General features: G+C 46.8%; 5 protein-coding genes and 1 long non-coding RNA gene across 7 annotated transcripts; 4 read left to right on the forward strand and 2 right to left on the reverse strand.

Annotated features, from left to right (window-relative positions):
• The first annotated feature begins 828 nt into the window (after positions 1 to 828).
• On the forward strand, positions 829 to 7566 carry LOC120712765. 2 transcript variants are annotated; one of them, XM_039998635.1, is made up of 11 exons: positions 829 to 1086; positions 2218 to 2387; positions 2520 to 2701; positions 2790 to 3551; positions 3693 to 3749; positions 4299 to 4656; positions 4751 to 4950; positions 5228 to 5304; positions 5853 to 5954; positions 6093 to 6288; positions 7135 to 7566. In XM_039998635.1, exons 2-11 carry the CDS (start codon positions 2228 to 2230, stop codon positions 7222 to 7224), a joined length of 2184 nt encoding a protein of 727 aa, XP_039854569.1. In that variant the 5' UTR covers positions 829 to 1086; positions 2218 to 2227; the 3' UTR covers positions 7225 to 7566. The 2 variants fall into 2 exon arrangements, with proteins under 2 accessions (XP_039854569.1, XP_039854575.1); XM_039998641.1 differs by lacking the exon at positions 829 to 1086 and adding an exon at positions 1108 to 1262 and having other exon boundaries at positions 7135 to 7558.
• A 378-nt stretch (positions 7567 to 7944) lies between these two features.
• On the reverse strand, positions 7945 to 9044 carry LOC120712777. Its single transcript, XM_039998654.1, has one exon. It carries the CDS (start codon positions 8755 to 8757, stop codon positions 8206 to 8208), a length of 552 nt encoding a protein of 183 aa, XP_039854588.1. The 5' UTR covers positions 8758 to 9044; the 3' UTR covers positions 7945 to 8205.
• Positions 9045 to 26546: 17502 nt separating this feature from the next.
• On the forward strand, positions 26547 to 29333 carry LOC120657526. Its single transcript, XR_005668225.1, has 3 exons — positions 26547 to 26751; positions 27533 to 27716; positions 28938 to 29333. It is a non-coding gene; the product is annotated as an uncharacterized LOC120657526 (long non-coding RNA).
• Positions 29334 to 34077: 4744 nt separating this feature from the next.
• On the reverse strand, positions 34078 to 34784 carry LOC120712784 (histone H4). The gene has a single exon (XM_039998667.1). The coding sequence runs from the start codon at positions 34680 to 34682 to the stop codon at positions 34371 to 34373; it is 312 nt and encodes a 103-aa protein (XP_039854601.1). The 5' UTR covers positions 34683 to 34784; the 3' UTR covers positions 34078 to 34370.
• A 671-nt stretch (positions 34785 to 35455) lies between these two features.
• On the forward strand, positions 35456 to 46750 carry LOC120712794. The gene is made up of 8 exons (XM_039998678.1): positions 35456 to 35758; positions 37548 to 37646; positions 38261 to 38624; positions 39101 to 39235; positions 39443 to 39525; positions 39640 to 39745; positions 39856 to 39955; positions 46512 to 46750. Exons 1-8 carry the CDS (start codon positions 35604 to 35606, stop codon positions 46535 to 46537), a joined length of 1068 nt encoding a protein of 355 aa, XP_039854612.1. The 5' UTR covers positions 35456 to 35603; the 3' UTR covers positions 46538 to 46750.
• A 3948-nt stretch (positions 46751 to 50698) lies between these two features.
• LOC120712802 (PH, RCC1 and FYVE domains-containing protein 1-like) lies at positions 50699 to 57708 on the forward strand. The gene is made up of 9 exons (XM_039998689.1): positions 50699 to 51050; positions 51514 to 51600; positions 53146 to 53235; positions 53337 to 53423; positions 53510 to 53704; positions 54490 to 56526; positions 56681 to 56827; positions 56914 to 57287; positions 57386 to 57708. The coding sequence occupies exons 1-9, from the start codon at positions 50994 to 50996 to the stop codon at positions 57483 to 57485; spliced, it is 3174 nt and encodes a 1057-aa protein (XP_039854623.1). The 5' UTR covers positions 50699 to 50993; the 3' UTR covers positions 57486 to 57708.
• The last annotated feature ends 799 nt before the right edge of the window (positions 57709 to 58507 follow it).

Here is a 58507-nt window from a genome sequence, read left to right on the forward strand (position 1 = left end):
GTGACATATAGCAAAATAGAATTTTATATCAATAGAACACCAATTGCACCAGCGCCATGCAAATCTAAAGCAGCAGTTGATAAACACTTGAACAAAGGCAGGGATATGTCACCACTTCAAATGGTGACAAAGACCTATGTGACAGCCACCAGGCATACCTACGTAGGCTCCATAAACCTGTCGCCACTTCATTTGGCGATAATGGCCTATCGTCAATAGAAATTTCACCTAGCGACGGTTTTGTAGGGCTCACGTGAGTATGCATGTTGCCATTTAAACTGGCAATATAGGTCCTTACCGCTATTTTCAAGTTGTGGTAGACTACTATTTTTACAGTTTTTTAAATTCTAAATTTTCCAATATTGTATTATTGGAAAAAAATTCCTGGTTTGGGGCTCCTGCTCGAGTTACTGTTAGGCTGAACAGCTATAGAGAGAAGGCCCGTGTTTGGATGGGGGTGAAAAACTTTTCATGAAATTTTTTTGCAACTTTGACCACTAATTAAATGTATTAAATAAAGTCTAATTACAAAACAACATATACAACCAAACACGCGCACGGAGGGTTAATTTTTTAAAGGCCTCATTAGATTCGTCTCGCGATTTACACGGAGGGTTGTGGAGGTGGTTTTGTAATTAGACTTCATTTGTACTCTAAATTAGTGGTCAAAATAGAAAAAAAATTCCATCAAATCCAACCAAACACGGCCTGTGCCTGTGCGTCTGTTGAATGGGCTGCTTGCTTGCTTGCTGCTAGCTGTACACCACTCGCTCTCCACATGGACACTGACACATGGAAGCAATGAAGCACGGAGGGAACCGGAGAGCAGTAATCGTCTCTCCTCCCTTCCCATTGCCTTTTTTTACCCAACGTCCTCTCCTCCGTTCCCATCTCGAGTAAGCATCCATCTCAGGACCAAGAAAAAGAACCGCTCGCTTCTCAATTTTCTCTCGGTGCAGTGTGTGTGTTCGTCTCCTTCCCCTTCCCCTCGTCCTTCCAACAGCAGTGGGTTAATCTGGTGTAGGAATCTTTTTCCTCGATCACATCTTCTTTCTCTCAGGCACAGCAAAGCAAAGCAATCTCAAGGTACGGACCGTACCACTAATCCCAACCGCATTTCCTTTCCTTTATTTCTTCTGGCTTCTTTCTTGCTTTGCTCCGGCTCCGCTTATCGACCAGCTCCATAAGCGGCTCTCCGTCGCAGCAAAAGAGAAGCTCGAATCTTTCTCCGCTGTGCTCCTACTCTGCCTCTTCGATTTCGGGTGAACTCCTACTCTAGTGGTCTCGATCGTGGATTGCCCGCCGACGCTATTGATTTTTCGCTGATTTTTGGGGGTTGGATTTTGCTCCTAGCCCTTGTTGCAATGTAGCCAACTAGCCATGTATGCAGGCCACGGAAACCGCAAACAGAATAGGGTTTTGCGGTTTCTTATTTTTATTTATTTGAGAATTTATTTATTTATGGCCAGTAATTTGTGGTTGGTTCTTGAATATTACTGGGGGTTTGAGTTGGCCATCAGGGGTTCCTTCATTGATGTTGCATGTGTGATCTTTGCCCAATTATTACTGGCTTCTTGCACAACTTGTCTGGCTCCATCATTAATCTTGCCCTGCGGCCCCACAAGGAGATTTTGTTTAAGGGTTGGGCCTCGTACCGATTCTTTGTACTGAGAACATTGATTGATTTGATCCTCCATCTATGAGTTTCACCGAGCTTCTGTCTCTTTACCCACGTGTGCTAGTACATGAAATTCAGGAAGAGGCGCGATTGCATTTGTTAACCCAGACCAATGTACTATTGTAGTGTCATATATCTCATGATTTAACTTTTAATTCTACATTATGATCACAACCCCGTGCAAACTGATCACTCATATGCTGCATTGACAAAAATTTCTGCAACTTGGTGTGGAAAATCATCTCAGAAAGGCTTAGTTCACTTTCTTTAATAAGTAGATTGTACCCAATGATGTTGCTTTCTTGTTTGTTGTGAATTACAGACATGCTGTGGAACAGCTCTAGTCAAATTATTTGAAAGTGCACTGTAATTTGCTGTACTTTGCCCTGTGCTTTTGCCTTTGTTTCAAAAAAAAAAAAGTAATACTGGTGATTCCTAAAGAACTTTGCCATTTCTTGCTTCATGCATCAACTGTGCAACTGTATGTACATCATGGTGCACTCTGTTTATTTCTTACCTTTTATTTCTCTTGCTGCCAGCATCTATATAATGGTGAAGAGCAAATCCTCGTGGAGGCAGATTGTGAAAGACAGCAGACCAACAAACGTGTCCATTTCCACAAGAAACCTCAGCCCACAAGATCTTGGAGCTGTAATATTTGGTTGCACAAACAATACCATTGCAGAGTGTCACTCAAGGCAACTTTTCGGTACACTCTTGAATCAAACTCTTCCTGAGCTATGTATTGCAAACTGAGCTCACTTTTATACCATGCCTTCCAAAGAATAGCAACTTGTTAGGTAATTTTGCCAACTTCCTAACCAACCGTGTCATCTTCCAGGCTTGCCAAGAGCACATATCTCCTATGTGCAAAACATTAAGGAAGGATTACCTCTCTTCCTCTTCAACTATGACGACCGCAGATTATATGGTATTTATGAAGCTGCAGGCAGTGGCAAGTTCTGTCCTGAATCAAAAGCATGGTCACATGATGGCAAAGGAAAGACAAGTTACCCTGCCCAGGTACAACCCTTGATCTCTGTATCTTTGGATGTCTTCTTTCTCACTTCAATGAAATGACTTCTATGTGCATGCCATTTTATCGATTTAGGTTGCAGTGCGAGTAAGGGTGTGGTGTTTTCCGCTAGCAGAGAATCAGTTTAGAAGTGCTATTCTAGCCAACTATTACCAGAAGCTTCATTTCTTCCAGTTTGAATTGGATCATGCACAAACACATGTTTTGATGGAAATGTTTACTCCTTCGCCTCCTCCCAACAATTTCTGGAAGCCCTCTGCTGCAGCACCAGCTGATGAGCATGTGAGCGAATTAATATCTTCACCTGTATGGGCACCAGAGTGTGAGAGGAATAATGATCTCAAATCAGAAAAGGTTGTAAAGTCATATGCAGACATGGTAAGGAAGAACAAATTGGAGGAAGTTGGAACAGGAGATGTGGATGCTGAACGTGCTAGCTCAGGTAATGAATCTTCAAATGGTTTTGATGATCTGGATTGTGGAAACACACCACCAGAGAGGGAGGAACATGAACTATCAGATAAGGCGGTTGAAGTACAAAAGCAACTACAATCTGGTCGGCAGGAAAAAGTGCTTAGCATCAATTGGGAGTTTCAAAGGTACAAGATGTTGTCTGCTCGCGCTCGGCGCTGGAATTCTGATTGTTGTGCCAACGCTGCTGAAACTAAAGACAATGAAGCATATAGCAGTAAGTATGCACAAGAGGTCACATACACAATTCTGGATGGGCATTCTAATTTGCCTGAAACCCTAGATACTGAACTCAATCAGCTCTCCTGGGGACATTCTAATTTGCTGGTGCAATTATTGGACTCTGAATCCTGTACAGAAGCCAAGGTTATAAGTTTGCACTTAGCTGATAGCTTACTCTCATGCTGTCATCCTTAGTTTGTGTCTCTGTTCATTCATTCTTGCTAACGTGCTTAATTCTTGTCTATATATTCCAAGTTCCTAAATTTTTTTTGTTTGTTTGTGAAGCTGATAGAGATAGTTAAAGAGTTATCTGGGCGCATAGAGGCGATGGAGAAGAAGCAGGTCTCTTTTGAAATGCTGTAACCTTTGAAAATCATTGCATCTGTTATTATGAACCATGCAATCATATCGTTACGAATTGTGTATTATATACAATTCGATAGGGATGAATCTATATAGCTTAGCTTGAAAAGACAGTAAACCAAGAAATCAAGTGGCATCACGTTGAGTACACCTTTTTAATATTATTTGATATGTACTAAACTTTGGTTGCACGCATGTAAGGTCAGAATAGCTAAATTTTGCACACTAGAATTGCAAAATTTGACATGGCACTAAAAGTGAGCATCCATAAGACCCTAGTAGTGCTTTTAGCTAATGGCTATCTATCTGCTTACTAGAAATCAAAGAAGAATGCTCAAACAAAATGATTTGGTCACTGTGCTTATAAATTGGTCTTGCATCTAGTTACTTCTTTTACCTAACGATTACATTTTAAACTAAGTTTCATATACTCTGTCGAGTAATATCATTCGTTCTCAACTAAAGCTTGGAAGTCCTGGAGGATCAATCTTTCGTGGTTGTTTAATCTAATTTATGCTCAAAATTCAGGCTTGGTCCAACAAAGAAGTTAGACACTTGCAAGGGGTGAATGAGAGGTTACTGAAAAGGATTGTGGAGCTAAAGGGCACAGTGAAGACACTAAATTCAAAAATAGATCCTTTAACACTAGATGATTCACTCAATCAGTTTGTTGAACAATGTTTGGGATCCGAAGATGTCATTTATCTAGTTGGTGGTTGTGATGGCTTCTCACTCTTGCCATCACTAGACTCCTTTTCCCCTTCGTTGGACATACTGACACCTCTCAAACCAATGGCTGTTGGAAAGTCATATGCCTCAACTGTTGCATTAGACAACAAGATATTTGTTCTTGGTGGTGGCGATGGTGCTTGTTGGTTTGATACAGGTCACGAATTGATTTCTATATTTAATTCCCTCATGAGCTCTTGGGTTGCAATTTATGTCCTGATTCTGAGTTTTATCTTTTCTTTTTTATGAAGTTGACTGTTATGACCCAAGGCGTGATGATTGGACCACATGCCCGCCATTGAGTCGCGACAAGGGGAGCCTTGCTGGAGTTAGCGTCAATGGCAGAATCTATGCATTTGGTGGTGGAGATGGAAGCGAGTGTTTCTCTGACGTTGAGATATTTGATCCTTCTCTTGGAAAGTGGATAAAGAATCGGCCTATGCTGGAAAGGGTATTACTTTCCATTGTTCAGTTACTGAAGCCCTTAGTAGAACATGCAGAAATTTTCCTAAGACAAACAACTATTGAGGAAATAATAACCATCTATTCATGGAAAAGTGTGCAAGTGCAATTCTATAGTTACGCAAACAATTCCTTCTATCTACTTTAGGATTCCATTTTGAATTTCCTATACTGTCTTTTCTTCAAACATAGTTTCTTCTGACCCCCTTTTTTTGTATAATGTGATGAATTCTGCAGCTTGAATAACTTCTGTCTCGTTTTTGTAGCGCTTTGCTCTAGCTGGTGTGGAACTCAATGGTGTGATTTATGCAGTTGGTGGCTTCAACAGTGTTCAATATCTGAGGTGCTGTCCTTTGGCCTCCTGCACATAGTATTTAGTTGGTTCATAAAAACTTCTGAACATCTCAAAGCTCATGGACCTATTGTTATGGGTAGATAGGTCTCGCAAGAGGGCAGGGTCGAACCCTACTACTCAGGCGGCTTGGTTGAGATTAGAGACAGAGATAATTCTATTGCTTGATTCATTCTCAAACTCGAGTACACATATATAGATGTTACATGCACCCTTGTGCAAGGCAATCAATCGAGTCCCTAACAAATAGGAGATAAGCTCCTCAATCTTAAACTACCAAAACTAAAAATCTCTTGCCGCAAGGAGTGCGGATTTCCTAATCTTCACGCCGCGCCTTCACGTTTCCTTTTCTTGCGACGTTCATAGACGTGGCCCCACATGACACCTATGGTTCAGTGCAAATCTTGGAAAAACTGGATAATGTCACAGATGTTCACTAGCCTATCCTCTGTTTTTGCAATGGCAGTGAACCTTTTATTTCTTTCAATGAGAGGTACACATGAAAACTTATATTCTAACTTTGTGATGTGTGTTGCCAGCTCTGCTGAGAGACTTGATCCTCGGGAGCCTAATTGGAAAATGCTCCCAACAATGAATGCAGGAAGGGGCTGCCATACACTTGCAGTGCTTGATGAGAAGATGTAAGTGTAGGTCTTTGTTTATATGTGAAAGCAATTAACTAAAGATCTGTAACATGTTTTATTTTGGAAGAAAAGTTGTTCCGAGTCGTGTGTGTAGTATGATGTATATTATATAATTTGTCTTGCCGTTTCTTCTAGATTTTCAATTGGTGGTTATGACAATGGGGCTAAAGCTATGGTGGCTACTGTTGAGATGTACGAGCCAAGGATGCCGTCATGGGTGATGGTTGAACCCATGAACCACACCAGAGGATACCATTCTTCGGCTGTGCTTGGTGGCTCGATATTTACATTTGGTGGGGTGAAAGGTGAAGCAGATACTATCCTGGATGTGGTATGTAGCAACAGCAAGTCACAATTTTTACCATGTCCATTTGGCTATCTATACTGCATCAGTTACTCAACTAAGCTGACTCCAATTATCATGAACCTACAATCTCATATTTACTTTTCAGTGTTTGATAGTGAGGCAGCCAATGAATTGGTGCTTGTAATGGGTTTCCCTGTGTCTACTGCATATATCAATGGCCATATCATTCTTGCATGCTAGATTGCTAGTGTCTACTGCATTTTGGACAGACACTGATTCTTAGATCCCTAGATAACTGTGGCCACATATTCATATTCCTAGAGATAAATTTCTCACCGTGTCTGTTGTGCTTTCTGTTACTGCAGCTATGACCCAACTAAGCTGATTCCAAGTATTAAAAATCATGTACTTAGAATTGTGTTGGTGTTTTGTAGTGAGTCAAGCAGTCATTAAATTGTACGTACTTGCCAAGGGTTTCCCTGTGTTTGCGGCATATACAATGTTCCATGCTAGTGTACTTCAGAAGTTCAGATGAAAAGGGATTCTTGGCTTCCATAAACATCTGCTTTTAAAATTTTGTATGTGATGCACAGATATCAAACTTGTGATGTGAGTAACAGTTAAGCTCTAGTGTTTGTTGGTATATCAATTGTATTTAGCTGTCTGTTTTCATAGTGAGTCGCCCGCTAAGTCACTACTATTTGTTATCATATCAGTCCCATACAAAAACTGTGCCAACTGCGTTTCGTTTGAACACAGGTTGTTGGGTTCCATAAGCATGCGTTCACCATTTTTTTTCCCTGTACCATTCTCAATTCGTGTTACAACTGACAGTCAAGGGGGTTGGTGTTGTGGCTATTCATTTGTCAGGTGGAACGGTACAAGGAAGGGTGTGGCTGGGTGACTACTGGGTTGAAGTCCATCGGCAGGAGATGCTACTGCTCCGCCATTGTTCTCTGACTGTTTGTTTACAGCAGTATAATACTTGCGTGGTGAATTTGCTACGATAGCTTCTGACAATGAATTGACCAACAAGCAGATAGTTAAAACTTAGAAAGCCCTCGTTCGACCTGATGAGCTGAGACCTGTAGACATTGAGAATGCGATGTGTGTGTGTTGAGACCCTCGTTTCTTACTCTTCCTCTTGTTCCTGATCCGAACCACTGCAAAACATTGATGTGTGTGTGTTGTCTGGTTTGTGATACGGCAACACCGGATGTGAAACTGAATCTGTACTGAACTAGTAGATGCGAACGCAATGGAACAACATGGTGATGGCTATCTTATATTCTTATTTGACTACTGAGCTTTGCCCTTTTCAGTTTTCGCTGTTCACTGAAGCAGCAGCGGCTGCTTTTGTGTTTGGGTTCAGTCACCGTTTCACAGCTCGTGTTGATTTGCACGGTTTGTTCTTGTGCTTCCATATGATGATCTCGAATGTTTAATTTTTTTTTCCTGAATCATGTTTAACCCAAGATTTGCGACCGTTTGTAACGCAAATGTCACTACATTTTTGGAATTGAATTAATTGTCACACCAATGTTCCTGGAAAAAGTTCTGTCCAAGTCAGCGATTTGCGACAGTTTAGCGCGTGTTGAGTAGAGACTGAAAGCGCGACAAATCGCAACTCCGTTAAGCAATTTGGCTCTTTTCGACTTTCAGCACGATGAAAATGCGATGGATGCTGAATGTTTCGTGCTCAAGACATGTAAATAGCCATTTGAAGCAGCCATTCTAAATTTCTAATTCATGAACCGTGAATTCACATTACAAAAACTCACGAACGCATTGGCAAACAACGAACACGTCATTGCCTGTCCTAGGCTCCTTGGCAGTTAGTTCCGGCAGGTGGTGGATGCGGCGCCGCGTAGCAGTGTGCCTGCGCCCCGCGCCCCCATCATGTGAAGCCACAGGCAAAGGCCAAGTCCGATGAACCAACCCTTAACTCACAACCAGAACGTTGCCGGCCACGCCCTCGGGCCTGGGCGCCGCGGGCAGCGCCGGCCTCCGCGGCGCGGCGGCCGCGAGCACCGCGAGCGCGCCGGTCCTCACGGCGGCCTTCCTGGCGCCGGCCGCTGCGGCGGCGGCGGGCTTGGCGCAATGCCCGCGCGGCGAGAGGAGCCGGCCGCGGTGCGCGTCGAGTCCCCCGCCGCAGCTCCGGGACGGCTTGAGGCGCTTCCGGGGCGGCTTGGCGAGGTCCTCCAGCGACCCCACGGCGGCGAGCGAGGCGAAGGACTGCGACCTGCCGTCGAAGAACCTGGACAGGCCCCGCTTGAAGGGGAGCTGCGTCATGAGGCCGGACATCTCGAAGCGGCCCGGCCCCGCGCCCGAGGAGGAGGGGGAGGAGGAGGTCGCGTCGTCGTCGAGCTCCGACGACGAGCCCGCGGACGACTCCCCCGACGACGTGGACGGCGAGCCGATGTCCTCCTCCTTCTCCCCGCACGCGGCGGCCTCCTCCGGCCTCCCGCCGCGGAACAGGAAGTACGCCTCCATATCCAAAATCTCCGAGTCGCCCAAGTCCGAACACCGATCGGACCAGATGAAACGCAAGCAAAGATCAAAGCAGGCAGGCAGGCAGGCAGGCAGAGAGAGAGAGAGAGAGAGCAATAGCAGCAGCAGCAGCAGCGTGGGCGTGACACGGCGTGGGCTTGGGGAGCGGACGGGCAGGCAGGTATAAATGGGGGGACGGAGCTGGGCGTGGCCCGGGGTGGATAAGAACGCGACGGGGGGAGGGAGAGCGCTCGGGCGGAGGAGTCAGCGGACGCGCGCGAGCGGAGGGGATAAAAGAGGCCGCGGGTTTATTTATGCGCAATAAATGCGAAGGGGTGCGTTGGATTCGGCATTATCATCGCCCGCGCCTGCCGTGCCGGCCAGCTAGTGTATCCCTCTCGCTCAGGTTTTTCTCTTTTTTTTTTCTCGCTCTCGGCGAGAGGATAAGGCCGCCACATGGTTCCGGCTCGCGCGGCTTTGGAACCCGCGTGCGCGCTTGACCTGTTTGGTTCCACCTATCGAAAAAAAATCTTATATATATAAAATACTAAACAAAATTTATTTGTAAAATTTTTTAATCTAATGTCAGTAATTAATCGACGATTTGCTACAGTTAATAGTCTCTAATTATTCAATTAAAGATCTTATTAGATTCATCTCGCGAAGTAGTGCAAGGTTATGAAGTTAGTTTTATAAATTATCTTTATTTAATATTTTTAATTATTGATAAAATTTTTCGCAAACATAGCCTGAGCTGCGGTGGGGCCGGGGGCGCAAGCTACATGCGACGCGTGTTTTTCGGCGGGGCGGGGGGGTTCAGTTTTCTCCTTTGCCTGCAGGATTTTTGCTTTTTGGGGGCAGGGCAGGAGATAGAGAGCTCTCGGCTCTCCCCCTTTCGAATTTGAATTGACCTGTGCGGCCAGCGCGCGTTGCATCCCTATCGGCTGCGCTGCGCCTCTAGCTTATCTGCTGCTCCTGTGGCGATAGGCAGAGGCAGAGGCAGGCGGGTTTATTATTACTGGCTGAAATGGAAGCCCTGTCCAGAATTTTCCTTTCTTTCTTTTTTGAAAAGAAGATGTTTTTGTTTCTTCTTTTTAGCAAAGGAGCAAAAAATACTTTCTGGAGCGCGACCAATAATTGCATTTATCTGGGAATTTCTGTGAATATGCGATCGGGTGCTTTCATCATATGAACGGTATTGTTTTGCAGGTACCTGTCTGATTTTCATGCCATTGGAAAGCACTGAAAACACATGCGTTCACGCTCACCTCTTTTGGACCAAAAATATCTTTCCTCTGATAAAGGCACAAATAAATAATGTGCATCTTATCATATGAAAATTAGATTTCTAATTAGACATATGTGAACCATATGATTGATATAATCTAGTAAGAGTGGAACAAACCACTTGCCTAAAGCAAGAAACAACACGAGACCATTAGACGTTACTGTCTTCATCAAAGCTGATCAAAGCGCCCCGGAGGAAACACAAAGAAATTGGCGAAGATTCCGTTGGGTCTCAACGCTCTCCCTAAGCAGATGCCAACTCTTGTGCGGAGCTGACTCAGCCGGCCTAGTCCTGCCCCCCTTGACCGCTAACCTATGGTCCAATCTTCGCTTTGGCCACACCTTTTCTTCGCCTGAATGGACCGGCATTGTCCATTCCTGCGCCTTATCTTGGCAGCTCCCGATAGCGAAATGCTGTCCCAACAGCAGGAAGCTCTTATCTGAAATGCCTTGGACAGCTGGTAGCTATGCCATTCAGTTTGTTGGGCTAACCCTCTTGCTAGTAGCAGACGGTACAGAACCCCAACGTTTCCGCCGAAGAGCATTGCGGAATACGCCCCCGGAATCCCATGGAAAAGCACCAAGATCACCGAGCGATACGAATCTGCCATCCATCAGCCTCGCCGTCGCCGATCCCCCCGGCAAGGTGTTCACTTGTTCAGAGCTCAGCGAGTCAAATAAAAAGGATTGAATCATTGAAATGTTCAGCTCGGGTCATGGAAGGGAAGAAAACCATATCCATTCGTGGCCTGGCCTGCGGCATGAGCTTATCTGCCGGAGGAGACAAACTATAGTCTATCTATGACAGGTTAGGTTAGTTAAAGCTGAAGACCGGGGCTAGTGCGGCTAATCGATTACGCTTATCCGCTAATCCGCAGCTGCGACCTGCGTGGCGACAGAAACATAACTCTTAATCGATGGGCATGGCGGGGAGTTCGTTCTGACAAGAAAGGTAGGGAGCTGTGGACCAGCCAAGATTATCCTGGTCAGACAAAGATAACAAGTTTTTGGGCGGCAGATTTGTAAGCTTCGGGCCCAGACGTGTGACAAGCGGCGCGAGAAAATGAGAACAAGGTGACGGGTGCATTGCGTCAACAAACCAAGCGTTGCGTTTCCGCGCAGAGGTGGCAGTAATCCTTCACCGACGCCGGCGACGGGCAAGGCCGCCTACCAGCACCGAATAGACGGGTGCATTGCGACGGTTGGCAGCGGTGTCTCCCAGCAGCTCGCGGCGCATCCGCATCCGAGTTCCGGCGATGCCCGGCGGCGAACGGCAGGCGGCGGGAGGACAAGAAGAACGAGTCGGTGACAAAAAGGGTGATATGTAAAGTTACAGGGGGTAAAATGTAAAAACTCGGATCGCCATCAATAATAGCGATCCGAAATACGGGGTCAAATATAAAAATTATCGCAACTAATATTTGCGATCCAAATTAGTAAGTAATCTGTAATCAGGGGTAAAATAGAAATAAATTGTGATCGCGATCAAAATAAGTAAGGATGTGTTTGGTTGGAGAGCGGGATGGAATAGAATGGCTCCATCCCATATTTTTAGAGTGGAATAGCTCTAGTAATTGTTTGGTTTGAGGAATAGAGCCATTCCATTTTGTGTTTGGTTCGAAGGACGGAGCCATTCTATCCTTTGTTTGGTTGGAGAACAAGAATGAAGACATGTTTCTGGTCACCCACTTCTCTTTTGTGGTGAGTTTACCACCAGTGCACAACCATAACCCACGTATAAACAATGGAACAATAGCATACATCACAAATATATATATATATATATATATATATATATATATATATATATATATATATATATATCGCGATGCGATAATTACTACCCACCAGCCGATTCCGTATTTATTGTCTATTTAGTGCCCACTGCTCTAAATAATATTTAGCACACCACCGGAGCACTGGCTAGCATTAAATCCCACAACCATAAAATATCCAATCTATTTACTACAACCTTATTTTGCAAGCCCGCAACACTATCTACGGTTCTAAGATATTTACTCCTTATACACACAATTTTTACTCTATCTTATTATTGTTATACTGTTGTTTTCATATCACTGTGGAAGTCATAAAGTTATTTTGAACACGACAATAAAATTTCCAAATTGTCAAGAAGTAATATTTCAAATGATAATTACTCAGCTTGCCAATGAAATTTACTCCTTTTTGTGTGCACTATGTTTACCACATGTGTGCACTATGTTTATTCTTTTGTGTGATATGTATACTCTTTTTGTGTGCACTACGGAATATTACTCCTAATTGTACTCATATAAAATGGAAAATTACTATATCTAGTATGGCAAAATATTAATGCGAATATAAAAATACTTGCACATTGGAATAAAGGAATAATATTTCCACATGTAATTATTAGAAAATTTTAACATGGCCAAACAGTAATAACATCACCTATGAGAAGGTGTTGATTTTCTATATAGTGGTTCAAATTTACTCCTTCGTGGGTTTTGAAAAATACTTCAACAACGGAGTAGTAAAATACTCATATAGCGGTTCAAATTTACTCCTCCTAGTTTCACGAGATTAATTAGTGTATAAAGGATTGCTATTTTGTTCATACTTATAAACCCAAATATGAAATATTATTCCATATTCTACAATATTACCCCTCTTTCCTCCCCATTCTTGATTCTACGGTCGACCGTGACCAACGAAACCCAAGGTCGAACCGCCTGCAACTCGCACATGGTGGCCCCCACCAACGCCTCTTCCCCTTCTCTTTTTTTTTCTTCAATCGGCAGTTTCCCCCCTCTCTCGCCCTCTTTCCTCGTGCTTCCCCTTCCCCCTCCCCCCTCTCTCTCCATCCCCCCACCCCTTCCTCCTGCTCCCCCGGCAGCTGACCGGCGGCTGGGCGGAGGCGGCGTGATGGGCCGGCAGCGGGGAGACCGTGGGGAGGGGAGGCGTGGCGGCGGCGGGCGGGAAGGCCGCGGTGCGGCGAGCCGGCGAAGGGAAGGCGCGGCAGCGAGGAGCTCGCCCCGAGGCGGTCGACCCTGGCCGCGGCGGCGGTGGGGAGGTGGCGGGGCGGGCCAGCGGGGAGGTGGCGGCGGGGAGCTCCGGCGCGCCGCCGGCATGGTAGCGCGGAGCTCCCCAGGTTTGAGTTTTTTTTGTCGCAAAATTTTTTTGCAAAATTTTTCTACTGCAAAATTTTTTTCTCTTGAAGGTTCCCTGTTTCCTAATTTTTTTTCAAAAAATTTTCTGCTCTCCAATTTTTTTCTTTGATTTTCCATCTTAAATTTTTTTCTCTAAAATTTTTCTCGTCAAAAATTTCTGTCTTTTTTTTCTCAAAAATTTTTTCTTGAAAAAATTTCTTTAAATCAGAAAACAACAAAAACTTACTAAAATAGAAAAAAAACGAACAGTCGGAAAATCGATCGTACGGAGCTCCTCCGTAAGGTTGACCGTAAAATAGCCACACCCTCTTTCCTCTCGCTCGCATATTAGCCGGATGCATGTAACTGTACTCTAGAATTTCTCATGCGCGTATTTTTAACTGCACCTAGAATAATGGTTTGAATGATGCATGCATGCATGCATGAAGGCTATATCTCTCCCAGACCCAAACTCACGCGTAAATTGCTCCTTGAAAAATTCTCACCCACACTAGCTAGCAATGGGATGAAAGTGGTAATCTGAACTGTTAGAATAAATTTAATATTTTAAAATAGATATGTATAAAATTTGATGGTGATCATTTCTTATATTATCAAGCATATTATTACAAATAAGAATAAAATTTTGCATAAATTATTTTATGCATTATTTGCTCCCTACAACAAAAAAAAGTGAAAAAATACCGAATTTGTTTCCGAATCCATACCGAATTTTATATCTATCATTTGAGAAAATATAGGATGAATTTAAGGTTTACCTTTTATGAATCTTTACAAGCTCAATGCTCAAAACAAGAATACAAATTTGTATACAAGATTCTATATCCTATTTATTCGCAATCAAAGAAAAACGACCAAAAAACTGATTACCGAATAATTACCGTTTCCGACCGTTTTCATCCCCTACATATATGCAAGCATTGATAACCCCAGCCGAAAATTTCTCTCTTACTAAAAGTAGACAACATTGAGATGTTAATACTCATTTAATCCTAGAATCATTTTTCAGTTTCCGTGCATGCAAGGTTGTGTCTCATAAATAGGGCATAGCATGCGTGCATGCAAGTTCCACACTGCTGTCGCCGAAGACGAACTTCTTTTTTACTTCCCACGCCCTCCACTTTATACTCCACCCGGATACCAACAGCATAGAATACACACTTGCATACACCACAATCTTTTTTCCCTGTCACAATCCACACAACTCAAACATAGCTCTTTACTCCCACATATTCCACTTTATACTCTACTCGCATGTTTTCCACAACTCTGAAGTTACTGAGCCGCACAACGATCCAAGCATGACACCCTTTTTACTGGTCAACTAGTGCTCTATTAACGTGTGACATAGTCAAACTGCATTAAAATAGACCACCCGCATCAAACCAGGGCTCCAAGGTCAAGTATGCATTAAAAGCACACACACAACACTAGATTTTACTACATTCACATGGTGGCACCGTAATTTCTCCTCGTCGGAGAGCCAGTGGTGCTCCGCCGTGGGTGTTGAATATATATATATATATATATATATATATATATATATATATATATATATATATATAGTATTGATATATGGACCCCGGGGTCCAAATACGATTCAGTCCCAGCGAGCCGAACGCGGACAGGGGAAAGGAGAAGCCGACCCATCGGCTTGAGGCCGCCCGCGTACAGGAGCACCGGCTCGGGAGCCCGTTCGATTCGTCCGTGCTCCCAGCCTCCCACCTAGCTCCCACAGGCCGGCGGTTTCGCGGTCGCCGTTCTACAATCCCCACACCGCCGCTGTAACATCCCAGTTTTCATCATGATTAAGGGGGAGTGTTGAAATTTATAATGCAAACTTCTAGAAGGTTCTATAAAAATAAGGATAAACCATGGCGTAATTTTGTTCACCATGACAAGATTCTAGAATGTTCCACAAAAATCATAAGAAGACAAGAAGCTTGGATATTTTCTTGCCATGGTAAAATTTAGAATTTTCTAGAATTAGATATTTGTAGGGAACTTAGATATTTGTAGGGAGCTTCCTAGATTGTGACAAGTGTCACTCATCCAAGAGGGTATGAGTGCCTATATAAGGAGGGTGCCACCCCTTGCCATGCCATACTACTCCACTCCATCCCACACACATCCAAGGGCATGGTAGAAGTGAGCATAGGTAGAGTGTGCTAGGTGTGTTCCTTTGTTGCTTCAATAAGGTAAGCGTCTTTATAAGTGTTAGTCTCCCGGTTAAATTTAAGTACTTAGTGTATAAGTTGTGATCCATCGAAGGTTGGCTCTGCCACCCGGGATCACAAAAGGGTCTGGGCTTCATCGAAGGTTGGCTCTGCCACCCGGAAGCCAGCTTCATCTGTTGGTAGGCTCTGCCTCCCGGAAGCAAAAGGCGGCTCTGCCGTCAAAAGGACCCGGTACACTAAGTAACTAGAAGCTGACCGACTCTGAAGTGAGTTGGTGTAGATCCTTAACTTAGTAGGGCCACCTCAAATTCCAGCAATCACTAAAATAAAACTTAGGATGCAATTAAACTAGTAAGGTGAAATAATACTAATGTTATATGAGGTATTACATAACTATTAGGTAAACTATTTTATACTCTTGCCTTGCATTAGTACATTCGTTCCCTCCAGTAACCAGCATACGCATGCTTACACCTACGACAAAAATCATCTCGTTTCCATAAAAGTCTCTTAAGTCACCGTACCATGCCATAATTCCCAGACAATCATGACAGCGCCTACCTCCTTTGCCACAACTACATCATTCCCTGGAAGCCACAGAATACCCACACCATTGACCTTGAAAAGACCCGTCATGGCAGCACTCACCTCCCTAAAGATCGGGGTCGCCACGCACAGTGCCGGCCGAGTTTTTTCCGCTGAACCGCCTCACCCGCTCGCTCTCGCTCGCGCATGCGCGACACGCCGGCCCCACGACGGGACCGCGCACTACCGCCGGCACCATGCCGTGCCGCCCACCCCCACGTCCCCACCTCGCCCACGCTGCTGCAGCGCCCTCGCCGGCTTTGCCGCCTCGGCGCTCGCGCCTTCAGTGCTGCCACTGTTCGCGTTGACGACAAGCTGCCGCAGCCCACGCCGTCGCCCATCCTTGCACAACGCCGCTGCTGCTCTCCTCGCCTATAAAAGGAGCAAGGCCGTGACGAGCCCCGTCACCAGCCCAAGCGCACCGAGCCGCTTCGCTCCACCAGCTGAACCACTCCTCCTGAGCCCAGCTCACTCACGAAACGAAACTCCAATAATTGATCCTCTTCCTCGAGCTGTTCCACGCCAAGGTGAGATGGCAGGCAGCTCCCCCGACCATTAACTCCACTAATAAAGGCCCAAAACACCCCAGGCCGTGAGCACTTAATCCAAATCATTCTACCAATCAATACTGTAAACTCAAAATCTCCTTCATATCAACTCCTTTTCACGTAACTCTTTTTCCTCCTATTTTCATCTCCATTTGAGATTATTGCTTGCTTGTGTTTGTTTGCCGGTTGTGCCGTTCTCGCCCGTAGATCACGGAGTGACCGAGGAGGAGCCTTCCAAGGAGCCAGAAGACCCGTACCACGAGCAGGAAGCCGCCGCCGCCGACGCGTACGAAAGCGAAGGCAAGTTTCATCGACCCCTACGTGAGCGGTTGCATCCATGTGAGGACGTTTAGCTGTAGCCTGGGTCTAGGATCGATTACATATACCAGTACTTGAGTGATTGAGTGTGCTCATACATTCATATGAGTAGTTATGCATATCCAGAGTTGAGACTAGGATATGAAGGGTTTTGGATGAGGCTAGGGCAGCTGGGTATGCTGGAGCCGGCGCTACCGTGGTGGTAGACTGGCAGGTGAGTGCTACCGTGGTGGTAGGCTCGAGTTGATATGTTGAGGGATGATTGCTGCCCTGGTGAACCATAAGGACCGAGTTATTTTGACATCTCACCTAGCTTACTTTCAGTACGACCACATGAGTTTGTATGGGCAAACCCTAGCCTAATCCCACTGGCTAACCTGGTAGTCGTCCGAGGTGGATATGTTTTGGGGTGAGACCTGGATTGGTCCAGACCCGAGGGTTTGGGGGCGACTAGTCGGGGTTGAGCCACGGCTGGGTGTCGGCTATGTCGGTTGTCCGTTCGGGCAGCCGAGCGTGTGGGTATAGTGTACGACCTCTGCAGAGTGTATAATCCATTCGAATGGTCCGTGTCCACAGTATGGACAGGCTACGGTGTGGTCCTGACAACTAGTGAGCTACCTATTGTGAGTTGTGTCGGGAAGAGTTGCATACCATTAGTTGCATTGTTAGTAGAATGTGCTTATTATGTGTCGTGCATGTCAGTCCTCTCCCGTAGGGTGAGGTGGAGCTTGCTGAGTACTTTTGTACTCACCCCTGTTGATTTTTCTCCAGAGGATCCTGACTTTGTGCCAGAAGACTACGAGTAGATCGTGTCCGCACCCAAGCTGATCGAGTGGAGCCGTAATGGATGAAGAGCTAGTCCTGCATGTCGCTATGCTAGTTGTTATCCTATGGTTGTTCTGTGTAGCTTTGTGTTGTCACTTTACTCCTCATGTACGTGTTAAATAAAGCTCTGTATGACTTTGGACTCCACTTGATGTAACATGTATTATGCCGGAGACCTTATTCGGTAATTAATACATGGTTTAGCCTTGATCTTCGGATCGGGGCGCTTCAGGTGGTATCAGAGCCATGCTTGGCTGTAGGACGCGAACCGGTAGTAAACGATGACCGTAGGAGCCGTAGGATGGTCAATCCTTGGAAATATATTACTCCTTAAACTTTGTCCTTGTTATGCTAACCCTACCCTTGAAAATCAGATGGCGGATGACTGGACCACCACCTACTGCATCAACGAAGATGGATTCCCCAGACTGCTTTATGCTGCCACAGTGCGACTTGGTATTCCGGAACGACCGGAGTACATGGGTCGCGAGTTCATGGAGCATGGCACCGAAAGCTGTGAGGTCACCATCCATATTGGCGCCAGTGATAAGTACTTAGAGATGCAACCCTGGAGCGTCACCGCCACTGGAGCCCGTATGCCTGACACCATCCAACTTGCAGCTCGCAAGGCGCTGCGGTACCTGTGCCAGATGTTTGAATGGCACTTGGGTTCCACTCCCATGAAGTACTTTCCACCGCTGGACCGTAGCCGTCCTGCTTGGGCGGCGAGGATCCGCAACCTGGAGAGCCCCGCAGGGACAGAGAAGAACCCCACAGTTGTCGCTATGTCTGGCTATTTGCTTAGCCTCGACGATTTGTGCGACCAACTGCATCAGCGCGTGAGAGATTTAATCCAGCGTGCTGAGGAAGCGGAGTCCCGTTGGCGTAGGGCTAAACTGGCCGTAGCCCAGGCAGAAGCCCGAGCAGCCGAAGCTGAAAGCCGCCTTGCCATGGCCGAAGAGAACCTTAGGGAGCAGGCAGATCGCCACAGTCAGCTCCTTAGGGGTGTCTACCTAGTGGACCGTGCCAAGCGCAAGGAACGCCATCCCAGGACTGCCGCGGAGCTGCCAATCCTAGAGGGAATTCCGCTATGTTCCTCGTCTCAACCACGCAGGAGGATTTGTGAATCAGTGCCGCCCACGCCTCCCGCATCTCCCCGAGATCCCGGAAACAGTGACCCCGAAGACCGTGTTTTAGGGTTCAGTAGTCGAGTCGTCCCGGCCGACCCTTAAAAGTCGAGCCGCATTATTGTAATCCGTCGTGTCATGTACCCCTGCTTGTTTGAATGAATGCTTGTGTGGTGCTTGAATGATTTATTTGTGTGCATTGTGCGGTACAAATATTTTATATATACAAATATACCCCAGCATTATACTAGGGGAGTCACCTAATCTTGCCCTTCTTGACCGTAGATGTCTCGTCGCTCGAGCCGAGTCCAGGGACTCCATGCTCAGGAAGACGGTGACGAGGTCAACCCGAGAAACCAAGCCCCTCTGAATGTAGCCCCGGAAGCACCAGAAAATGGACAACTACCGCCGCTACCTCCCCGTGCCCCAGCACCCATTGACATGGCAGCCATACTGCAGCAGCAGAACCAACTCCTTCAAGTTCTTGTGACCACTCTCACAGCTCAAGCTCAAGGCAATCTTGGCAACAATAGACCTGCAATGCAACATAATGGCAATGGCAGCAGAATTGCAGATTTCAACCGCTTGCAGCCACCTAAGTTTGGAGGATCTGATAACCCGATCGAGGCAGATGATTGGCTGCGAGAAATTGAAATGAAGCTTGAAGTGGTCCATGCAGATGATAGAGACAAGGTTTTGCTCGCAGTACAGCAGTTAAAGGGACCAGCCCTTGCTTGGTGGCAGAGTTACTGGGAAATAAATGAAAACGCTAATGAGATGGTATGGGCTGACTTTGTCAAGATCTTCAGAGAACATCACATTCCCAGCAGTGTTATGAAGCTCAAGAGGGATGAGTTCAGAAAGCTTCGTCAAGGTGGTATGACTGTGACAGAGTATCTTCATAAGTTCACAGAGTTGTCTCGTTATGCACCAGAGGATATCAATGATGACGAGAAGAAGCAAGAAGACTTTCTTGGTGGGCTTAACCCTGAAATCAGGACCTTGATTGAAGTCACCACCCACAGTGACTTTAATGCTATGGTCAACAGGGCCATCACCACTGAGAGAAACAGAAAGGCAGAACTCAGTGAGCGCAAACGTCGGTTTGAAAGCAAGAAGCCCCAGCAGTTGGAGAAGTTCCAGAGGACCCAGTATCCGGCTCACTCAGGCCCAAGGAGCCAGGGTGCCTTTTCATTCAAAGCGCAGCCCGGTTCTTTCCAGAAGCCCACTCAGTCAGCTCCTGTTATGAAGACCCAGAGTACCTTCCGCACCCAACAGACTGGCGGAAGTCAAGTAACCAATGTGAAGACCTGTTTCCACTGCCGCGAAGCCGGACACTACAAGGCCAACTGTCCGTATCTCAATCAGCCCGCCCCTTCTATTTTCTCCAACTTTGTTCAAGGACCAAAGCAGCCAACTGGAGCCAACCATGCAACACCAGCTAAGAGCCAGCAACAATCCTTCGGCAAGGCAAAAGTGAATCATGTGAATGCTGAAGAAGCAGAGGATGCACCAGGAGTGATTCTCGGTGAGTTTCTGGTCCAATCAACTCTAGCCTCAGTGCTTTTTGATTCTGGAGCATCGCATTCCTTTATCTCCTCCCACTTTGTGGAAAAGCATGATATACCTACTATAGCCCTTAAGAGGCCACTAATAACCCGTTCCCCTGGAGGTCATATACCTTGCCACTTAGGTGTCTTAGATATCCCTATAAACCTAAGTGGGGTAGTATTCCTTGCCGACCTAGTAGTCCTTACTTTCAAAGGGATAGATGTCATACTCGGTATGGATTGGCTCACCAAGCACCGCGGAAACATAGCCTGTGCTGAGAGAGCAGTGACAGTCACCAACCGCCAAGGGTTAACAGTCACATGCCAAATCCAGCCTAGCCTGTCAGACTCCATGGTGAACCACATCCAAGCAGAATCCCCAGAAGATGTGCCAGTAGTTCGGGAATTCGCAGATGTGTTCCCAGATGAATTACCCGGTATGCCTCCAGAAAGAGATGTAGAGTTCACTATTGACTTAGTCCCTGGAACCAAGCCTATAGCAAAGAATGCCTATCGGTTAGCAGCCCCAGAGCTTGCCGAGTTGAAGAAGCAGCTTGAAGAGCTTCAACAAAAGGGATTTATTAGACCTACTGCTTCTCCGTGGGGAGCCCCAGTGCTCTTCGTGAAGAAGAAAGATGGAAGCATGAGACTTTGTGTGGACTACCGTGTCCTGAATGCAGTCACCATCAAGAACAAGTACCCTTTGCCTCGGATTGATGACCTGTTTGATCAGCTGAAGGGAGCTAAGTTCTTCTCCAAGATAGATCTAAGGTCAGGTTATCATCAGCTCAGAGTGCGACAAGAGGACATCTCCAAGACAGCCTTCAGGACCCGTTATGGCCAGTATGAGTTCACAGTGATGCCTTTTGGTCTGACTAATGCCCCTGCCTTTTTCATGACCCTCATGAATAAGGTGTTTATGGAAGAGTTAGATCGGTTTGTCGTGGTATTCATAGATGACATACTGGTCTACTCTAAGAGTGCTGAGGAGCATGGACAACATCTCAGAGTTGTGCTGGGAAAGCTCAGAAAACACCAGTTGTATGCCAAGTTTAGCAAGTGTGAATTCTGGCTGCAGAGAGTCAGTTTTCTGGGTCATGTCTTAACAGCTGAAGGTGTTGAAGTGGACCCAGAAAAGGTCAAGGCAGTATCAGAATGGAAGCAACCAACATCAGCCTCGGAGATCAGGAGTTTCTTGGGATTAGCCGGCTATTACCGGAGATTCATCGAAGGTTTCTCTAAGATAGCCCGGCCTATGACTGAGTTACTCCGGAAGGACGCGAAGTTTGTTTGGTCTGAAGCTTGCGAGAGAAGCTTTCAAGAGTTGAAGAGGCGACTGACTTCTGCCCCAGTGCTAGTCTTGCCAGATAATCAGAAGAGCTTTGTCGTTTATTGCGACGCATCCCGACAAGGATTGGGTTGTGTGCTTATGCAAGAAGGAAGAGTTGTGGCTTATGCCTCAAGACAGTTGAGAGCACATGAGCAGAACTACCCCACCCATGACTTGGAATTAGCCGCAGTGGTGCATTCCCTCAAGATTTGGAGACATTATCTGATTGGGAATAAGTGTGAAATCTACACGGATCACAAGAGCCTGAAGTACATTTTCACCCAGACAGACCTCAACCTTAGACAAAGAAGATGGTTGGAGTTGATCAAAGACTATGATTTGGAAATTCATTACCACCCTGGAAAGGCTAATGTGGTGGCTGATGCGCTCAGTCGTAAAGCATATTGCCATCACTTAGTCACACAAGCCCCAGAGCTGAGTGAAGAAATGAGCAAGTTGAACCTAAGGGTTGTACGCCACTCTTGCAACTATAACCTTAGTGTCCATCCCGTTCTGGATGATCAGATAAAGGAAGCTCAGATGGAGGATAAAAGATTGGTATGGATTAAAGGTCGCAACAGTGAAGGCAAAGCCCCAGATTTCAGAGTAGATAAAGATGGAGTCTTGTGGTTCAAGAAGAGATTATGTGTGCCTAAGCAAGGTCATTTCCGCAGGACCATCTTGGATGAAGCCCATAACTCAGCCTATTCCATTCACCCTGGCACTACAAAAATGTACCTGGACCTTAAGGAGAAGTATTGGTGGAATGGTATGAAGGGAGATATCGCTCGATTCGTCGCTCATTGTGATGTGTGCAAAAGAGTCAAGGCAGAGCATCAGAAGCCTAGTGGATTACTCCAGCCGTTGCCGATCCCAGTATGGAAGTGGGATGAAGTTAGTATGGATTTTATCACCGGTCTACCAAGAACCCAGAGCGGTCATGACTCAGTTTGGGTGATTGTTGACCGACTCACTAAAGTGGCACACTTCATCCCAGTGCGTACCACTTATGGAGGTGATAGATTAGCCAAATTATATATTGAGCGTATTGTGAAGCTGCATGGAGTACCTAAGAGGATTGTGTCAGATAGAGGCACCCAGTTCACTTCGAGATTCTGGAGCAGGTTACATGAAGCACTTGATACAAAGTTGGACTTCAGTTCAGCCTATCATCCTCAGACTGATGGCCAGACCGAAAGAGTTAATCAGATCCTTGAAGACATGCTAAGTGCCTGTGTTCTTACTTATGGCAAAAATTGGGAAGACAGTTTGTCATATGCAGAGTTCTCTTACAACAACAGCTACCAGTCCAGTTTAAAGATGTCGCCGTTTGAAGCCCTCTACGGGAGGAAGTGTCGCACACCTCTCATGTGGACCGAAGTCGGTGACCGCATTATTGAGGGCCCAGATTTTATTAAAGAAGCAGAAGACAAGATAGCAGAAATCAGAGAGAATCTAAAGGCAGCTCAATCCCGCCAGAAAAGTTATGCCGATAAAAGAAGACGTACTCTCACCTTCGAAGTTGGAGACTATGTGTACCTTAAAGTTTCCCCAATTCGCGGCACACGCAGATTCCAGGTACGAGGAAAGTTGGCCCCACGTTACATTGGACCTTTCCCAATTATCAAGAAAGTGGGAGCGGTAGCCTATAAACTTCAGTTGCCAGCAGAGATGTCAGATGTACACGATGTATTCCATGTGTCCCAACTCAGAAAGTGCCTGCGAGTACCAGAAGAACAAGTGGCCCCAGAAACAATCGACCTACAGGATGATCTCAGATATCAAGAGGTACCAGTAAAAATTCTGGACACTGTGACGCGAAGAACCCGCAACTCAGAAGTCAGGATTTGCCGAGTTCAGTGGAGCAGGCATTCGGAAGCAGAAGCAACTTGGGAGAGAGAAGACGCGCTCCGAGCCGAGTTTCCCAGTCTCTTTAGTGGTGAAGCTGAATCTCGGGGACGAGATTCAACCTAAGTGGGGTAGGTTTGTAACATCCCAGTTTTCATCATGATTAAGGGGGAGTGTTGAAATTTATAATGCAAACTTCTAGAAGGTTCTATAAAAATAAGGATAAACCATGGCGTAATTTTGTTCACCATGACAAGATTCTAGAATGTTCCACAAAAATCATAAGAAGACAAGAAGCTTGGATATTTTCTTGCCATGGTAAAATTTAGAATTTTCTAGAATTAGATATTTGTAGGGAACTTAGATATTTGTAGGGAGCTTCCTAGATTGTGACAAGTGTCACTCATCCAAGAGGGTATGGGTGCCTATATAAGGAGGGTGCCACCCCTTGCCATGCCATACTACTCCACTCCATCCCACACACATCCAAGGGCATGGTAGAAGTGAGCATAGGTAGAGTGTGCTAGATGTGTTCCTTTGTTGCTTCAATAAGGTAAGCGTCTTTATAAGTGTTAGTCTCCCGGTTAAATTTAAGTACTTAGTGTATAAGTTGTGATCCATCGAAGGTTGGCTCTGCCACCCGGGATCACAAAAGGGTCTGGGCTTCATCGAAGGTTGGCTCTGCCACCCGGAAGCCAGCTTCATCTGTTGGTAGGCTCTGCCTCCCGGAAGCAAAAGGCGGCTCTGCCGTCAAAAGGACCCGGTACACTAAGTAACTAGAAGCTGACCGACTCTGAAGTGAGTTGGTGTAGATCCTTAACTTAGTAGGGCCACCTCAAATTCCAGCAATCACTAAAATAAAACTTAGGATGCAATTAAACTAGTAAGGTGAAATAATACTAATGTTATATGAGGTATTACATAACTATTAGGTAAACTATTTTATACTCTTGCCTTGCATTAGTACATTCGTTCCCTCCAGTAACCAGCATACGCATGCTTACACCTACGACAAAAATCATCTCGTTTCCATAAAAGTCTCTTAAGTTACCATACCATGCCATAATTCCCAGACAATCATGACAGCGCCTACCTCCTTTGCCACAACTACATCATTCCCTGGAAGCCACAGAATACCCACACCATTGACCTTGAAAAGACCCGTCATGGCAGCACTCACCTCCCTAAAGATCGGGGTCGCCACGCACAGTGCCGGCCGAGTTTTTTCCGCTGAACCGCCTCACCCGCTCGCTCTCGCTCGCGCATGCGCGACACGCCGGCCCCACGACGGGACCGCGCACTACCGCCGGCACCATGCCGTGCCGCCCACCCCCACGTCCCCACCTCGCCCACGCTGCTGCAGCGCCCTCGCCGGCTTTGCCGCCTCGGCGCTCGCGCCTTCAGTGCTGCCACTGTTCGCGTTGACGACAAGCTGCCGCAGCCCACGCCGTCGCCCATCCTTGCACAACGCCGCTGCTGCTCTCCTCGCCTATAAAAGGAGCAAGGCCGTGACGAGCCCCGTCACCAGCCCAAGCGCACCGAGCCGCTTCGCTCCACCAGCTGAACCACTCCTCCTGAGCCCAGCTCACTCACGAAACGAAACTCCAATAATTGATCCTCTTCCTCGAGCTGTTCCACGCCAAGGTGAGATGGCAGGCAGCTCCCCCGACCATTAACTCCACTAATAAAGGCCCAAAACACCCCAGGCCGTGAGCACTTAATCCAAATCATTCTACCAATCAATACTGTAAACTCAAAATCTCCTTCATATCAACTCCTTTTCACGTAACTCTTTTTCCTCCTATTTTCATCTCCATTTGAGATTATTGCTTGCTTGTGTTTGTTTGCCGGTTGTGCCGTTCTCGCCCGTAGATCACGGAGTGACCGAGGAGGAGCCTTCCAAGGAGCCAGAAGACCCGTACCACGAGCAGGAAGCCGCCGCCGCCGACGCGTACGAAAGCGAAGGCAAGTTTCATCGACCCCTACGTGAGCGGTTGCATCCATGTGAGGACGTTTAGCTGTAGCCTGGGTCTAGGATCGATTACATATACCAGTACTTGAGTGATTGAGTGTGCTCATACATTCATATGAGTAGTTATGCATATCCAGAGTTGAGACTAGGATATGAAGGGTTTTGGATGAGGCTAGGGCAGCTGGGTATGCTGGAGCCGGCGCTACCGTGGTGGTAGACTGGCAGGTGAGTGCTACCGTGGTGGTAGGCTCGAGTTGATATGTTGAGGGATGATTGCTGCCCTGGTGAACCATAAGGACCGAGTTGTTTTGACATCTCACCTAGCTTACTTTCAGTACGACCACATGAGTTTGTATGGGCAAACCCTAGCCTAATCCCACTGGCTAACCTGGTAGTCGTCCGAGGTGGATATGTTTTGGGGTGAGATCTGGATTGGTCCAGACCCGAGGGTTTGGGGGCGACTAGTCGGGGTTGAGCCACGGCTGGGTGTCGGCTATGTCGGTTGTCCGTTCGGGCAGCCGAGCGTGTGGGTACAGTGTACGACCTCTGCAGAGTGTATAATCCATTCGAATGGTCCGTGTCCACGGTATGGACAGGCTACGGTGTGGTCCTGACAACTAGTGAGCTACCTATTGTGAGTTGTGTCGGGAAGAGTTGCATACCATTAGTTGCATTGTTAGTAGAATGTGCTTATTATGTGTCGTGCATGTCAGTCCCCTCCCATAGGGTGAGGTGGAGCTTGCTGAGTACTTTTGTACTCACCCCTGTTGATTTTTCTCCAGAGGATCCTGACTTTGTGCCAGAAGACTACGAGTAGATCGTGTCCGCACCCAAGCTGATCGAGTGGAGCCGTAATGGATGAAGAGCTAGTCCTGCATGTCGCTATGCTAGTTGTTATCCTATGGTTGTTCTGTGTAGTTTTGTGTTGTCACTTTACTCCTCATGTACGTGTTAAATAAAGCTCTGTATGACTCTGGACTCCACTTGATGTAACATGTATTATGCCGGAGACCTTATTCGGTAATTAATACATGGTTTAGCCTTGATCTTCGGATCGGGGCGCTTCAGCCGCCCGCCACCACCGCCACCTCCCCCACCTCCCGGCGGTTACCAGCTCCTCCTCCTGACATGCCGCTCCGCAGCTCCCCCATCGACCCCGCTGCTCCAATTGCTTCGCGAGGCCGGGAGCATTTCGTCGCGTCGCCATCTCGAGTTCACTGCCGGCGTCGCCATCCCGAGTTCACCGCCGGCGTCTCCCTCCCGAGCCCACCTCCCCCGGTCTAGTTTTCTGTCCTCGGCGGTTCCCTCCTGCTGACGGTTTTTTTTTCTTCCAGCTCGTCACAGATCGTGCGCCGCCGGCTCCCCTCCGACCCGCGCCACCCGCCCCCATCCTCTGCTGCGCCGCCGGATCCCGTCACGCCCTACACCGCCGGATCCCGTGCCGCCCCGGCGAGCTGCAGCGGCTGCTCCCCAATTCCTCGCGACTCGGGCCCCCGCCGTCGATTCTTTGGTCAAGCGGACGCCTAATCCTTGTCGTCCCGGCCAGGCTCTGCGCCGCCGGCTGCCGTGCCGCCCTGCGCCGCCCACTCTAATGCCCTCCCGCGCTGCCGGTGCCCGCCCGTCCCTGCACCGCCGGCCTCCCCGACTCCCTGCGCCGCCGGCTCCCGTGCCGCCCCGGCGAGCTGCAGCGCCTTCTCCTCAATTCCTCGCGACTCGTCCTCCCGCCGTCGATTCTTTGGTCAGGCGGTGCTCTTCTTTTCTCCTACGGCGAGCCCCTGCGCCCTCAACTCTTTGGTCAACACGTCGATTCTTCGTCCTGTGCTGCTCCGGCGAGCTGCTGCGCCGGGTGCCGTTGCCCTCCACGGTGGTACCCTGTCTCCGCTGCGCCGCATCCTCGACTCACCCGCCCTCAGCCACCCTGTCTCCGCTGCGCTGCTGTATTTCTGTTGATTTTGATTGATTTCCTGCATTGTTGGCCATAAATTATTGTAATCTCGTAGTCGCATATGGGATTTCTTCCAATCTGCTCACACACATGGGATTTATGTTGTCTCTGCAGGATGATGGTAACATTCAGTAGTTGACGCCTATCCCCAACCAACAAGTTGCAGGAGATGAGCAGGTGCCCGAAGATGTGTCGTGAAGCCCAGACCTGTCCAGCTCCCACGGGAACGCCGCGTGCAGAGCACCTCCATCAAGATTCTGGCCACATGATATCTTCTTGCTAACTTCCAGGCGCTGAGGTAGATTTCTATCTGGTTTCCCATTGTTATCAGACTATACTTTAGCTCATGTTCATTTGTTTCGTCTCTTGCATGAGACGATCCAGCAAACTGTTGTTTTCTTGGTATTTTTTTATTACTAATTACAGTTTGGAGTAAAGGGTGGACTAGAAAGTGTCGAATCCATAGTTTGTTGGCTGAATGATACTTGTTCTTCATAGACAGATGTTTATTTGTTGGCCGAGAGATACCTGTTCAGATAACTAGAGCTTTAATTTCTTATAAACAAATTGATGACTTTTATTTGTGAATATAACTAGATGAGTTCCTGTTTAAGAATTAAGATATGCATCTTGTTTTTGTCCAGATATGTAATTGTTCATATGTGCATACTTCTTAGTTGTTACTATCTGATAGGCATCAACCAAAAGATGCTGATCTGATTAGCTGATCTGCTTAAGTTGTGTGCGTCTCTACATTGTGAAAAAAAAATTGTTACTCCCTCGACTTGATGTATCAAGCATTTTTTGTATCAACTCGCAGTTTACAGATTATCTCATATGTCTGAATCACACAAACAAAATTCTTCAGAGCAATGGACATTTTGTGAATGTTTGCTATTAACTCCTGATTTCAACTTCTATCGGTGGTTGTAGATCACCGTCAACATCCCTTTGCTAAATCAACTAGCAAATTATTAGGCTAATTTTTCTGAATTTATTGATTGTTAGTTCAACATATTTTTATTGGACAATTGATAAATTATTACTGCAATCATTGTGGTTGTCGTACATTACCTTCTAGCCTGCTATTGTTTGTGTGGTTCTTCTAGCCTACTACTGCTTGTGTGGTTCTTATAGGCAAACTTATTTTATTGGACAATACTGATTTGTTCCCCGTAATGTATTTTTCGATCAGCAGCTAGTACCACTGAATACTTGATCATATGGCTTATTTGTACTTTAATTAAGGACTCCTTATTTCTAAACATTAGATGTGTTATCATCCTACTGAATCTTTGCCTACAAAGTATGCTTTGATCTGAGCTGTGGTCATCTGCTCCATTCACATGGGAATATTTGAGACTGGTTTTTATGGTTCACTCCATTTTAGAATGTAGCTACATTTTTGCATCTATGTATGTCATTATTTGTGATGAAGAAACAAACTCCAAGATATGTTCCATATAGTTCATTTTTCTATTCACATATGACATATGTGTGAAATGTTCTACTGTTATAGTGTTCCTATTGCAGGCAGTGGCTAAGATGAGGTCAGAAGGAAACTGCAAGAGTGAATACACGGGCTTAGATTGCAGCGAGCTCAGCATGATATGTCTCTGACTACGAGGATAAACACTGTATCATTTTGGTGTACACATTCAGCATTTTGTTTTCTTCTGAAAACGACTTAGTCTACAAATGCCAATGTGTACGAGATTGGAAGCTAGCTGAAAGACTACAATGGACAAGATGGACCTTGAGACAGACAGAGAATAAATTAGATTTATTGTTCAATTTGTGTTCCTTGACTCATCTGGCAACAAATCTATTTGCAAAATACGTATGACATGATTGAAAATATAGTACCTGCACTGCTCTATGGAATGGGAATAAAATACTTAATTTGTTGAGCTCAGCACCAGCACACAAGTAATAAACAGTTTACAAAGATTCACTTGGGAATGCCTTGTGCGCGAATGCAAAACTCTGTAGTTTTCAAGGTTTTCAGGGAATCAGGCGTGCGTGCAAAACAAATGTGGGGATAAAACGTGTGGAAAACTAGGTTCGCATGAAAAAAAAAGTTCGTGTGTTACCGGTGAAACTGGACAAGCGGAGTCCACGAACTGCCGCAGCGAATCGTGGCCGGAGGGAGCGCGGACTGAGGAGCCTTTTCGGCTCGGGGTAGGGGGGAGGGGTCGGGACCGGCTCCATGTGGACGGCTCGAGGGCTCGTTCTCCTCGGTGGAGATTGGATGCTGGGGACCAAATGCCTATTTGGAACCCGGGGACCAAATAGTGCTGCCCTATATATATATATATATATATATATATATATATTAAAAGCTTGTTTCTTTGGTCCATCTAAATAACAAAACAAAAAAATCATAATCAATTTATCAGCAAGCAACAGAGCTGAGGATGTGCTGCAATTCCTTGAAAGGTGGAGAAGAGGATGTGCTGCAATTCCTTACTGTTGTCAAATCGAGCTGAGGATAGAGGCTTCGATCTGCAAGAAACAAGAGAAGATGGGCATTACCAACTGTGCAGAGGAGGGGATGGTAGGAGAAGGCCACGGGGACCAATTTTCCTCACCTGGACCTGCGTGCGGCAACAGCTTGGAGCTCTGTGGGTGACTGGCGGCGGCAGGAAAAGAAAGGGATGGACAGAGGAGAGAGGTGCGGAGGCAAGACATGGTTAGAGGAAAATGATGAAGGGGTGGAGCCGGCAGTGCCCGGCGGCGGCTGTAACGAACATGGCACCATTGATGCCATTTCGAGTGATTTTGGTGATCGAATGACAACACAACACTTGGACTAATATGATTGTTAAGATGATCATTCTCAGGCTTTTAGGTTCAAGTGATGACAAAGAGAAAGAGAAGATAGGCGTAGTAAGGCCCGATGGACTGCCCCTACGGGAGCAAAGCTCTTCGATTCAGGAGCACCGGAAGAACCGACGCCAGGGCATCGGAGCATCCGATGGTAGTCGGAAGAACCGACGCCTTGATACTTTGGTGCAGAAGGGAATCGAAGCCAAGTCAGCCTATAGGCACCGGTTGAACCGACGGTCCAGAATAGGGCATCGGTGCAATGGCCGTCCTTTGTACCAGAGATGATGTCAAGTGCCCAGAAGAAGTTTCTTCAGCACCGGTTCAACCGACGGTGCATCGGTGCATACCACCGGTGTAATGACGTCAGCGTCCAGGAGAAGATTCCTTCAGCACCGGTTGAACCGGTGAAGCATCGGTGCAAAGCATCGGTTCAACCGGTGGTCTCTGCGTCAGCTGTCAGGACTTCAACGGCTACTTCATGTTGTGAGTGACCGGATGAACCGACGCTACCCTGCCAAGAGGCATCGGTTCTTCCGGTGGTAGCAGATTTTCAGCTGACCGTTGGAGCAACGGCTACAAGACTTGGTGGCCTATATATACGCCTCACCCCGGCCATTTGAAGCGTGCTGGAGTTGCTGAACATCCCAAACACACCCAAGAACATCTCCAACCACCATAGAGCTTCATTGTACATCATATAGGCTTAAGCACACTTGTGAGAGTGCTTAGTGCTTGTTTAGGGATTAGTTCTTGCGAGAGCTCCCTTGAGAGAAGTCTTGCTGTGGCAAGCAACTTGTGATCCGTCGTGTGACCCTCCGTCTTGGTGTGGAGTGGCAACGACACTTTGTGCGGGGGAAGAGGAGGCCCCCTCCTTGGTGGAGAAGCTCCGTAGTGGATTTCGGCCGGGTGACCGAGAGAGACGGTGGCGGTGCACTAGACTCGGTGTCTTGTGTGCACTTGCCTTTGCTTGCCGGCATCGCCTTGGTGGCGTAGTGCAAGACGGTGATCGGAAGAGCCTCGGTGTCCCGTGGACGTAGGCGTTTGTGCCGAACCACGTTACATGACCGTGTCTACTCGGGAGTTTGCATCCCTCTTGCACTTACCTCTTTACTTACCTTATTACGTTTCCGCATTTACTCTTTCTTGTGTGCCTTTACTTTCATAGTTAGTTTGATTAGGATTGGCTATAGGTTGCAAGTTTTTAGGGGTAAGTAGAGAGTTGTATAGATAAACCTTAGTCATAACTAGCATGTGTAGGACGTGTTAGGTTTATCTTATGCAATTAGATTGAGCCCTAGGATAGAAAAGCGATTAGCGACCCTATTCACCCCCTCCCCCTCTAGGGTCGGACACCCCGGTGATCCTTACAGCGGCGCCCAGCCGCAACCCGCGAGGTAGCGTGCTCCTCGCGCGCGGAAGGGGAGGGGGGCTGCCAGCGCCCGGCGTCGTGCTCCTCACGCGGGAAGAGGTGAAGGGGGCCTGCAACTCTAGCGAGGAAGGGAAGGGGGGCAACAGTGCTGTGAGGGGTCGGGGGAAGAGAAGGGTGGCGGCGACGGGAAGACTACCAGTTCCCCGTGCCGGAAAGAATGGCGCGCGCAGGAAGAGATGGAGGATGGCGCGCAGATGGGAAAAGGGAGGGGGAGCGGTGAGAATGGAGGAGGAAGCGGTGACTGAACGGATAACGACGGCCGGGGGAGGAGCGAGACGAGCCCGGAGCCGCTGCATTCGACCGAAATGAAGGAACCGCGCGGTGCAGCATCTAGTAGAAATATTCCTACTTGGACGGCTCCATCCCTAATGTCCATCAACCAAATTTTATAGAAATTGGAATGGAGTGGCTCCATTCTACCTCATCCCACCAACCAAACACACCCACCAACCAAACACACCCTAACAGAATAAACTGAAACGGTGAATCGCGGCAGCGGCCCTCCGGCGATCCTCCGCCGCGGCGGACGCAGGACTGGAGATGCTCCAGAAGCCGAATGCGTTGCGCTGTTTTCTGTCGTTCCAAGCTGCAGTGCAAGCTCAGATGAAGGGCGACAGACATCACAGTGCATGCAACTTTTTTTTTTATCTTTGCAGTATTCGGATGCAAGTTAAAAAGTGCATGGTGCATTGGCGTATGAGAATTGAAGCTGATACTAATCTGATCGAATTTCATTCTGCCACACCGAGCTGAAGAGAGTTGGAAATCTGAACATTGGATGGCACCAGTTTACACCTGATCCAAGCATTGGATGCTTTCGGATTCAATTAGTTATGATTAAAAATGTAAAATGTTCGTTTATTATTGGATGCTCTTTATACACAGTATAAAAGCACTTATTACACAATATCCCTTTTCAAATTTCTGAAGAAATGTATGACTTGGCAATTCATCAGAGAAGGTACTCCGGTATTACGACAGCTGGAATTCAGAGCTGATCAAATAACAAGCGTTCCGTTCGACCCATGGCTGCCCACCCATTCTAATACAACTTACAGTCCACATCTCACCAAACTATGCAGACAGATAATGTCCAAGGAGATGAGGAAACAAACCTGGCATCTGTCACAGAAATAAGATACAACGCACTTCCATCAGATATTGTGGAGACTCAGTCCTTCAGTCTTTCAGTCTTCTGAATATTGATCTCTAGTGACTTGTAGATTTCTTCTTCTGGATCGAGCTGACCTGCAAATAGTTAATGCCCAAGAGTCCAAAGGAAAACTTTCCGGCAAAAATGAAGCACAGTTTCATGTTCGTCGATGACAAAATAAAGGGAAACTGAATTGCCCCAAATCTTGGTTCTAATTTAAACATCCTTTGCAATTTTCATATGAAGCATTGCTCTTTGAATCAAGGTCGATGAGCATATTGCTGTAACAGCCGGCGCCTTGTTTGATTGTGATGCCGCTGAGAAGAATCATTATCATCCGTGCGAAATGTTGGTTACGTCAAGGGTGTGTCTCAGGGCTGCGGCTTTAATTGTGAGCATTGGGATGCACTGAAACTTGCAACTACTCTGAAGGTCATATACTGCCCTGGAAAGAACTCGATTTTCATGAGGTAAATCATACTTGCTCTTTTGTATGCATTCTGACCATGCATTTCATGGAAGGTCGAATCTCACGTAATGTGACGAATCATATTCCTTTCAGATCCTTGCAAAAGATGAGCTATCAAAATTAAAAGGTGATACACCTAAATATCGAGAATTGTGTAAGCAGTAAGCTCACATGGAAATCGTGTCTGCCTACCAAGTATTAGGAGTGCCTAGAAAAACTGTTTGATTACATACGGGCGCCCTCACACACAAAGCCCAAAAATCAGCAGCATGGATCATGAAATGTGCAAGAGTATTGATAGAAAATGATCAACCTCTTCTGTCAAGCACCACTTCTTTTGCACCTTCCTGTTGGCCTGTCTATTTCCTTCTAAGCAAGTACCAAAAGAAGAGACTGCAACACAGGTCAGAAATGCTGCTGCTACTCAAGAATCGAGGCCAGTTACAGTCTATAGCATCCTGCGTCATTCAATTGCCTGTAGAAACTGAACCAGGTTTGAAGAAAACGAAAAAAATCAAACGTTCAAGGATGAAATCTCTAAAATCGCAAATGTCTGAAGAAACATGGGAAATGCAAGACCTTAATTAACTGCAGATTGCACAGGAATTAAAACCAAATGAGAATTCAAGGTGTCACAGAACAGGTGCTGCCCATCCGTGACAGGAGATTGAAACTACTGTGCTACACATCAGCTGCAGATTCCCCAGATAAACATCCACATTCTAGAGCATTAGCACCATACAGAATTGCAGAAAAGAGTAACCGCGCTAATGGAAACAAAATAAAACGTCACGGCACCTCTTAAAATCACTTGTGCCAAAAGAACCACGGCAATTGGTAGCAGATCGGGGTTAACATTTCATTGCTGCAAAGGAAACGGAACTGAGATACAACTGGCAGTTGGAATTTCGAGACCCGTACTTCACATCCACCTACTAAGAACAAAAGACAGCACAGATACGAATCTGAGAGTATCTCTACATCACCAAACGGAACGCCCAGCACGGGTAACCCAAACGAACAAGCAAGCAAGCACTACCGCCAGCAGCTGCAGACGAGGGAGCGGATGCGCTCAGCCGCCGAATCCGTAGAGGGTGCGGCCCTGGCGCTTGAGCGCGTAGACGACGTCCATGGCGGTGACGGTCTTGCGGCGGGCGTGCTCCGTGTAGGTGACGGCGTCGCGGATGACGTTCTCGAGGAAGATCTTGAGCACGCCGCGGGTCTCCTCGTAGATGAGCCCGGAGATGCGCTTCACGCCGCCCCTCCTCGCCAGCCTCCGGATCGCCGGCTTGGTGATGCCCTGGATGTTGTCGCGGAGCACCTTGCGGTGGCGCTTGGCGCCGCCCTTGCCCAGCCCCTTGCCGCCCTTGCCGCGCCCAGACATCGCCGACGACGGAGAGGGAGAAGACTCTGCTGCTGCGAGAGATTTGGCGGAGTTTTCGAATTGGCTGGCGGTGGATGGCGGCCTGGTGCGGTGGAGCGGCGGATTTGGGGTGGGATTTATAGGGGAGGATTTGGGAGGGGTGCACGAGGGAGATGGGGAAATTTCGCGTGGGGGTTTGGGCGGGAGGGGAGGATTTCGGGGGGATGGTTTTGGTGGACGGGTGCGTTTGGGACGTCGGATCGAGGTTGGAGGGTGGGATGGGCTCTGGTGCTGTTGCCGCGGATCGCTGAGGTGGACGGGTCGATTCGTGGAGTGAGGTTTTTAGGCGTTGGATGTGATCTGATGGTGAGGGACTCGTGACCTGGGGTTGGGGAGGATCGTTGACGTGGCACTTTTGTTTTGTGGGATTGCTTGCTAGTGGTCCACCAAAACCATCCCCCCGAAATCCGCGGGTGGGTGTGAGTCCGCGGGCTTCGTTGGAAACTTGGAAATTGGAATGTTGGATATTGTGTGTGATGACAACATTTATCAGGCTTAGATGTTATCATCGTCAAACTAATTTTAGCTCCCATAAGAAAAACTAATCAATCGTCAAACTGAAAAATGTTATCAGGCTTAGATGGCCAACAGCTAATTTTATCGTACGGGAACCTGTTACATTTTTATTGAAAAACTCCTGTTACAAAATTTGAGTGCAGGGTTAAGAACCAGTTGAAAGATTGGTCGGATTGGACCAGAACTCTCGCTCGCCGCCGTCCTCGGCTCGTCGCTGCCAAAAACCTCATCGCGCTCCTTGGAGCCAACCAGATCACCGCGTTCGCCTGCCACGCGCGGCGCCGCGAAAACACACTAACGCGAGCCCAACCCTCCGAACCGTGCGGCGTGCCCGGCGCCCGTGCTCCGCCGCGCGATATCGATCGCATGGCCTGCGCCGGCGCCGCGCGGAAGGTCTCGGCGGTGCTCTACCACTACCCGTGCCCGGACGGCGCGTTCGCCGCGCTCGCCGCCCACCTCTACTTCTCCGCCGCCGCCCGCCCCGTCCGCTTCTTCCCCAACACTGTCTACGACCCCATCCGGTAGCTCCGCCGAACTGTTCCCCTCCTCTTCCGCTCCGGAGCAACCCCAATGCACACGTCAGGATCTGCTGGGAAGTACCCCAGTTTCAGGGGTTCACTCCTGCAGCGCTGTAGATTCGGACAAGGCTTTACCCTATTGCAAGTGTCTGACTATAACTGCGGACCTTCGATTCGTTGGTTCCGATCTCCAAATGTGTGGTAATCTGATTGTGAACGGTGCTAGATAGAATGTTGAACACGTGCACATAACACAGTGATCGTCTGATGCGAGTTTGATTTGCAACTGAGTTTAGGCATTTTAAAGCTCTGCTTCAGACTATTGGACTTGTGTTGTTAGGGGGTGTCAAGGGCGTTGGGACCTAGGGTAGCTGGCCCTTGGCTACGGAGTTCGTAACCACGGTCCATCGTCGCTGGCGAGGTTTTGCCCCTCTGACGTTGGCTTGTTGGGAGAGAGAGAGAGACGGGAGGATTGGGATAATAATCTTGCTTGATCTTCTCAATGTGCGGTTACAGGAATATATGGTCTAGAATCCTAACCAACCACTCCTAAACTTACCGTGTGTTTGGTTGGAGAGCGGAGCGAGCAGGGTCGGAGCGGACCCGTCCTCGCGGCTGTTTGGATGGAAGATGGGAGGGTTGGGTTGGCTCCAGGAGGGAATATTCCGCCCAGATGTGGGTTGGCTCCGTCCTCCGAAAAGTGGCGGACGGAGCGAACCCAGCTGGGTTCCGTCCCTCGCGCACACCTCCGTTCGTCGTCTCCATTTCGCTCCCCTTTTCTCCATGCGTTCGGGAGCTCGCTCGCGGCCGGAATGGATGTCACGGCCGGGACGGGAGGAGCTTGCGCCGGGATGGAAGGAGCCGCCAGGGCGGAGCTCGCCCACAAGCGCTCCCGCGAGCTGCGCCTGCCGCGGCCGGGGGCCCCGCGACCTGCTGCGGCAGGGGCCCCGCTCGCCCGCGCCCGGAGCCGCGCGGGAGGCCGCGGGTCAGGTGCCGGCGGCGAGAAGGCCGGGATGCGCCGACAGGGGGCGGGCAGCGGCCGGTCTGGAGCCTCTGAGATTGGATCGAGAGTCCTCGGGATCCCGCGTCCGTCCGCCGCCCGCGAGGAGGCCGGCGGCGAGGGGCTGGCCGGTGGCGGGGGGCCGGGCGCGGCTGGCGGCGGGGTCCGGCGGGGCGAGCTGCGCGGAAGAAGATAAGGGAGAGAAAAAATAAAAAGAAAAAGATGAGAGGTTGACAGGTGGGGTCTATTGGTGGCGAGTGGGACCCTCGTTAACGGTGTTATCATGTCATCCAACCCGTATTCCCAATTCCTTCAACCAAACATGGAATGGGTTCACTCCGTCCCCAAAATCAGAAGTGCAACCAAACAATGAATGGGTCGGCTCCGTCCCCAAAATCCGGGTTGGATCCAACCCAACCCATTGATCCCGCAACCAAACACAAGGTTAAGGACTGAAAATAGAAACTAATCTCTCTTTCCGAACTTAGCCACTCGCGGTGGCCTCCTCCTGCGTGTGCGCAGCGCGTTCTGTGGCGCGGCGTATGCCACGGCGGCGCCTGTACGTACGCCCCCACATGACAGGGGGAGGGTTCAATCTGGAGTTCTGGGCTAAGTATATCATAATCAGAGCTAGATGGAGCTACCTCTGTTGGACTTCGTTAAATCATGAAATTCACAGTACCTCTTCTGGTACTTCTGTGGGATGTTTATCTTAGTGAAACAATCTCTTATGCTGATGCTTTTGTTCTAGTGTCCTGCTATGACACCATTTTTTTACTATCTGCTTTCCAGGAGTGATTCACTTCCATTGGATGAAATAGAAGATGTTTACCTTCTTGATTTTGTGGGACCTCCTGGTTTTGTCGAAGATATAGCCCCTAAGGTTGAAAGGTATGTAATCATTTGCAGTCAGTTTACATATCTGAAATTCTTTGTTTTTTTAGGTAGTCCTGTGGTTTTTGTGGATTTTGTTAGTTGGAATCTGGTGCAAAGTTAGGTACTAAGGGCAGGGAGTTCGAATTGATTTATGTAAGCGATTATAATAAACTCACATCTGTTCTCAGTTCTTATTTTGTTAAGGGAGGTAATGTCATAATCTTGATAAAATCACACAACTAAACTCGGTTCGGGTAAAAATGTTCAAAGCTACTGTAGGTCAATTGTAGATACAGTTTTCTGGTCACTGCACTGTGGTTTCAAATCCTTATTCTTCTTGAAAAACAATGCACATCTCCTCCTCGCTGTTCTCATTTTCTTTAATGCATATGAAGGTTCGCCCAATGTCATGTCTACGGCATGTAACCCAACCATGGTTACCTTATGCCATATTCTGTTCCATGAAATTCATCACTCAAAAACTTAAAGGTTTCTATCTAGTTCATTGTATACACATTGCAGTCATTTGAAGCTGTTGAACTTATGTATTCAGTCATTTTTGTACTTACTATTCTTGCAACCCCTGTTTGTTTGAATATTGTTGACCCTTAAATGCTTATCCTATTCAGAGTAACAATTCTAGACCATCATAAGACTGCTTTTGAGAGTTTGTGTGGGAATTCCACACTGGGGCAAAATGTGACCAAGGTGATAGATATGCAGCGTAGTGGAGCAACAATTGCATTTGACTTCTTTAGAAACAAGCTCTTGACAGAAGCTAGCATTTTATGGGGTAGTGAAAGTGATAAAGATGTAGCTGAGATCAAATACGTACCGGACAACAAGGTTGAAACAGTGCACAAGCTTTTCAAGTTTATTGAAGATGGGGATTTGTGGAGATGGAAAATTCCAAACAGCAAGGCCTTCAGCAGTGGACTAAAAGATCTGGATATTGAATTCAACGTCAATGCAAACAGTAAATTGTTTGATCAGGTAATGACCTGCCTTATGTTAGTCCTTTGCTGCTACAGTGATTCCTGCATCACCAAAAAGAAGTTGCTCCTTACATCACATGATGCTGTTTCACACCTGAATTATTGATTTGTTGAAGTTGGCATGATTATCATCTCAAAGAGTCAGCTGCATCTAAATGAAACAGTTGCTTAACTAATCACTATAATCATTTTCCACTGCATTCATCAAAAATATTGATTTCACAGTTATTGGTATTAGTTGAACAATATTCATCTGGTCATCTCAAATCTTCTCTAATCAATGGAAAATTTGTTTAAATTATCAATTGCACCACAATGTTATAAAGAAATTCAGAAAAATATTTCCAATACAGTGTAGCTCTGTGCTATTTTCTGGTGCCACTACCATGATAACGGTAGATCTGTCATTTGGCCATCAGACGCATGGTCATCTTCTGCTTCTAATTTTACTTCACAATACCCTGCTTGTGACAGTTGTTGGAGTTGGATCCTGAGCATGTCATTTCCCGCGGACAAGTGACATTGTTTGAGAAACAAAGATTAATAGACGATTGCCTAGGGAAGTCGTATGAAATTTCACTGGGATGTGGCCAGTTTGGGAATTGTCTGGTAATTCTGCTGTCCTTACACTGATTGCTTTTCATACTCTGTTTGTTCACATAGTTCAGCTTTTAGTGACCTTTTGTTTTATTCATGCTCTTTGTAATTCCATGCTAGAGGTCTAACATAAAAACGTTTATTGTATTTCTTTTTCTACTGTTGTATTCACAGGTATACTTGTTTACTAATATAGTTTTGCCTTGTATGGTTCATTAGGCTGTTGATGCCGATTCTATTTCAAATTTGAGAAGCGAGCTTGGACATCAACTAGCTAGCAAAAGCCGTAATTTGAATCTGAGGCAAGATTTTTTTTTTTTGTTTCCTTCTGTCAATATGTATCCAGAGACACTTGAAATGTGCATTTGCACTTAACCACACCATTGTCATTATGTGAGCTGTGCCCTTTTTTGCAGAGGTATTGGGGCTGTTGTATACAAAGTCCCTGAGTTGAATAATGACCAGATGCTGAAAATAAGTCTAAGAAGTTTAGAACAAGAAGACACCACTTCAATCTCTCAGGTACATCGGTTCCCTTATGAGGTTTCTAGGACCTCACTTAGCTCGTGAAAGAAGACTCAAAATTGATTCTATCATACAGAGGTTTGATGTTTGATCCTGCTTGCTTGTAGGAATATGGTGGAGGGGGGCATCGGAATGCAAGCTCGTTTATGTTGAGCATTACCGAGTTTGACCAGTGGAAGGTTGGAGCTGAACCTTCTCAAACAAAAGGTGCTTAACCATCTTGCTTTGTTCATTGTTCTTTTAAGTGAGATTGTTATGCAGCTTTCATAGGGAAGGACACACTACGCAAAAAAACGTATGCAGCTTGTTATGAGGTTGTAGCGTGGGCACTTGATTATACAAAGTTTGGAACCATCAGCGCAGGGCTCTCTTTACTTAGACACCAACTTAGACTCTGAATAGGGCTATAGGAGGGCTACCATGTACCTCTTTTAAGTTATTGAATACTCCCTCCATTCCAAAATGTAGGTCGTTTTGGCAAATCTAGATACATAGCTTTTGCTATACACCTACATATACGAGATGTCTAGATACATAGCAAAATCTATGAATCTAAATTTACCAAAACGACCTATAATTTGGAACGAAGGGAGTACATTGCATCGTAGTGATTGGCAACTATATGCTTGTTACATGATAGCATCATATAAGAACATATTTCTGCTGTGCCATTAGACTGCCATCTACCTATGTGCTAGCCCATTTGCTGAAACTGGAGTCAATGATGAAGATGACATTATTTTTTTTTAAAGACTGATGAAGATGACATTTCCTCTGTGAATTCGAGTTCATCGGCTTTCCTCCCTGGTCTTACTTGACTTGCCCTCAAGTTCATCGGCTTTCCTCCATGGTCCTACTTGAGTTGCCCTGGCTGGTCACAACGCCTGCTGTACGCATAAGTTTGCCAGCCTGTGCGCAGCCATGGTGGAGTATTGGATTTAGAAGCATAAGTGTTGGCAATGCGTAACTGGATGAAGTTTTATCAGCATGTAAAATTTCAGACTGTACTTAAATTGTGTTGAATGGCTGTAAAATGAAGGATGTGAATTGGTGACTTGAAATTCAGGCTGGACTTGAGCTGGCTTCTACCGCGTGGGCAGGCCTAGGCCGCCATACGGTACCAGATGGGCCTCCAGTTGAGCTCGTTGGTTGTGGTTCCTCTTGGAACGCGGGGGTGTGTGTGTGGACAATACCTCTTTCAGAAATGAGAGATCCTTTTGTTCTCTGCATCAAAAAAATTGACCAGGACCTGAATACCTGAGTAGGATTCAAAAAAGGGCTCTTTTCGAGATGCCACAAATTAATAAACATTGCCAATAGCAGACTGCAGCATCACGTGGCGCGAACAACGGGATGCCGACGAAAACACAGTTGCGCGTTTGAATGCTCCCATGTTGAGGCCATGAGAGAGAGGCGAGGCCCGCCGCTGGCAGGCTGCTGCGCTGCCGGGTCCCGGCCACAAAGGAAGTCGTCCTGCTTGAGGCTGCACGGTGGCCATGCAAAGCTTCGCACTATCTAGGCACAGTTCCAGCGCAAAATATTTTTCATTGGAATCTTACTAATTTGAAGTACTAAATGAAGTCTATTTACAAAACTTTTTGCACGGATGAGTTGTAAATCGCGAGACGAATCTAATGATGCTAATTAATCCATGATTAATTAATAATTAGCGGATGGTTACTGTAGCATTGCTGTTGCAAATCATAGATTAAGCAGTCTCATTAGATTCGTCTCACGATTTAAAACTATCTATGCAAAAAGTTTTGTAAATAGACTTCATTTAGTACTCCATACATGTGTCGAAATATTCGATGTGACGATTTTTTTGCGTTTACGAGGTTTAAACAGACCCTATTTGAGTCCCGACCCGGGCCAGACGCCTAGGCCATGGCTGCTCGCCTGTTCCTTGTACCCGGCACGCGACCACCCGCAATCATCCATGTCCCTCCGGTCTCCCTCTTCACCCACCTTAGCTTTTCACCGCGTGTCGTCTCCCCAGTGCCCCCTACAGTGCTTGGCAGATTCGGTTCTCCCTTTGCCGGACCCCCACCGCACGCGCCGGCGAGGGGGCATGCCCAGGGGGAGGGGGGGCGCTCTCGCTCCCGCCCTGGCACGCTGCTAGCTCGTCGCTGCGCCTGTGCGCAAACAAAGCGTCCCGACAGTTCCTCGGATCGATCGATCGCTCGTATGGTTCGTGTGCTCTTCTTTTGATCGCGCGGCCGGGGAGGGGAGGAAGGACGCGTGAGCTGGAAGGGGTGTCCTACGAATCAATGCGAACGAACCTAAGATGGGTAGGGCATGGCCGAAAAGGACCACCACGCAGGCAATTAGTAGGAGCAGGAATGATCTGTTTTTTCAAGGAATTCAGCCATCAATGAGTCAATGTCGAAATTCTTTCAGAAAAGAACTGACTTTGCTTTTGCATCGAGCCAGCACCAAGCACAAACTTTTTTTTGGAAGAATGGATAAGCTTGAGTCTTGGCCAGCACTGAATGGGAGGAGAAATTCCCTTTAACCACTCTGTCCTCTCTCACCAGAATAGGGTCTGATCATACACCTCTGCTGTTAGATACAGGTGACCTGAAAAAACAGCAAGCGAGACAATTTTTCTTTGAAAGACAGTGGTGCTCTGAAGCTAATTTCTCACAGGAGATTGAAGATAGATGGGCTGACTGCAAAAGAAAGTGGCCTGAACATGCATACTCTATGGATAAGTGGCATGGAGGTATAAGCAATCTCAGAAGTTTTTTGAGAGGTTGGGGGAATAATCTCGAGTCAATTCTCTATATGCCATTGAAAAATAGAGATGATCCCTTACGTGCTATTGAAAATTACCACATTTCTTATATGCCATCGTTTATAATTTTTCATCCCTTACGTGCCACTGCCGTCAAAATCCAATGTTAACGCCGTCAAATTTTTTGTGCTGGGACATTTTTAGCCCTGCTTGGGTCAAGAAGCAGCACCACTGCATAGGACCCACTGACCCATTTTCACTCTCTCAGTCTCTCTCTTCTCTGGCTCTGCTCGCTCTTCCCTTGCTCGAAAGATTGAACGGGCGCTGCTTTTTACTGGCCGGCGGCGCGACTGCACGACTGCGGCGGCGCAAAGCCCACTGCCGGCTGTGACACCGTGGGCAGCCGACAGCGGCGCCCTGGAGCACGCACGGCGGCTGCGGTTCCTCGTGCGCGCGAGTTTGTGGCTCCACCGGCGGCCACGCGGCCACGCGCCGCGCCAGGCGCGCTCCCCACGCGCTGCTGCAGCAGGGCTCAGGGGCGGGAGGCGGCGCAGCCGCAGCAGGGCGCAGGGGCGGGGCGCAGCGGCAGGAGTCGGTTGGGGGGAGCGCAGCAGTGTGGCAGGAAGCGGGAAGAGGGGGCGAAGCAGGGCGGCAGGAAGCCGGAGGTGGGTCAAGCCCCACCCCATCATGTGACGCCCGAACCTAGATCCGCCGCCGTCTTGCTGCTGCTCCTCTCCCGGCCACCCTGCCAGCAGGAGGGGCGAGGGCCACGGCGGTCGGCGGGGCTGAGCAGGAGGGGCGACGCCCGCTTCGCCGCCGTGCACGGGCTCGAGGCCGCGCTCTTCGCGCGTGGCTCGCTCGCCGGGGACCTCCCAGGTACCTCGTCGTGCTTGCGCAGCTCGAGGCCGCGCTCCGGCTGCTCGCCGACAACTGCGGCCTCGCCGCGCAGTGGCTCGCCGACGTCGTCGCCTACCTCGGGGAGCGTGACCTCGCGGACCTCCGCTTCGTGGTCGACCTCGCCGGCCAGCTCGAGCGACTCAAGACGGAAGACTCCGCCAGCCTAGACGCGGGACTCCTGGCGTCCGCCCTTGGGGTATCGGCCGGATGGGGTTGCCTCCGTTTTTTTAATCGTAAGCGTTGTGGTGCTGCTTCTTGATCCGGGCAGGGTAAAAATGTCTCGGCACAAAAAAAATTTAACGGCGTTAACATTGGATTTTGACGGCAGTGGTACATAAGGGATGAAAAATTATAAACGATGGCATATAAGGAACGTGGTAATTTTTAATGGCACGTAAGGGATCATTTCTATTTTCCAATGGCATACAGGGAATTGACTCAATAATCTCAGGGGAGAAAACAGAAGGAAGAAGAATAACCTTCTTTCCATCATACAGAACATAGACAATAGAGAAGATGATATGGACTTATACAGGGATGCAATCAAAGATAGATTGGTAGCTGAGAAAGAACTGGAACAACTGATGGAGGCTGAAGAAATCTATTGGCAGCAAAGAGGGGGGGAGGGGGGGGAATGGTGATGGAAGGTGACTCTAACACCTCCTTTTTTTCACCTGCTGGCCAATGGGAGAAGGAGGAAAAAACATATCCTTTCCTTGGAACATGAGGGCACTAATGTGACAGACCCAGCTAAGATTCGGGACATGATATACTCTTACTACAAGAACCTGTTTGGAAAAAGCCAATAGAGAAAAGTGAGATTGAGTACTGAGGCTTAGCCTACTGAAAGGAAGCTAAGTACAACAGACAATGAAGAAATGACTAAGCCTTTCACTGAAGAAGTCAGGAAATCTGTTTTTGATATGAAAGAAAATACAGCACCAAGTCCTGATGGCTTTGGGGTGTCATTCTACAAACACTGCTGGAATGTGATTAAGGGGGAGCTTATGGGGATGATCAACGCTTTCTACCTAGGCAACTTGGACCTGGCCAGGCTTAACTATGGGGTGATCACTCTGATTCCCAAGGTGATGTATGCAAACAATGTAAAGCAGTTCATACCCATATGTCTTTTGAATGTGAGTTTTTTAAGATCTTCACTAAATTAATCATGGACAGACTGGCTAAAATCGCTGGGAGAATAATTTCACCAAGCCAAATAGCTTTCATAAAGGGCAGATATATACTAAATGGAGCAGTTATGTTGCATGAAATAGTGCATGAGCTCCAAACTAAAAAAATGGAGGGGGTGATACTCAAAATCGACTTTTGAGAAAGCATATGACAGCATCTCCTGGGATTTTGTAGAGGAAATGATGACCAGCAAAGGCTTCTGCCAGAAACTGAGAGATTGGATCATGAGCTCTGTCAGAGGGGGGCGGGTCTGCATCAACATCAATGGACAGAATGGTCCCTACTTTAAGACACACAGAGGGCTGAGACAAAGGGGACCCATTGTCCCCTCTACTCTTTAACCTAGCAGTTGATGCTTTAGACCACATCCTAGAAAAGGCAAAAAAAAACTCTGGCTTGATCAAAGGATTGGTGCCACATTTGGTCCTAGGGGGCATTACTCACCTGCAATACGCGGATGACACAATTATTTTGGTTAATAATGACCAAGAATCGATCAAAAATCTGAAATTCCTCTTGTATTGCTTTGAATGGATGTCTGGATTAAAGATAAACTATCACAAGAGTGAGATGATTGCATTTGTGGGATGTCGGAGGAGAGGACACAAGACATTGCTAATGCGTTAAACTGCAAGATTGGTCAGATGCCGCTGAAATATCTTGGCTTCCCAATCAGTGCAAAAAATTTGGGGGTGTCAGCTTCCAAACCTATGGTGGACAAGATGAGGAAAAAACTTCAACCATGGAAAGGCAAGCATCTGTCTTCTGGGGGGCACCTTATACTCACTAACTCCTCTCTGAGCAGTATTCCTACATACCTGATGGGTATCTACCTGCTACATGAGGGGACTCACAAAGCAATGGACACAATTAGGAGCTCTTTCTTTTGGAGGGGGGACAGTGATAGAGCCAAATATCACATGATCAAGTGGGAAAATGTCTGCCTGCCAAAAGATTTTGGTGGGCTAGGAATCATTAACACGTGGGTGATGAATGAATCACTATTACTCAAATGGGTGTGGAGGCTCCTGCAAAACTCAAGAGATGACAAGTGCTGCCAATTACTCAGAGCGAAATACCTGCAAAGGAAACCAATAATGCTCTGCAGGGGGGGTTTGGATCCTAGTTCTGGAAAGGGATAAACAAGATCAAGCACAACATAAACTGGGGGGGGGGGTTACTTTCTCAGTTAACAACGGGAGGAGTGTCAGATTTTGGCAAGATGTGTGGATTTTGGATATTCCCCTAAGGCTAGCCTTTCCTGGGCTCTATGAAAAGGCCGAGAAGAAATCATGCTTAGTTCATGAATGCGTGGAGGAAGGTGAATGGAAGATGAGCTTTAGAACAACTTTAAACATGGTAGACATGCAAAATTGGGAGAACCTACTACAGCTAGTGGCCAACATTCGACTGAATGAGGCTGAGGATACCCCGAAATGGATGTTTGAAAAGTCGAACCAGTACTCGACCAAGTCCATGTACAGATGGATGACTCACAGGGGCGTGGTGAACAAGAGGATCAGGAGAGTCTGGGACATCAGACTACCGATGAGAATCAAAGTTTTTATGTGGTTGACCTTCAACAACAGATTACAAACAGGGGTGGAACTGAAAAAGAGGAAGTGGAAAGGCAGCCATCTTTGTGGGATTTGTGGATGCCCAAAAACCACAGACCACATCCTTTTCACTTGCTGCGTTGCCCGATTTGTGTGGGCTTGTTTTACAGATGCTCTTGCCTGGGATAGGGCGCCAAGAAGTCTGAATGATTTCTTGGACACTTGGATTCCGTTAGGGTGTTGTGATTATAATCTAAAACTATTCCTATTTGCATATGTTCTCTGGGGGTTGTGGACAACTCGCAACAAAAGAGCGATCGAAGGAAAGTTCCCTCGCTCGCCTACTGACGTCTTGTTCAAAATTCACGCATTTTTGCAGCGGTGGAGGGTGCGACTGCGAAGTGAAGACCAAGACAAACTGGCGAATTTGGAGGGGCAAGTCAGAAGCTGGACCGAGGAGTTCCTATTGCAGCTAAGGGGCCGACCACCTGACGAAGACTTTCTCTAGCTCGGCTGTTTTTTCCCGTTTTGGTGTTGGCTTTAGCCCTTTTGCTTTTTGTGCTTCTAGTCGTTTATGTAAAAATGGCATCCCCAGTAAAACTCATGTACCCTTATATGCTTTCTATAAAAGCCGGGGAGTCTCCCTGTTCTCTAAAAAAAAGAATGGATAAGCTTCTTTGGATGATTCTTGTAATTTTTTGAATTTTTTTCTTTTTTTCTTTGTTTCTTGAGTCCCCTCTGTAAAGACTGTTTTCTAATCTTTGTTTTTCTTAATATATAATCAGTAGGGGGCTTTTGCACCCCTCCCGTTATTTCCAAAAAATAGTAGGAGTAAGGAGCTTTGAGAACTGACGCCACGGACAACTTCGAGGACTCCAAGATACTACTGCTAGGTAACCTTGGCTTTGAGCCTTTGATAAAGAAAAGCTACCGGATCAGGGAGGGATCCCAAGCCACCGATCTGCACTGATCTGCCAATGTCTGGAGGCTTACAAGTTCGTAAAAGAGGCTGAACAATGAAAGGGCGACGGAAACACGCATGATTACGTTCAGAGACGACGCGTCGATCTTTTTCCCCTTTGGCCGGCTTTGGAGAATCAATCCTCTGGTGGTGGAGCGTGCGCCGAGGGGCTTGTGCTGCTGGGCATCGTTTTCAAGAGCTTTATGATGTCACGGTGCCCTAAAGAGGAGGCAGCAGGCTGCTAGGTGAGAGTGAGGGCGGCAGCAGCAGGGAGCTGAGCCAGCACTCGATGGCTCCCTTTTGATCCTCCTGTGGCAATGGCAAATGCATGCTCTCGTCCTCGCACGAATTGTTGCTCTGGCCGGGGACATTTTCTGCCATGGCAATGAGTACCACTAGTAGTCTACTGCAACATGCATGCATGAATGGATGCTGTGTCAACCTGTCACAGTTCGTCGCGTTTGGGCGGCATGGCCTGGACGCTAGCGATCGAACTGGTGCAGCCTCCTCCTCGTCCGAAAAATGAAGGGGAAGAGAAATGCAAACCGCAACGTACAGACATGTACATGGAGACACGTTGCAGGTGCCAGGTACTCAGGACTGCAAATCCACGATGGCACACACGCGTGTGTTGGATCACTGGAAGTTGCCAGGTACTTTTGGGTATGCTGCTTTTGTCTGAAAAAACTGAATAGCAACAGAACAGATGGCAGTGAGCAATGACTGCTGTGCATCGGTCATGGCAGGGCCATACCAAGATGAAATTTACCAACCTCTCCGATTTTAAGCCCTTCAGTAGCCGTGAGGCCCGCCGCGGTACGTGCCCTACTGGTAGCATCAACCACCACCGTTAATTTAGGCCAAATCGCCATAAAGTGAGTCCAATCAGGCTAGGATTGGTATGGCTTCACATGCCTCGCACACAGTTTTCCGCTGCCAATGCAAGCTCCCACATCTAGCTCATTCCCATCATCAATGACAAAGTGAATCATTTGGTTGCTAGATTTAGCATCTAAATTAGATGTACTGGCGCGCACTTGCAGAACCTGATCAGAAGCTACAATTAGATGCTACTGTTGGGAAAAAATGACTTAGTACTTAGAACATTTTCAGTATCTAGCACCTTATTAACATGAGCACAACCCAAATGAAATGACAAGTGATAGATCAAGACCGGGAAGAAGCGGCATCGCGGTCGCGGTCGTAGCAGATGTTCCGGCCATCTTGGTTGGGGACGAGAGCGACGTAAGGGTCAGAGTCGTTCCCGTAGTTGTACTCGACGTAGTCGAAGGAGTTCGCCGCGGGTTCCACCTCCCTTCGGGTCGCCACCAGCAGTGTAAAGGGATGGCAGTGGTGGGTTGGCTACGGCCTTTAGGAGGCTCCAGCGCCGCCACGGATCGGACGGCTGGGGCGGCTAGAGTTCGGACTAGGTTAGGCCGAGACTTCAAAAACCGGAGCCCACTATTTATTATGGCGTTGGACGACTTGGGGCCGCAACCACGTGCATGGTTGCGCCTCCATCAGGACGCGGAATGGGATCTCAAGGTGTCTTTATCCTTTTTTTCTCGTTTTTCTCATTTTCTGAATTTTCGGTGTTTTTTACCACCAAAAATTCCAACAGCTACAACAGATCAGGACACACACCTAAGGTGCTTTGATCGCTCTATTTAGACTCTTACCGTGCAGCAGATGAGCAGGACAGTACTGACACCAAGTTGCCGCCAGCATTGCTCAATGCACTGTAGTGACGTGTTCCATGGTAAAAGCAAGGTACGAAACCAATCGATTATTACGCTTGCGAGCGCGAGAGACGGGACCAGCCTTACCGTTCCCGCCTGGCTTTGTCCGTTCCGTTTCACATGGCCATGGTCGCCGCCACCCCCACCCTCTTCTCCACACCTCCTAGCTGTAATAAACCTGTAACGGCCTCTTCGCCGGCCGCGTTATTATCAGTTAACTATACCCAGCAGTAAATCTTTGTGCCCGGCCGATCGCTGTAGGCCGTAGAGACAGTGGCACGGCGTCCTTGGCGGCGCACGCGCACGGGACGCGCAGCCGTCAGTTCGCATTGATGCCGACGCGACTGGCGTACGATGAGCCGGCAGTAATTGCGGAGGCCCCCCGTGGGCATCGCCGTCCGTTACGGCCATGGCCATCGCAGATTCGCAGGAGAGGACGGCCATGGCGAAGCCTCCGCCCGAGACGGCATCGTTTGCAAACAGCACAACATTTCTCCGAGCCGGCCAGAAGCAGAAGAATCCTAGCATTAGGCTAGTCAGTACCAGTTTGTAAAGCGATGCTCAGAGCAACGCAAAATGCACAGTCATACTACTAGAGGATACGAACAGGGGTGGAGGACTTTGCAAGTCCGTCCATTGCAGCTGTCCTGATTGAACGGTGAGATGTTAATGCGGTCGGATAAACGCCGAGAGTAACAGGGGATTAGACCGCCCAACTGTGCGAGATCCTCCGCTAATTCAGGCCGTGTTTAGAGGCTGTTCGGCTGATCCAGTAAATAGTGCTCGGCTGGTAGAATAAATAGTATTATATGAGAGGAGATAAGCCGAGACAAACCGAGATTAGATCAGCCGAACAGCCCATTTTTGGAATTTTGAAAGGAAATCTTTTCATATTTGAAATACTAAACATAGACTAATCACAAAATTAATTATAGAACTCGTCTGTAAACTACGAGACAAATCTAATGAGTCTAATTAATTCATCATTAGAGCATATTTACTATAGCTTTGCTGTAGCAATTTAGTGTCTAATCACGGCCTAATTAGGTTCATTAGATTCGTCTCACGATTTACAATCCATTTGTGTAATGTGATTTTTTTTCGACTATATTTAATACACTATGCAAACGATTTATAAATTTTTTGGAATTTTGAAGTTTGAAACTAAACAGAGCCTTATTCAGGGCAGCCGAGTACTGTCAGTTGCTCCGGGACAGGCCGGCCCGGTCTTCTCCGGGGCTCCGTGCCTCTGTTCGCAGCCGCGACAGATCCTGACATGGAATCCAACATTTGAGAAGCGCCCAGTACAAGCAGTGAGTGAGACGAATTTTTTTTCCAAATGAATCTTACTAATTTGAAGTATTAAACGAAATCTATTTATAAATTTTTTGTATAGATGGGCTGTAAATCGCGAGACGAATCTAATTATGCTAATTAATTCATGATTAATCAATAATTAACAGATGGTTACTGTAGTATCACTATTGTAAATTATAGATTAAGTAGGCTCATTAGATTCGTCTCGCGATTTACAGCCCATCCATACAAAAAGTTTTGTAAATAAATTTCATTTAGTTTAGTACTCCATGTATGTGTCGAAATATTCGATGTGATGTTTTTTATTGTGTTTACGGGATTTACATGGTCGGATCCAAACAGGGCCTATGGCCCGTTCGGTACCCACAGCCACTACGCGTATTCTGCAATGCTAGAACGGTGAGCGAGGGCTGGAGCCTTTCAGGGAAGGATTACCTCTGCAATAATGCTTCTGGTTCTGGCCGGCACGGGGAGATGCCCTGCGTCTGAAGTGTGCATCGTCTCTGCCTCGTCTTTCTCCTCTTTAAGCGCGCACCAGCCTGAAACCGCTGCCGTTTCACGTTCCGGCTCCCTTGCCTTGAACCGCGCAACTCGCCTCCCGTCGTCCTCCCCTCCCCAAGCTCAGCTCTCAGCTCTGCACCCTCTCTTTAGTCTTTACCACCTCCAGCTCGCTTTCATCCTTTCCCTGCGCGTCCTCTTTCCGTCGCTTCAATGCCGTCTTTTGCTCCCTCCCACTGTTGATCAGAGGAGGTCTGGACATCGCTCAGGGTGTGCTGCCCTCCTTCGCGTTGGCTGGCGGCTTTGAGGTGGTCTGGACATCTATCTTTTCCCCCCGCTGGCTGCAATGGCTGGCGGCTTTGAGGGGAGGAGCTCGTCCACGACAACCAGAGGAGTCGAGCAGGTACGGAGCCGTTCTGCCTGCGCATTCTTGATTCTTCCAGAGCATTGTGGTAACTCAAGCAGATCTACGCGTAAGACATGGGCCAGCAGCTTGCGCGCTCCAATGTCTCTTCTTTTCTTTTGCTGCCTGTTCCGGTTTCATCTCTGCATTTCGCTTAATGAAGGAGATGTTCTTCCTCTTCTTCGCGTCTCTTTCTCAGTGGGGAAGCCAGTAGCGACCCTACATTTTGTTCAGAACAAGGCATGTCAATTAGACAGCATGATGCGCGTGATTTCTTATGAATGCCTAATCTGAATGTGCACATGACGACGTTTCGTTCTGTGCATGTCCCAGCTCTGTTCAGTACCTATATTTTCCTGCCTGTATCCTTTTGGATTATGAATTCGCATGACAATATCAATGCTGGAAAAGACGCAACATAGAATACAGTTTCATGTTTTCATAGCTTGTTTCCTTCCTACAGGCCATTGTTTCTCTCAAGAAGGGCGCACATCTTCTGAAATGTGGCAAGAGAGGGAAACCCAAATTCTGCACTGTCAGGCTATCTTATGTGAGTAGCTTTCGACTCTGTAACTATGGCTGTGTTTGGTTTGTGGTGTAAAATTTTTCATGGAAACTTTTTGCCCCTTGGACCACTAATTAGGGGTAGTAAACAAAGTCTAATTACAAAACCACCTCCACAACCCTCGTGTAAATCGCGAGACGAATCTAATGAGGCATTTGACCGCGTGATTAGAGGATGGTACTGTAGCAAATCATCAATTAATTATCGTCATTAGATTCGTCGCGAAAAGTTACACCCGTCCCTGAAAAGGTTTTGCAAATAGACTTCATTTAGTACTCCATGCATACGAGATTCTCTTCTCGAAAAATGTGCGCGAAAAAATCACTGTAGCATCCAAACACGGCCTATATTATGCTGTGCACATGCTTCAAGGTTACATGTTCTTCCATTTGCTTCCAAATTTTTATTTTTCAAGAGATTGTGCTATGCAACTATGCATTTGTGTGTCTTTTTCTTGGCCAACTAAAGACCTACATAGGCTAATAGTGACACCTCCAGAATTGTATAGTCTGCTACCTGACTATCTAAGGAGAAGAGATTGATAGGGCAGCATCGACCTTTCAGAACTTTTAACACGAAATTCCATCTATAGGAACATATATCTGTCTACATTTTCTATATCATTTTTCTTAAGAAGGAAGAGACTAACTTGGAAATTTTGTATTAAGAAGAGAAGGAGCACACGCATTCGACCAGGAGAGAACTCAAATCTGGATGATGGGGCGTACAACCATAAACTCCCAAAAATTGGGATAGGCTCAATTTTACAGAAAAAGACAGCTATCCTAGGACGCAGTCCATGCGAAATTTATACCCAAGGTAGATGATATGCCATTAAGATAATCTTTTCAGTTTCTCAAGCATCTCCTTCGGTAGCAATGGTTAGAATGCCATTGATTATTCTGCGCGACTTTCCACCGATCATTTATAGGTATCCATGTTCACTTGCTGTTGACACACGCACAAGCACACGCACACAAGCAAAGCAGATGCTACAGTTTTGTTGGTGATTTTCAAATGACCAAGCTAATTCTTACACCTACGATGCATTTTGTACCAAGATAAACTTGCAAGCCAATTTGGCTCCAACAAAATCAACCAAGTAAGAACACTTCAATCAATCCCAACAGTACATTTGTCTCATTTAAGCTATGTAAAGATTAACTACAGGTTGCTACAGCGAGAAAATTATGCTCTTCTCCTGATTAAGCAAGGAGAAAACAGCAGAAAAAACAAATAGAGACTGAACCTACAACAAAAAAATGGGGAAAACTGATAACCAGCTGAGCATAGGCTACTGTTTCTCCTTGTCCCGACCAACAATATCGGAAACCGTTATTAAAAAATATCGGAATCTTGCTCAGCTTTGGGTTTACTAGGTTTCTGAAGCTTGCTGTGTATATCAGTTGAGTAAACTGAAAATGAATATCCACTTTTACATACTATTTTACTAAAATATTAAATATCTGAAAACTTGCTCCTTTGGGTCATATACTCACAATAATGTATTTGATATTCTCCTATTTGCAGGATGAGAGAGCACTAATATGGTACTCCAATGAGAGAGAAAAACGTTTGTGCTTGAATTCTGTGTCCAGTGTAATTCTTGGACAGAAGACTGTATGTGATTTTCCTTTTTACCAAATATATGCTATCATTCCTTAGTAGTAACACATTATGGTTGGAAGACACTGATTTTCTGAGAATTCAATATTTTACAGACAAAACTTTTGCACCTGCATTGGCCAGAAAAGGAACCTCACTCCCTGTCAGTTATATACAATAACGGTGACTCCTCACTTGACTTGGTATGCCCTACTCCTTTGGCCACATAGTTTGGAAGTCTATAATCTATTTACTTATAGCGTTTTATTTGGCAATAATGTTTAACCAGGTCTGCAAAGATAGAGGTCAAGCTGAATGTTGGTATTTAGGCCTTACAGCCCTAATATCAGCACCATGCACCCCACTACTTCTGGTAAATTCAACAAACAGACGTAGGATAAACAGCTGCACAAGTAGCCCTCCCTGCTATATTCAGCAAAGGAGTAGGCTCTTTGCTGTGCACGATGGAAGAAATTTCACAAAGGTTCATTCTGGAATTCATGCATGCCATGATTTTTATGCAGGAATTTGATAGTGTTGTCTAAGTGTGAGTTTGGCGTTGCTAGTGAAGTTTCTTATATCACACCAAGTAGCATGTTCGAACTCGAGAAAAACAACATAGATGGTGATTGTGATATTAGGTCGCGCTGAGGTTAGATCAATGATGGCTGACCTGTTACTCCCTCCGTCCTGAAATATAAGGCATCTTGGTGTGCCATAACTCAAATTATTCTAAAGTTTGACCAAGTTTATAACCTTATATTTAAGGACGAGGGAGTAGTTAATAGTGTATACTTTTCTCTATCCCAAAATGATGTCAACAATATATCCACTAATGGCATTTAAACTAAGATGTTCAACAAGCCTTTAAAATGTATATTCTTAGTTAAGTACGATGGTATGGCTGATGATCGTAAATAGCCATCTCAATTGCCAAACTTTGGTTATAGAATAATTGCGTGTTAGGGTTGTATTGAGTGAACCATTTCAAACTTCAATTACATATTACTTCAAACGTATTGAACTTGGAAATTAGAAAATGATACTAGTAGAGTTGTCTTGCAATGTATTTTCATCAATATAAACTTTTGCTATGTTTTATAAATACTTCGTGACAAACAGTACAAGTCAAAGTTGTATTTTGAAGACCATGACGAAGTCCGAAACATCACTTTTGAGTTGTGACTGGAGGAAGTATGGTCTAATTGCATCTTGTTTTTACTTGCAATTTTTCAAATGACAACTTACCCAATCAATTTACCCATGAAGGTACACTCACTACATGGCAGTCCTAGGTTGATACAGAACAGATACTTGCATAGTAATTTGGATTGCTCAGAACCGTTCTTTTCTCCAAGACAGAGAGCATGGTCGGAAATTGATTCCTACTTGGAAAAGATTACTCCCGAATTGGTAAATCGAGTGAAAAACAATTTGAGGGACATAAAATCTGCTGAAAAAATTAAGGACCAAAGAATAACGCAAATGCCTAAACTCAAACAATCCGAGGGATCAGATGCAGCACCAGATTATCTGAAGGACATCTTTGTCTGGGGTGATGTTCTGGGTCATATGCTAGATCATGGACATGTTTCAGCAGCTAATGTCTCACTTCCAAGGTTGTTGAAATCAGCACAGATTTTTGATGTGCAGAGTATTGCCTGTGGAGAGAAACACGCAGCAATAGTTACTAAGCAAGGTCAGGTATTCTCATGGGGTGAGGAGAAAGGTGGGAGATTGGGACATAAAACAAGTGATAGTGTCTCTCATCCTAAAATCATTGACTCTCTTTCCTCCATACAGGTGAAAGCTATTGCATTTGGGGCAAAGCACACCTGTGCAGTTTCAGTTTCAGGAGAACTTTATGAATGGGGTGAAGGGATTCATAGCCTAGGGTTGTGGAATGATCAGTGTCAAAGAAGCCAGTGGTTCCCGCATAAACTGATCGGTACTTCGGATTGCATCTCCGTGTCAAAGATTGCATGTGGTCAGTGGCACACAGCTATCATATCTTCCACCGGCCAGCTGTTTACATACGGAGATGGTACATTTGGTGTTCTTGGACATGGTGACACATGTACTGTCGCTCAGCCGAAAGAAGTGGAGTCCTTGAGAGGGTTAAGAACCAAGTCTGTCGCATGTGGGCCATGGCACACAGCTGCTATTGTGGAAACATCAGGAACTCCCAAGAGCAGTGCTCCTGGTGGGAAGCTGTACACATGGGGTGATGCAGATGGAGGGAAGCTGGGACATACTGACAAAAAATCGAAGCTTGTACCAACTCGTGTTGAATCACTCGTTGACTGTGATTTTACTCAGGTATCCTGCGGTATGTCACTAACAGTTGTGCTAACAATAACAGGTGTTGTATTTACTATGGGAAGCAAGGAGCATGGACAATTAGGGAATCCTCGACCTGAGAACACATCTATTTGCATGGTTGAAGGGGCACTTAAGACTGAGTTTGTGAGAGATGTATCCTGCGGCTCTTTCCATGTTGCAGTCTTGACAATTAATGGGAAAGTCTTTACATGGGGCAAAGGCACAGAAGGGCAACTTGGTTTAGGGGATTATATCGACAGGAGGTCCCCAACTTTAGTGGAGGCCCTGGAAGATAAACAGGTGGACAGTATAACTTGTTGCTCCAATTTCACTGTGGTAGTTTATGCGCATAAGGCAATCTCGTGCAAGGAACAATCTGTATGCAGCAGTTGCCGGTTGGAATTTCGGTTTACAAGGAAGAAGCACAACTGCTACAACTGTGGTTCCATGTTCTGCAATTCCTGCAGCAGCAACAAAGTTGCAAGGGCAGCCCTTGCACCAGATAAGAGCAAAAGGTGTCGTGTTTGTGATGCTTGTTTTAATGAGCTGAATAAAACTGCAGGACAAAGAAAAATGAGTTCCGGATCTAAGATCCAACAAGAAGAACCATCTTTAACAGAATTAAGAACATACACACCTAAGTTATCACGCATGCTTAAGGAAGCAAATCTCATCATGGAAAAAATGGGCTCTGCACACAGCCCCAACCAGAGAAATCAGGAATTGACCACTCTGAATCAAGTGCGAAAACAGAGATGGGGACAAGTAGACTGTCCCAATCAATTCAAATGCGCACGAGACAGCATTGCATATTGGTTGACATCAAAGAAACAGGGAATCGATGTTTGTTGTATAGGGAGAATGATTGATCCAGTGTCGCGAAAGACTGCTACCCCTTTGCCACAAGCTACAAATGATAAGAGAAAAGGACAAGATTTGATGGAAAAGATACTTCTGGAAGAAGTGAAACAGCTTCAATCACAGGTTATTTCTGAAACTTTTAATTTCCTAGGGGACCTCAGCCTCATATTAACTTTTATATCTTTCTACCAAATGATTTTTGTTGTTTTTATTCTATATTTGAAATCATTGATTTTCTTGAGACATATATATGGTGATCTTGCTCTTATCTAAGCAGGTAACCACTCTAGCAGAAGAATGCCAGCATAGGAGCTTAAAAGTTCAGTTGTATAAACGAGAACTTGAGGAAACCTGGTTGATTGTCAAGGATGAGGCCACAAAGTGCAAGGCTGCAAAAGATATAATAAAGATTTTAACAAATCAGGTAAATTTGACTTCTAACAAATACTAACCTGTTTAAGATTCTTTCTGTCTGATGTCAAATAAGTTATCTTCTGCAAACTTATGCAGAGGAATGCTTTATCAAAGAAACTTTTAGACGGTCTGGTGGAACTAGATAATTCCAGTATCATACATGACCCGCCCGACAAAACTATTGTCACTGGCAAAATTCCACCGCTAAACAGCATCAGGGATCAATGCAACATAGAGGAAGTGGATATGCAATCTACTGCACCTTCTAAAACTGTTGCGGTGGATGACTCAGCTGTGCATCAGAATGGTAGAAGAGCCTCCAATAGCAGCAGAGGCTTTGATGGAGGAACAGATAGCACAGTTCCTCCTACTGACTCCAATGGCGTGATCGAGCAAATTGAGCGTGGAGTGTACATTACAGTGGTTACATCCCCCAGTGGTAAGAAGGGAATCAAGCGCATCCGGTTCAGGTGAACAGCCAAAACCCTTGGCGATACTTTTCAGTCATCGTGATTTACTTATAAATTGAATATTTTTTACGATATCTTGATCATCATTGATCTCACAGCCGGAAGCATTTTGGAGAGGCGGAGGCGCAGAAATGGTGGGAAGAGAATGAGGGCAGGGTATTTGCAAGGTACAGCAGCATGGAGTACCTGGCAACATAATCTAGTAATCTAGCAATGAAAAATGTACAGGAGCTGCCAGTTTTTGTGACAATATCAGTAGGAACATGTATACAGCACCATGATACAGTTCAGACGTAGGATAGATGAGGTAGAAGGAATCATGGTAATTTCAGGAACTCATTATTTGCTTCCTAGCAGATGAACTGCATTGTATCCTTGCCGTGGATTTAACTTAGGCTCTTGATTTTGCTTCAACTCAATAGCATACTAGTGTAACATTCAGATCTAGTCTAACATTGTAGCATACTAGCATGGATTGGGATCCCTTCCCTGACCATAGTTCACTCACAGTTAAACAAGTACGAGTACAGAGCAATTTTTTTTTTAAAAAAAAAAACAATATACCGAGCAGAGGCGTACCAGAACAGCTGCTCGCTGCAGCCGCCTGGGCGCATCCCACCCCGGCGGGCGGCGGCGCCTTCTGTCGTTAGGGCGGCCAACGAGACCTCTCCCCTCCCGCGGCGCGCCCCAGCCGCTGCCGCCATCTCTGCATCAGCCTCCAACCCCGCCGCGAGGAACCACTCATCGGTGGAGCCGTACCCAATTTGGATCTCGGAGTTTTCGTTTCAGCTTTCGAGCTCCGAAATGCAGCCTTTCCCCGTGCTTCCGGCGGCCTCCATCTTCGCATTACAGATCGGCATGGAGCCGAGCCAGCACTTGCCTCATAAGCAGCAGCAGCAGACCGTCGCCGAGCGTCTTCGTCGTGTCACTTCGCTCCGCGGCAGGAGCTCACGGCTGTGGTTGGTGCTGCAGGAAGAGCTGCGGCGGATGCGTGGGCAGGGCCGCAGAGAGAGCTATAGGGAGTGATTGGTTGTTTGGTCTAGACTTAGCCTGGCTATAGCAGTGGGTTTGCATGATGTTTGGTTTTCTGTACTAGTTCTAGCCTGTATTGGGTGGATCTTGTTTGGTTGAGTGACTTCACCCTGCATTTGATGCGGTGAGTTCACCCTCGCATTCTGGCACCTGGTTCTTGCATCATTTTCTCCATGATCGAACAACCA

This window comes from Panicum virgatum, chromosome 1K, assembly GCF_016808335.1.
Source record: "Panicum virgatum strain AP13 chromosome 1K, P.virgatum_v5, whole genome shotgun sequence".
In the NCBI taxonomy this organism is placed as follows: domain Eukaryota; kingdom Viridiplantae; phylum Streptophyta; class Magnoliopsida; order Poales; family Poaceae; genus Panicum; species Panicum virgatum.

What these genes read in the sequence shown, in the direction of transcription:
- LOC120712802 (XM_039998689.1), top strand. Translation starts at nt 50,994, where the DNA reads ATGGCTGGCGGCTTTGAGGGGAGGAGCTCGTCCACGACAACCAGAGGA. An exon ending in ATGGAAGAAATTTCACAAAG is followed by an intron (nt 53,705 to 54,489) that starts GTTCATTCTGGA and finishes TTACCCATGAAG; the next exon opens with GTACACTCACTACATGGCAG. An exon ending in TGAAACAGCTTCAATCACAG is followed by an intron (nt 56,527 to 56,680) that starts GTTATTTCTGAA and finishes TTATCTAAGCAG; the next exon opens with GTAACCACTCTAGCAGAAGA.
- LOC120712794 (XM_039998678.1), top strand. Translation starts at nt 35,604, where the DNA reads ATGGCCTGCGCCGGCGCCGCGCGGAAGGTCTCGGCGGTGCTCTACCAC. An exon ending in ACACCACTTCAATCTCTCAG is followed by an intron (nt 39,746 to 39,855) that starts GTACATCGGTTC and finishes GCTTGCTTGTAG; the next exon opens with GAATATGGTGGAGGGGGGCA. An exon ending in TGAACCTTCTCAAACAAAAG is followed by an intron (nt 39,956 to 46,511) that starts GTGCTTAACCAT and finishes GCATTTTTGCAG; the next exon opens with CGGTGGAGGGTGCGACTGCG.
- LOC120712784 (XM_039998667.1), bottom strand. Translation starts at nt 34,682, where the DNA reads ATGTCTGGGCGCGGCAAGGGCGGCAAGGGGCTGGGCAAGGGCGGCGCC.
- LOC120712777 (XM_039998654.1), bottom strand. Translation starts at nt 8,757, where the DNA reads ATGGAGGCGTACTTCCTGTTCCGCGGCGGGAGGCCGGAGGAGGCCGCC.
- LOC120712765 (XM_039998635.1), top strand. Translation starts at nt 2,228, where the DNA reads ATGGTGAAGAGCAAATCCTCGTGGAGGCAGATTGTGAAAGACAGCAGA. An exon ending in TCACTCAAGGCAACTTTTCG is followed by an intron (nt 2,388 to 2,519) that starts GTACACTCTTGA and finishes GTCATCTTCCAG; the next exon opens with GCTTGCCAAGAGCACATATC. An exon ending in ATCGGCCTATGCTGGAAAGG is followed by an intron (nt 4,951 to 5,227) that starts GTATTACTTTCC and finishes TCGTTTTTGTAG; the next exon opens with CGCTTTGCTCTAGCTGGTGT.